We start from the raw sequence: 72,089 nt of genomic DNA, 5'->3' as shown, positions 1-72,089 counted from the left end.
AAAAGCTATAGGCTGAAAAGAAAAATCAATAGCACACGGAACTAACAGTGACAGTGATTGTGAGTTAATCTTACCATGCTGTGTCTGGATCCTTTGCCATACAAAAGGGTCTATTCTTGAAGACTTTTCTTGTTATTTTGCAATGTATGTGATTGGTGGGTTTCTGCCATATGGCAAGGTCACCCTTTTGCACCAGTTTTTTCCAGCACAGGCTTTTTGCCACTTTCTCAATTGTATCTTGTTCCTCATTGAGACTCTCACGAGTCCTCTCCCAACCCTTCCAGTGGCTCTGCCAGTTTATCGGTGGCCCTGAAAGAATCCAGTACCCACCAGGACGCAGCACTCGATCAACTTCCGTCAAATAAATCCCCTCTGCCAGCAATCACCATTGCAAACCAGAAACAAAATTAGTCCACAAAAAAAATCTTAATGAGCATAGAAACAAGTTTTGATGAATTTATTATATGTACCTCTCTGGCCCCAGGGAATGAGGCACCGTGAGCAATGTGCCATGTCAAAGGCCCTTGAAGGGTAAGGAAGCCTAATGGAGGCAAGAACTCCAATCAATGCAGGAACCCCTCGTTCAAGAGCAAATTGAACTTGAGCTTCATGTGTATCTCTTGGTGCAAATGACACTGCTAAAATGTCTCGTGACAGAAGATATGCTCCCCAACTTGCAACCTTAATGGTATAAACATGTCAATAGTAGTAGGTTTATAATGTGTTACAAGTTTTTAACAGAAAAGCATTCCAATGTGATTAACAAAATAATGCTCCAAATGGAACATGTTTGAAAACCATGAGAAATAATAAACTTGAGGGGTCCAACAAAATGTCTTCTTCTAATAATGAAGTTTGATGAAGTAAATTGCAAAATCAGATGAGGGAAGCATAATTTTGATGGTTGGTTAGGGATCAACATCTAACTCCATAATCAAGATTGTGCTTTCCACAAATTCTTCAACGAACAACATAAATTCCAATACTATTATTATCACCATGATTAGCACCGATTGAATTGAAAAATACATTTAATATTTGAATCCAAATGATTAAGACAAGAAAGAAAAAAATGTATGTTTGGCCACTTGCGTAGTACTTTTTTTTCCTTAGTGAAGATAGCACTTTACTTCGATCTGAAGAATTAAGTTGATTGTTTTGCAAACTAGTTCTATTTGATTCCCATTTCACTTTCTCACTCCACAACTAGACAAATTCATAGTTCCATATTTCACGTCTCCATTATCATCACTCAAATCCTTATCTATTAACTTCCATCCATGGCATTCTCAAAGAAGGGTCACTATCATATATATTATTAAAAATATATTTAAAAAAATTGGAAGAACATGTGGAAACAAAATTTGCGGGATTTAATTTTGATCAAATTTCTACCCCCTTTTTTTTTCTTTCACCCACATGATCACTCAAATAAAATATTCCATACCATAAAAAATAACATTTTTTAAAGCATCGAAGGAAAGAATACGTAGCGATTTACAATCCCGATTCATCCTCATTCTCTTTTCGAAACATTCCAAATAAGACAAAATTTCACATTATTTCTAATACCAGAAAAAGAGTTTATCTTTTCTGGAAAAAACCCAATTGGTCAAGGGTGGACCCATTATTCTATAGTTGTTAAACCACCAATGAAAAAGAGGCGAACCACCCGGTTCACCTGAAACCAAACACAAACATAAAGCTTCAACAGAAAAATAAAATAAAATTGTCAAAAGTAACAAAAATCCATGAAAAGGTGCTGACCCGCCCGGTTCAACTGAAACCAGAAAACATTAGAAAACAAAATAAAATAAAGTACGAAATGAGATTCAGGCTTCACGATTTTCAATCAGAAATTGACTGTAATTCGTATATCGAATAAAACAATATGATATTCAGAATTTTTATTTTCAAAGTACAGGAATATAGACCATTTTTAATCGAAAATTGAAGATCTGAAAACACATGTTACGGTAAAATTAAACAAGAAAACAGTGTAGTATGAAAGAATGAAACTCTTAAACCGAACCGGTTCAAAGAAAGCACGTACCCCACAGCCAGTGTCTAAGGCCGTTCGGATGGACCCATCTTTTAGATTAATGAGTTTTCCGATGTCATCAATGTATGCACCTGCGCCACGTGGAAACATAGTCCCACCCCCCGGAAACCTGAACCGGTCCCCCTCGAACCGGACCCAGTTCTGGTTCTTCTTCTCCACGGTCAGCTCCTTGTGCGGCACGTTCGCGAACCACGCAGCGTCGCGGCTCTCCGGCCACCGCAGCGGCACACGGTATCCGAACGGCGCCGGAATCCGGCACCGCAGCACTTCAGCCTCCACGGGACAGTGCCGCTCGCGGTAGATCAAGTCCTCGCGAGGGAACAACAGCGACCGTTGCACGTCCTCGCAGGGAGTGTACTCCGACAGCGCCGGATCACACGGCGGCGCGTGGAACCCACGCGCCGCCTCATCGGGATCGGTAGAGAAATGGGTAGCGGAAAAATTCAAAGTTGAATTGGAAGCGGAATTGGAGAGGAATTTTGACGTTGGGTCGGGGCAGTTGCGGCGGCCAGAGAGGTGTGTGCCGGCTGAAATGGCGGCCAGTGAGGGCGGAGAGTGTTGCCAGAGGCCTAGGAGGTAGAAGAGGGTGCAGAGGAAGGTGGTGAAGGTGAGAAGGTAGAGTCTTGTGAGTTGTTTGTTTTGCTTCTTGGAAACACAGTTCTGAACTAGGGCTGCCCAGTTGGCCATTGTTTGACCGATGAAACAGAAAGAAACCGAAACCGAAACTGAAGGGTTTGTGCTGGCGTTTGTCGTGAAAGGTGTTACTGTCGTTATATAATGGTGTTAAGCGTCTTCATGGGGATTTGTGAGAACATGACTGAAGAGAAAGACGCGTTATTATTTAAACGAGAGCGTGGTGTAGAGAGAGAGACACACACACGCATGGAGAAAGAGTCGATGAGAAGAAGAAGAAGAAGAAGAAGAAGAAGAAAAGAGAAAGAGAAAGAGAGAGAAGAGTGTGGCGGTGGAATCAGGTTCTTCTGTTTGGTTCTTGCTTTGCTTGGACTGTGTTTTTGTGTGAAATGAATGGACGATGAGTGTACTGTTTGTTTGTGGAGAATTGAATGAATGAATAAGCACTCTGTGTTGTTGCTATACGTTGCCTTTTTCTACAGATTGAAGTTTAAGAGATGGATTAAATTTAACAAAATTATTGCAAGCGACAAAATATTTAATCACTAATTTAATGCTCTTAATTATTTATTCAAATTTCATTTAGTTTATTTAAGTTGGAATTGCATGCTGCTATGTTCTGTACACGTTGATCAAGTTTTATTACAATATATTTATTATTCATGAATTGAAAATTCTTGTTCAACCATTATTAATTTTTATAACATTTATTTAAGGGATATATTAAATTAAATTAAATCATTTTTAATTGATCAATAACAATACCCAAATGTTTAATCATAATTAAAAACTTAAAACATGTTAATACCATTGTAAATGAATTGGTTTCGGTTAACAATATTTTTTCTTTTATTTTATTCTACCAAAAACATTTTAATTTGATTACGTTTTTACTCATTTCATTTAGACCAACATGAGAATTGATATAATCAAAATATTATATTTAATAATTGTCTCATTAAAATATGTTTTTTTTAATTATTATGTCAAGTTGTTTATCTCGGATGGAACGTTGCATGAAAAGTTGACTAATTCTTTCTACCCAAAATGTAGTGCTATGATTTCACCAGGATTTGACTTGCTTCATCTATATTAACATGACAATTATAAACCAAAATTCCCTCTTCAATAATTTTCACCTTAAAAGTCTAGCAAGATTCAATTATAGCTTTTCTTATCTACATTTTTTTATGCAATTCATTACAAATTATTTATTTCAGAAAATTGGTGCCTTTTGTTGATAAAAAAATGCCGTGCAGAAATAAAATCTCATTAAAATTTATGAATGAAGAGTGGTAGCTTTTCAAACTAATATATAAATTGTTAATGAAAATTTAATTGCCAGATCAATTTGAAACCACATTTTAATAAATAATGAATACAAATAAATTATCTCAGTGTATATGTATATGCATAAGTAGAAAAAAATGTCTTGAAAAAGGAATGGTGGTATTAATTACAAAGAGAAAAGGATATGTTGAGGAATAATTTATTTCCAGAACAACATGGAATATTAAGATTAGTAGTGTACTAAAATTTTTTCTACTTTAAAACAAATACTATTTATAAGTTTATTACTATTCAAAATAATTAGTCTAAAATTGTATATTGGATGGAAGTTTACAATTTTTGGTTTTTGGAAAGAAGTAAAGAATACTAATTTGGTTAAACTGACAAATTCAGGGGAAAGGGAATGAAAACTGAGTTTTTTTCTCCAGAAGGATGGAAAACGTAACGTGAATTGCAAATTTAATTTTAAGAGATGAAACTGAAAATAATCCACAAAACGGAAAAATGTATACTTTTATTTATTTATTATAAGCTGTTCCCCAGCTCACAGAATCATCAACATGATGTTGACCTTAATGAAAACGTAAATGTTTAGGATTGAGAACTTGGAGGATTTCAAATTTGGCATTAAATGTTTTTTTGAAAATATAAGAACAATTTAAGGATGATATATTTCTATTTTACATTCAAAAAGTATATGAAAGGATTTGAGTATTAGTGAGAATATCATATTTGTCATGTTGATATATAGAAGATTAGTTTGTTAGGAATGTATGTAAAAATAGTTATTAGAAATAAAGATGCTATGAAACTATGTTTCTTAAAAAAAAAATTAAATTGTTTTGGCTTGCATTTCTACCTATCAATCCATGTTGATATTTTTTTTTTAATATTTTGTGTATTGCACGAATATTATTAAGTTTTAATGAAAGAAATATATAAATTTAAAAATTGTCAAAATATATGTATGATTAGTTTATAAGATTGACTTAATAATAAGACTTAAAGGGAGGAGATAGGTGAGATTGTGTTTGTCCTTTCTAACAATTTGAAGAAATAAAATTGATTCGATAGTTTGAGAGAGGTGGAAGATATTGCTTGCTTAAAAAAATAACCCAAAATATTTTTAGATAAATTTTTTTTTTATAAATCATTTAAATATTTAACTAATAAAAAACTATTTTAATCACATTAAAATAGAAACAATTATTGATTTAAAAAATAAAACTTATGTTATTCACAATAAAAATTTAAATACAAAAACTAAATTATTTTAGTCAATTTGGAATTATTTTCTCTTTGGAAAACCTTAAAAATAAGTTTATTTGAGGTAAAATATTGTCTTGTGATTATTTAAAAGATGATATATTTGGGTAGAATTTGAGCATAGTTTAGTTGAGTTAATATTGTCTTTTTATTAATTAAATCTTAAAAGTGATTTTTTTTCTAATAGTTCTGATAAGTTTATAAAGTAATTTTAAACAGTCTCTTTTATTAGTTGGATACAACTTTTTCTCCAAACTTAATATTTTGAACATTACAATTTGGTTGTAACTTAGTTCACCTGAACTTAAATCCATAACAGTTGATATCACTTGCATTAATTTATTAAGCAAATGTTTTATTAAAAATTGAATTCTTAATTTTAGTTAACTTTTAATCAATTGTCAGATTAAGTTTCAATTTGACAAAGCTATAATTGACAGTGAAAAGTATATTTGTTTCTTCTTAGCAATTTATGTGTCACAATTTGATTGTGGTTTACTCTACTTAACCTTCATCATTAATTGATGTTGTTTGCAACAATTTCTCTCACAACAACTGTGAGTTAGAAATCAAAATTGTGACATTGATGTTGATATTGTTTTGTTGGATTTAGTGTTTGCCATTGTCCCGACAAAATTACAAAATAATAATTCTTTTCACTTAAGAATATAATAACTCGAGTATTATAATTCGATAATAACTTAACTCACCTAACATTCATTGTAAGCATGATAATGTTACCCACACAAATTCCCTCATGTGACTTCTATATAACATTTATCAATAGGTCACACAAAAAAAGACATAAAACTCAATTGCCAAATGCAAATTTACTTTTGAATTTGTCAAACCATAGTAATAAGTCATCTCCATGTTGACTTTCTAGTTTGAATAAAATCTCTTGCACATAGGTCAACTTTCCATACTAGTGTACTAAAATTGATGTTTAGCAAAGAAAGGGATGTTTGATACTAAAAGTACTTTGAAACATAACAAGTTTAGTATGGTAGATATGTATGTCACCTAAAAGACTATCAAACATTTGTTACAAATTTGATTCATCATAAAAGATTTGCAAGTAAGTCTTAGTAATCTTACTAAACATTCACCATAAATAGAAGTCTCACAATATAGAACTAACTAACTATCACGTGAGAAAATATTAGCGTACATTATATGTGTTATTGCTTTAATTTATTATGTTAGATCATAAAGTCCTTTATAAACAACATAGAGAGAGTGTATCGCCTTTGTAAAATCTTTACTTTGTGAAGTTATCTCTTAGCAAAAAGCTTTTATTTATATTCCATATTGATTAAGATTTAAACTATATCTAAAACAATTACTTTTGTTATAGTTATGCGTAGTTGTTGAAGAATGTATAAAATCACGATTGACACATGAAGACAAACCAAATGCTCTCGGAATGAAAAACTGAATATGACAACTGGATGAGGAAGCTTTGGTGAGTCCTATCACTGTGGTTTGGGAAGGATGTGATAGAAGGAAGGCGATGTGTGAGGCTCACACGCTCTACAACAGTGAGAGGAAATGGCACACCTGACGATGCGTCGTGCAGAGCATGGCTTCAAGACTGACGAGGTTGGCCATCACTCAAGGAGAGGCTCTAGATTCGATGGTCACCAATGGAAAACTGTGACGGTTGTCAACGGACGACGACGAGCGACAATGAACAATAAAACCAACGACAAGCAGTGACAAACAACGTTGGACACTAGTAAACAATTGCAAAACAATGGTGCACATGTGACAAGACATAGAAACTAACAGAGTAGGATTAACCTGCTCTAGTACCAAGTTGAGATTAGTAACAAAGAAAATATAGAATTGGAATTTGGAGGGCTAAAGAGATCCCTCTTGTGATCTTCTATTTATAATGGTAAAAAGCTAATACAAGAAAGATTAAAGATTATTATAGACAATTGTAGATTCTAGGTACAACTCATAGAGTACACTACTTATTACATATTTCAACAATATATATATATATATATATATATATATATATATATATATATATATTAAGTGTATAAATAATTATAAGAGTTGGTGTGTATAAATGAAACAAAATCTAAGATACGAGTGATTTTTATTCAATAAAATAATGGTTTAATGTTTTAGCACCATATATTTATTTATATGTTTTTCATAGTTTGTATTTATTTGGTGAGGTATAATTTTTATTAATATTTATTTCTTTTTATTTTAATAAATTTTGATGTAGTGAGAAATGGTTATGGAAATTTGGAATGTTAGGGTAACTTAAGATATTAAAGTTGATAAGATGAAAATATTAAGTGTATAAATAATATATATTTATTATTATTTATAAATTAATAAAATATAGTTATATTATCAACAATAAATATAGTTAGTATACTTTCATAAAAATATAATAAATATAAGTTAAAATTCATTTACTTCAGGAACAAAAAGTGTTCGTGCAAAATCTTGAAAAAAAATTAAAAGAACACAAATTTTAAATATAAAATTATTTTTAAACTATAATAATTAAGATATATAAGACTAAGGCTCTGTTCACTTTAGAAGATGAATTTGGAGGAGAGTGTGAGGATTGATTTGTATAGATTTGAGTGGATGAATATGTGTGTTTTTTTTAGAGGATTTAGAAGGTAAAGTGAGTGGATTTATAGATGAATTTTGTGAAAGTTAGTGAATGATTTGAATGATGTGATAGATTAAATAAAAAATGATAATAAATATGTTATTATATGTTATACATTGGAAAAATTTAGATAGGTTATTAATACCAAGTATAAACTTTTGCACAAAAATTTTATTTATGAGCCGCATTAACTAATACGAAAAGTTTCAATGCAAAGTGAAAAGTTTATAATTATATATATATATATATATATATATATATATATATATATATATATATATATATATATGGGTAAGAAGTATACTGTTGGCTTTGAATATAATGAGGGTATATGGGTAAAATTTTCATTGATGCTCTCAAATCTTCCTTGCAGTGGAGGAATGAATATTTTACCTTATCTTGTAATTCCATCCGCGTTAATCTTTCAATACGAACACAAATTTTTTTAATAATCTGTCGTCGCAATTCAGTGCATTGAAAGGATTCCTCGAAGCGAACATAGTCTAAGGGTGTGTTTCCTTTAAGGGATGTACTATTTGTAAAGATGAATTTGAGAGTGTCCTTAGCGTTTTGTTTTAAGAAATCTGAACTAATTTGCGAAAATAGATTTGAAGAATATCTCAAGATTATAATCCTCTCATTTTTAAGAGGTGAGGAAGAAAAGACATGTCATTCATCACATGATCTTTGACGTTTTTACCTATAACATTTACAGATGATTGGAACATGATTTTTTGTTAACAGTAGTTTTTTGTTAATAAAAATATATATTTAAAATACATGTTGTACTCTAAATTATTAAAAAGCTAATTTTTTTTCTTTTTTCTTTTTTTTTATCCGGATGTATAACATATAATAACATATTTATTTATTTTATTAATTTGAAACACCAATTATATAATATAATGTAAATTATTGAAGAGTAATATATAATTATGAACTTTCAATTAATGTACTTTCATTTAATGTTGTTTGAATTAATTGTTTTATTTTAATCTTATGTTTTGCACTTATGCAAAAATTTCTTTACTTATAATTGTTACTTAAATCTGACATGCACAAATTAACTTTTAAAATTATTTTAAAAAATTAATAATAATAATAATACTTGTTATTAAATCTTGTGAATAATTAATAATAATAGTAGTAGTAATCACTATTAGAATTTCTCATATTATATGGAATTTTTCTTACAAATTTATTAAAAAAAATTGTAAGAAAAAGCTTTTTTCTTCCATTTTTTCTAAAAATTTTAATTGGCAGATAATTCTTTCGTGGATAATAATTTTCTACAAATTTATAAAATTTGTAAGTATTTCCTACAAAATTTGTTGCGAAAATTGTTTTATACAAAATATTTTGCAAGAAAATTGATAGCAATTTCTTGCAAATTTTGTTTTTACAACAAAATTTCTAAGTATTTCCTACAAAAAAAAAAATTCAAAACAAAATTGGCAGAAAATTTGAGTAGTCTTTAATAATGAGTATTAATAATTATAATAAAACTAATAATAATAATAATAATACTAAAACTATAATAATTATTATATTTTATTTATACTAATTTTAATCATAGGGGTAAAAATATAATCTACTAATGTTATCTATTAAAACATTGTTTTATATCTATCACATCCATCAAATCATTTACAAACTTTATCAAACTTTACCTTCATATATTTCCACATTCATCTCTCCATCCCTTGAAACAAATAACTTCACTTTCTTCTCTTCACCTCTTCAAATCTATCTACTCACTTCTTCTCAAATCCATCATTGAAAACAAATACACCGTAAAAATATACTATTCTTTTATTGATTTCATGTATCGTGCTATTTTAGGGTATGATTAAACAAACTTCTTTTAAAAAATATATATAGAATTTGAATAAACTTTTCATAAACAAAAATTAGCTTAAACATACTAATTTATATATTTCTATTTCTTTTTAATTTGCGTTCATGTTACTTTTGACATTCTTATTTCTTTCTAAATTTATTAAAATAATTCTTATTCATCTTTGTACAATGTCATTTAGTAATAACTATATAGTTAGGATGTACAATACTCAGTCAATGTATTACTATTTTAATCTTTCTCTTATAACTTTTTCATATAGTTGTTCTATATCATGATATATCAACTATAAACTTTTCTCTCTTTCTGCATGTCAAAAGGAACCAATCATTGAAATATTAAATTAATATTGGATAAAAACTACCCTAGGTCGTGCCATTTGCCATCTTTCCACTATCTCGAATTTTATGCTACGTATAAGACCCACCCATAGTGTTTCCTGAAAGTAATGTTTTAAAATTAGATATAATTATATCCAAACTTCATGACATCTTTATGAACAAGAGTTGGCAACGTGAATAGGTTCCATGTAATCTTATTATATTGCTTTTCTTAACCTATTTTCAACGGATGTTGAGTATAGACGTACAACGTACAACATAGGAAGGTCCCATCATACACATAAATTATAAATTCTTATGAAATTATTGCACAATTCAAACACCGTTGACACCTTTTTTTTTTGCTAGAGATGTGATAGCCTAAAGAGTTGGATTAAATTTCAAAGTTTCTGATCAAGCATGACCCTATGCAATGCATGTATCTAGTTGGTCTCTAATTAATTGAATAACCCATTATTAATAATGTTAGTAAAGATGATTGTAAACAAAATGAATGTTAAAAGTTTGAAGTTATAAAATATATAAATTATAATTTTTAAACTTTATAGTTTTCATTTTATAGATTTCATTATTTTTGAATTTTTTCTCTAAATATTTCATTTTTCATACACTACTAGAAATTCTCATATTATATGAGATTTTTCTTACAAATTTGTTAAAAAAATTTGCAAGAAAAAACTTTTTTTTTACTATTTTTTCTAAGAATTTTAATTGGTAGGTAATTCCTTCGTGGGTAATCTTTTCCTGCAAAATTATAAAATTTGCAAGTATTTCCTACAACATTTGTTGCAAAAAGTGTTTTATATAAAATATTTTACAAGAAAATTGGTAACAATTTCTTGCAATTTTTTTTCACAACAAAATTTGTAAGTATTTATTAAAAAAAAATTCAAAACAAAAATGACAAAAATATGAATTTTTTTAGTAGTGATATTTTCTCCAATCAGAAATTATCATGTAAAAGCTAATGAAGATTGGGACAAATTGATCAATGTTGTTTTGGAATAAATTTTCATTTTCTTTAGATTCATTTTTTTTTCATTGCGTGTTTTTCATGAGGTGGGTATATATTTAACATGTGAAATCTGGACAATTTGGATTAATATTTAGTCTATATGGTATTATTGTTTTGTTTGTGAATCTCGTTCTATAAGGGCAAGTTAACACTTTCCCTTACGTAGTATTTGAAATCTTTTATTGAGAACTTTGAAAAAGACTTAAGGAGGTTTATTTAATTAATTTCAAGTTGACTTAAAATGGTGGTGTTGGTTAGAAAATAAATTGAATAGATATAAATAGTTGGTTGTTTTTTTGTTGTTGTGATTTTGATTCAAATGTTGAATTGGTTTATATGAATATTGAATTGTTTTTATTTATGAGGTGAGTATATTGCTCATGAAGTTGATATTAGTAAAAATTACTAGTGACATTGAAACTATTGATTGATGTTGACTTTGGGAAAGTAAAATTATCAATGAATTAATATGTTGGTTTTATGGATTGAGCTTGAAATAGTTTTCATAATATGAAAACAGGTTTATATGCACTATTTTCTATTGATGTTAAATTTGTGAAATGTTTTTTAAGATGTTTTTTACTGTATTTTGAATAATGTTTTTAGTTATTTTTATATTTTAAATCTTTGATATTTTCTCTCTCCTTTGATAGATTTTTTTTTTTCAAGGCAAAAATTCTTACTCATGTAAAAATCATAACGGTGCAAAATTATTTTATAGTTTATGAATTTGATAAGGAAAATATGTTTTTATAATGGTATGAAGTGATTGTATGATGTACATAAAAAATGAACGTTGTAGGTGATGCCCAGCGAGACATTGTGACAATTTATTGTTATGTTGCCTCTTCATATATATATATATATATATATATATATATATATATATATATATATATATATATATATATATATATATATATGTATGTATGTATGAATGGTGAGATATTTGAGATAATATTGTGCAATATTAAGAAAAAAAACTTCTTAAGAAAAACATAAATCTTATCTTGATGATCTAATCACGTTAAATGATGTTCTTTTATTATCAATTTTTTGTAATTGTTTCATTATATTCGATTGTCTCACATCACTTACATGTTGATGCTATAAGTCAGTTCAAATACACATTTTCTCCTTAAACTATTTAAGGTGTCTTCTAAAGACAAAGTCGTGATAGGACTTTCAGATTAGTTGACATACTTCAAATGCGAAGATTGATACTAACGATGTTATCTTAACAGTTTGTGAGATCAAAATAATAACAAATGGAAGTAATCATCCTGACATAACATTTTGAGTTTGATTTTTATCAATGGAGATTCTAATAGATTAAATGTTATGTTTTATTAGAAAATGATTAGTACGAGTCTTTCAGAAGGTGTTGAGTATGATAAGTTGCTTTCAATCTATGTAGTTAATAGGTCTTGCATATTGGTTATAAGTGATTCAATATTGATTTATTGTTTGGTGTGATATTTAGTATGAGATGTGAAAATTTTAATGTAGTAATGATTTAATTATCTTAATATGTTGTATTCTTTGGTGTTGATATGAATTAAGTTAGCTCATTCTAGTGTATAAGTGAAATATATGTCTTTACTTTGTACAAGAATATGACTATAAATAATAGAGAAACAAGATAGATGTGTTATACAACTTAAAATTAAAAAACTAACAAATTAGTTACTAACCTTTCAGTTATTTGTTGAACCAAAAGATATAATTAGAATAAATTATGTTTTTTTCCTAGTTAGATTCTCACTAAGCTGTAGGGGTGGCAAAACGGGTTAGGCCCAATAGGCCAACCCGTCAGTCCATGTTAAAAGGGACGAGTTGGGTTAAAGATTTCAACTCGTCAGTCCATTTTGGCCCGTCCCATCCAGCCCATCAACTTGACGGATCAAAGTACGAATCAACTTATCCTAGCCCGTTAGCCCATTTTAAAAAAATAAAATAAAATAAAAGTAATTAAAAAGATTAATTTTTTATATTATATTTTTTAAATGTGTAAATATATAATAGTATTGTAAATAAAATCATTAACACCTATAAATTAAGTTTCAATTATTATTTATAATTGACTAATTGAATATGTAATATCTAATTAAAAACATTAACTAATCAATTAAAATTTTAAAAAATATATTATTTGATTAAATATGCCTTTAATAATATTTATATGTAAATATAAACAAATTTTAAAAATAAAAAAAATTGAAAATAAATTATTTTTTTTAAAAAATTAAAAAAGAAAAGTGGACGGGTCAGCCTAGCCTGTTAACTCGTCCTATATGGGACGAGTTGTGATTATTGATCCATTTTTGTTTGATGGGTCAGCCTGATCTGACCTGTTTTTGACAGACTACAAATGGACTGGATCAAAACAGGTGGGACTGATTCATTTTGTTACCTATGAACTAATATGATGATTAACATTAGACAAGTATACGGTGAATTTTAAGCAATAAAATGTTTTGTTCAATATTTTATTTTATGCCATAAGCTACCTAAGTAAGGCTTTTTAGAAGGCACTTATATGTCAAGTACATCGTTACTTTTTGGTTAAATGTAATTTGTTTTGGTTAAAATTTAATTAAAGAATAAATTCCTTTAGTTAAAATTTAATATTTCTAAAAGTATTTTTAAAATTTAAATGAAATTTTCAAATAATAAAAATTGTATTTAACCATTTTTTCCTATTTCCATGAAAAAGGAAACAAATGGAAGTCAATAGTCAAGAAAGTCTGTAATAAATATAGAATGTCACATCTAAATTTATTTCTGCAAGAATTATTTCCATTAGATGCATGTGTTTTATTACTATTCTTCTCATGTTCACTTTATGCCTCTCTAATGTATCACATGTCTTGATGTACATATCTATAGGGTTTCTATAGTTTTCAATTCATAATTACTAGGGCAAAAGCTTTTTAGGAGGCTTGACTGTCGAACTTTTATATATATATATATATATATATATATATATATATATATATATATATATATATATATATATATATATATATATATATATATATTCTTGAAATTTTGTGTATATAATTAGCTTTTGGCTTCTCAGAGAGATGCAAACTCTCACGGTTGTCATTATAAAATACACAAGTAAGAATCGTGATAAAATGAAATACATATATAATAAAAATAAAATTTAACTAAAACATTTTTAATAATCAGAGTTGTAATTTAACTATTTTAAAGCGTGTAATTCCTAACAAGTTTTTTATTTAATTTTAAATATTTTTAATGAATCTATATAAATCAAGATCACACATCCATTGCGTTTTTCTGTGTTAATTATAGGACGAATTTTTGGGGCAACAAGTTTAAAAGCTATGAAGACTAAATATTAGCACCTATAAAATTAAAGAAGCTGAAATTGCAGATAGATTAACACACAAATTACCAATGCAGTGAATTTAATAAAATGATCATATTCAGAATGTAAAAATATATATTTAATTGTTCAAACAGTGAACCTAATGATGGGCAAATTCTATAAATAAGGAGGTGCTTTTATTATGAAAAGAAGACAAAATATATGGAACAGAATAAAATAAAAGAATAAATTTAGTAGCTGCTACGTGTTAAAAGTTTATGAATATTCCTTGCAATAGAGCTCAAGAAACCATGGTTGAGATCACTGTTTTGAATGGTATAGCAGAGAAGAAACGCACCAGAAATCACTATTGCTGATTTATCTTTCTCTCAGGTTCAACTCTCATGTCATTTCATGCTTCTGTCAAAAGAGTTTCCATGGAAGAAGAGTAAAAATGGTAAAAGAATTCCGAAAAGTTTTTGCAAAATATTTCATTTGTTCCGAAAAGTTATTTCCCAAGCACATTTATGGAAGTGTTTTGGAAAATTTATTCCAAAAGGTGGATTATATATGTTCTGAAAATATGTTTCGAATTGTACAAGTTTTATTTCAAAAATTTTGTTTCAAAAATTCTATTCCAAAAAATTTCATTTGAAAATACTATTTCAGAAATTCTGAAAATTCTATTCCGAAAATACTGAATTAATAATTCAAAGGTCATACATAGGAAAAATGGTTATTTTTAAAAGTTGATGGGGTGCAGGAAGCAATTTCTGAATTTCTTTTACCAAAATATTGGGCTTTCAGCCCTGTAAAAGAAGGCTTAATAAGAGTTCTTTATTAACAAATAGTTTATTAAAATTAAATCTCGACAAAGTTGTAGAAGAAAAAATGAAATTTTGATGGCTTAAAATAAGGCATTTCCGCCCATTTAGTATTTTTATAGAAAGAAAAATTCTTTTACAAACTCAACTTTTTTATATGACATAATTTAGCTAGTTAAGACAAAAAATGTTGGCCTTCAGAAAATTGAATAAAACTGTCAGTGGTAATGATATTGTTGCAATATACATTATTTACCATAATTTAAAAATCTCTAATTTATAATTTATAATTATCTAATGTAAAATGTAATATAAAATATATGTTTATTAATGTACTTTATAAATTTAAAAATAAATGTTTCCTTTCACACGAGCTAAGCTATTAGCAGCAGATAAAATGGGAAGAAAAACAGAGTTTAAAATCTAAAAAAAGTGATTTTGACACCTCCATACCTTTTGTAGTTGTAAAAAAAGTTCAAATTGAAAAAATATTCAATATTGAAATAATACATAAATCTATTCTCAATTGTCCAATTTAAAGTTTGAAAAACTATTTTGAATTATATTATCTGACAACGTATTACCAAATATGTAATTGAAAAATGTATTATGAATTGAACAAATTGAAATACATTTCTAGATTTGATTTTTTTTTTGAATTATGAAATATATTTTGGATTTTACTATTTAAAATACAATTTTGGATTTCATAACCTAAAGATATATTTTGGACCGTACGGTCTATGATTTATATTCAGACTGCATAATCTAGAAATATATTCCAGATATCATAATTCAGAAATATTTTTTGGATTGTACAGATCAAAGTATGTTTTTGGATTGTGTAACTTGGAAATGCATTTTGGATTGGATTATGAAATCCAGAAATATATTCCAGATTGCAGTGCATTTTCAGATCCAAAACGTGTTTCTAAATTTTTCAGTCTAGAAATCTAACACATTAATATTTTAGAAATTTCCTACACTCAAGTGGAGGAGAAGCATGAAGAAACCACGGGGTGCAAAAAGTAGTTATTAGAGCTGGAAAAATGTGTAGCCTGACCCAATGAATAAAGTGAATGTTTTGGTTATCCGATGGACCATTTTTGCCCAATTTAAAGAAAATAACAAATAATTCTAAACCTTAAAAAATAGTGTTCTTTTTCTTTAAAATTTTAGGTTACATAAATAAAATTAGTTTCAATTTTTAAATGCAGTCATTGGAAATATAAATTCTAACACATGTATGAGTTTCAATAAAATAATATTATTTTTGATTTTTTAAAATTATAATTATTATTTTTGAAAATGAGGACCGTGGACTAAATAGGAAATTGGTTAATCTACAGTCTATTTTCTCAGTTCTACTAATACCTCATGCTGATTCCGATTTAATCGCTGCAAAACATAACAGAAATGACAGTTTTTTCATAAAAAAACAATTTCTTTTAAACAAATTATATTTTAAATTTATGATGAATAATTTATATGATGATGCAACCATAACAAAATTCACAGAAATCATTTGGCCATAGGCTTGAAGACTACAATGCACACTCAAATATTATGCAAACATTTTTCTCCTTTACAAAACTTGATTCGAATAAAGAACACTAAAAACTGCGTTCTCTCTAACTACTGGACATTCAACTAGAGTTTGGTTTTGCTTGTTAATTAGTTTGTAATTTCAGCTTGAGGGCATTTACAAAAGTTTATTTGAGATTGTGAAACTGATTTCTTTATTACAAATTATTTCAACAAGTTTATGATCAATCTCATCACAAACAAGTATCTTATTGAATACTGGTATAATAATCTGTTCATCCAAATGCGTCTTTGCTAATCCAAAATGTAATTAAGCATCTTATGATCTTAAAGGTTTCATTAGCCTGTTCTTCATTAATATCTTCTCTATCAATGAAAGAATTTTACTTTTAGGTTCAGTATGCTTCAACGAAGAACAAGAATCAATCCTTTTCTTTTTTGAACAATCATTCCCGCTCTGGTAGGGCAAAGAATTTCTCCTTCATTTTCCTCATCATAAGATCACTGTTTGTTGACACAAAGAAACCTTTCAGGAAAACATAGGCAAATTCTCTTTTCAGTGAATTCAAACCTTTGCCTCAGAAATTGATCAGCCATTTTCTTAAAGTTTCACATCCCACTTTGTTACTTTCCTTTGTTTTTCTGAATTTGTCTTTTGGCTAGAACTGGTTTAAAAACGAAAAAAAGGGTTATTTTCTGCATTTATGTTTTGGTGTTTTTACGGTTGTGTTTTAAATTTGTTATTTGATTGAACAAATTAAAAAAAAAAAATCAAAAACCAAAATTAAACTGTTCTTTTTCCTGTTTATTCTTGTTCTGGTTTGTTCTCTATCATTTGTGTTTTCTAAATTGATTGTGTTCTGCAAAATTGTTTCAAACCAAAAGAGAAGGAAAAATATTTGATCAGTTTGGATTTTTTATCCTTTGTATTTTTGTTATTTGCTCGAAAAAATTGAAAAAAAAGCTCCTACTACAACCTTGTTGAATACGGCCTTGCTAAATTCCACAGTAAAGTGAAACTGAATAGCTGTTCCAAAAGCAGGAGGAGGAAAACAAATTCTTTCAAGTGAAACTGAATAGCTGCAGCAAAACAGGAAGAACTCCATTGGTACGTAATACAAACAAGCTGTTCCTTAAGATTGCTCTCTTATGTTGTTTCTTAATTTACTCTTTTTATTTCTTTAAGATTCTTTTTACAGGCTGTTCCATTACATTCCAGCATTATATATTTTTTTTCAATTATATATTGATTAGGAGGGATTAAATTACAAGTTATATAATTTTAGAAATATTAAATTTATTTATCTTTGATATATTAATTTTATCTTCCATATGGGCCCACCTGTGTTGACCTTCGACCTATCGGCTCGACTTTCGGTCCGAACCACTCGACTCGAGTTTTAACCTGGCCCGACACGACTTTCGGCCTGGACTGACTCAGCTCAACCCTTTGCCCAATCTGACTCGGCTTAATCTTTTGCTCGGTTTGATTCTACTCGACCTTTGACTCGGCTCGACTTGGCTCAACCTTTGTCTCGAATCGAATCAGCTTGACGTTCGGGCTTGGGCGAGTAGGCTCGATGATCGGCCCAGGCCGACTCGGCTCAACTTTCATCCCAGGCTAACTCGGCTCAACCTTCGGCCCATATCTCCGCTTAATGTTGGCTCAGGCCATCTCACTATGGCCTTCGCTCAAGCCAACTTGGCTTAACCTTTGGCTTGGGTCAACTCGGCTTGATCTTTGACTTGGTTCAATTCGGCTTGACCTTTGGCTCAAACTCAGTCCAAGCTAACTCGGGTCGACCATCGACCTTACTTATTCGTCTCGACCTTCGTCCCGACTAACTCGTCTTGACCTTTGGTTTGGCTTAGTAAGGTCGACCTTTAATATATGCCAAATCGGCTTGACTTTCAGTGTGTGCCGACTTGGCTCAACTAATGATCCGATCTACTTACTCAACCTTTGGTCCGAGCCGTCTCTGTTTGTCTTTTGGCTCAGGCCTATTTGTCTTGAACTTTAGCCCAGGTCAAATTGATTCAACTTTTAGTCCTGGGCGGTTCAATTGACCCTTCAGCCTAGGTTGACTTGACCGAGCCTTCAACTTAGGTTGACTCGACTGAGCGTTCACCTTGAGTCGGCCTGTCTCAACCTTCACAAGTGAGGTGAAAATGAGTGAAATTTCAAATTTTTATACTTCTAAGAGTGTTTGAAATTTTATTATTTTAGTTATTTGAAACACCTTCTTAAAATTCCTCAATCTCAATTTCCTTTTAATTCCCTCATCCAAACAAGTCATCTTAGTGGAAAGAATTTAAAATTTTCAAACAAATGAATTACCCTCTTAAATTGCCTCATCCAAAAGAACATAGGACAATTTGTCTTTCTCAATATTATTAGAGATGTCAAAATGAGTTTCAACCCGTGAGCCAACCCGGCTCACCACGGGTTCGAACCGGGTTGGGTTGAGAAAAATTAAACTTTTTCAAAAGTGGGTTGAACTCAACCCGGCTCACTTAACCCACGGGTTAAACGGGTTCGAATCGGGTTGAAGTTGGGTTGGCCCACTTAACCCACCAACATTTTTTTACAATTTTTTTTTAATTTTTTTTAATTTTTTTTAATAATTATTTACTATTCCTATTATATTTGTTCACAATTTCATAATTTTAAATACTAGAATGTTGCTTAATTATATTTGAATAGTTTAAATGTTTAATTAATTTGATTGTCAAGTTATATATATGTTGATACTTTAATCTTTAACTATAATCTTTATAATAAATTACTCAAGTAACCGTCTTATAAACAATTTTTTCTAAATTAGCATGAAAAAAATATATAATTTTTTTATTTATATTTTGTTGAATAACATGACAGAAAATTTGTAATATTAGCCATGCTTCCTTAGACTAATGGATACTTTCTTGGAAATAATTCTTCATATATTGGCGGTGAGCATGATCAAAATATTGGTTCTTGATTTTAGTATGATTGTCATTTCATGGGTTACTTAAAAATTTATTTAAATATTTGAATACCAAAAAAAAATAAAAAAAATATTTTTAGGTGGGTTGGTGAGCCAACCCACTTAACCCACCAACCCGTGGTGGGTTGAGCCGGGTTACAGAATTTTTGGCTCACCAGAAAGTGAGCCGGGTTGGCCCACTTTGACATGTCTAAATATTATGTTTGTCATTCAACTTGTCTATTTGTACAAAATATGAACTTCAACTCAAAATTAAACTTTAACACATGCCTTTTTTTTTTAAAAAAATTATTTTTACATTTAACTTAAGAATAAGGGTTGGCAAAAAATCCAATTTTTATGATCCAATCCATTTTTTCTATGATCCAATCCATTTAATATCCATTCTATTAAAAATCCAATCCATTTAAAATCCATTTTATTGGATCTGAATATCAATCTAATCTACATTTTATATATTTTATGGATTGAATATCCATTCTCGAAATCTAGATTTTCAAAATGGATAATCCAAAATATCCAATCCAAATTTTCACTTTATATTTTTTGTTAGGTTAGGCTAAAGATTGAGACGGACTAGCCCAAATTTAGTCATATTTGATTGAGTTGGCGTGAACCTGTACAAAATTTGGCCGAATTTTGTCAAGTCGGTCCCGATCGAGATTTGACCCAATTGATCCTTGACAAAATTTGGAAGTATTCAGCCAAATCTGTGAAATTCTTTGGTGTCAGCCCTATGGACACAAATATGGATCCACATCCATTATTTGGATCCAAAATGGATGTGAATTAGATTTTCGATAGGGCTGACACCATAAAATTTGGCAGATTTTTTGTTGAGGCCAACGAGGCCAAATTTCAGCATGAGATGAACTTGGATGACTTTCGAACGAATTTCGGTCGGAGACGACATGACCAAATTTGGGCTAAGGTCGACTCGATAAAACTTCAGTCGAGATCGACTTTATTGTATTCGACTGCATTTCGGCCAGAGCCGATTTTGCCTAATACGACCAAATTTTGGCCAGAGCCGACTTGGCCAAATATGACCACATTTGGGTCAGGGTCTGATTAGTCAAATTTCGGTCAGGGTTAACTCCACTAAATTCGTCGGTCGGGACCGACTTGACTAAACATGACCAATTTTCGATCACAGCCGACTAAGTTGAATATAGTCAAATTTCGTTTGGGACTTAGTCAAATACAATCTCAGCCAAATTTCACCCTACACCGTCTCAGCCAAATACGACCAAATTTAGGTAAGAGCCCACTCGGCCAAATTTCAATCAGGGCCAACTCGATTGAATTCGACCAAATTTTGACTTGAGCCAACTAGGTTGAATACAACCAAATTTTGGTTGCGGTTGTCTTGGTCGAATATGGTCAAATTTTGTCTAGGTCGACTCAGGCCAATGTAGTCAAATTTGGGTCGGGGTGAACTCAATTGAATACTTCTAAATTTTGTCTAGGACTAGCTGAGCCAAATTTCGATCGGGACTGACTTGACAGAATTTGGCCTAATTCAGCCAAATTTTATATAGGGTCACGCTAACTCAATCAAATACGACTAAATTTGAACTAGTCGGTCTCAACTTTTAGCCTAACTTAACCAAAAATATAAACAGAAAATTTGGATTGGATATTTTGGATTATCCATTTTTAAAATCTAGATTTAGAGAATGGATATCCAATTCATAAAATATATAAAATATATATCAGATTGGTATCCATATCCATATCCAATAAAAGGGATTTTAAATGGATTGAATTTTTAATAAAATAGATATTAAATGGATTAGATCATAGAAAAAATAGATTGCATTATAAAAAATGGATTTTTTGCCCATCCTTGATTAGAATTTTGTGACACATCTCTTCGCATATTGAATGTCAGAACAGAAAACCAATAAAAAAAATATTGTCTGCCAACATTTAAACACTTTTCTAAAATCATCCATGTAATGATAGCAGACATCTGCAAAAGCTTCAAATTACTGTTGTTGCATAATGTTAGCTTTCCTATTTCTGATAAAATAATGTCATTTATTTTCCTTCTTTCGATCAATAAGAAACTATTATCCAAAGAAGGATAAAAATACTGCAACCAGTAAACCAAAACACCATTACTTTATGAAAGAATCAAGTAGTTCAGTGCAATAATGTAAGACGTAAAATATGGAACGTGAGACGTTTTACGTGGGACGTGGAAGGTGAGACATGGGCGTGATACGTGGAACGTGAGACGTGAGATGTGAGACGTAGGACATGGGACGTGAGATGTGGAACGTGGGACCTGAGACGTGGGACATGGACGTCACACGTGAGAGATGGGACGTGCGACGTGCGACGTGACGAGAGACGTGAGACGTGAAACGTGATACGTGAGACGTGAGACGTGAGACATGATACGTGGGAGGTGAGACGTGCGACATGAGACGTGGGACGTGAGACATGAGACGTGAGATATGGGACGTGGGACGTGAGACGTGGAACGTAGGACGTGGAAAGTAGGACGTGAGACGTGAGACATGAAATATGAGACATGAGACATGAAACATGAGACATGAGACATGAAACGTGAGACGTGAGACGTAGGACGTGGAACGTAGGACGTGGGACGTAAAACTTGGGACGTGAGACGTGAGACGTAAGATGTGGGACGCGAGACGTGGGACGTCAGACGTAGGACGCGAGACGTGCGACTTGAGACATGAAATGTGAGACGTGATAGATGAGACGTGAGAAGTGAGACGTGAGACATGAGATGTTGGACGTAGAACGTGAGACATGGGACGTGCGACGTGAGATGAGAAACGTGAGATGAGAGACGTTAGACATGAAACGTGGGACGTGGGACGTGCGACGTGAGATGAGAAATATGAGACGAGAGATGTTAGACATGGAACGTGGGACGTGAGACATGCAACGTGAGATGAGAAACGTGAGACGAGAGACGTTAGACATGAAACGTAGAACGTGGGAGATGGGAGGTGGGACGTGAAACGTGGGATGTGGGACGTGAGACGTGAGACATGAGACGTTGGACGTATTACGTGGGATGTGAGACGTGGGATGTGAGACGTGTGAGACGTGGGACGTGGGACGTAGGACGTGGGATGTGGGACGTGAGACGTTAGATGTGAGACTTGGGACGTGGGACGTGGGACGTGGGACGTGAGACGTGAGACGTGGAACATGGGACGTAGGACGTGGGACGTGGGACGTAGGACGTGGGACGTGGGACGTGGGACGTGAGACGTGGGACTTGGAACGTGGAACGTGAGACTTGACATGTGACATGTGGAACGTCGGATGTGAGACGTGAAAGATGTGAGAGACGTGGGACATGATAGACGTGAGACGTGAGAGACGTGAGATGAGAGACGTGAGATAAGAGATGTGAGATTAGAGACGGGAGACGTGCGACGTGAGACGCGCGACGTGAGACGTGAGACGTCCGTAAACACTAAACCTTGAAATTTATATTCATAAACTTTAAAGTTTACAATTTAGTTGAAAATTTTAGAAGTTTAATAAAAGAATGGTTAATGTATCCATAAATTTGTACTAACAAATTTAATAAAAAGATATTAAATATATATAAAATTGAAAGAATAAAATATTATGGTAAAAGTAATAATTAATGTTTATTTAACACATAAAAATAAAAATTATGAGGATAACAACAATAATTTATATTTATTGAACTCTTAAATGAGCGGAAGGAAACAGATGATGATCTGAAAAGTTAAACTAATGATGGACAAAAAATCTAATTTTCATGATCCAATCCATTTTTGCTATAATCCAATCCATTTAATATTCATATTATTAAAAATCCAATCAATTTTATTAGATTTGGATATCAATCTGATCTACATTTTATATATTTTATGGATTATATATCCATACTCTAAATATATATTTTGGATTATATTTTCAAAATGGATAATCCAAAATATCTAATCCAAATTTTCAGTTTATATTTTTGGTTAGGTTAGGCTAAATGTTGAGACGGACTAGCCCAAATTTACTCGTATTTGATTGAGTTGGCGTGACCCTATACAAAATTTGGCTGAATTAGGCCAAATTCTGTCAAGTCGGTCCCGATCGAAATTTGGCCCAGCTGGTTCTGGACAAAATTTGGAAGTATTCGGTTGAGTTCACCCCGACCCAAATTTGACTACATTGGGCTGATTCGACCTAGACAAAATTTGACCGTATTCGGCCGAGACAATCGCTACCAAAATTTGGCTGTATTTAGCCTAGTTGGCTCTAGTCAAAATTCGGTCGAATTCAATCGAGTTGGCCCCGATTGAGATTTGGCCAAGTCGGCCCTGACCCAAATTTGGTCGTATTCGGCTGAGACGGCCTAGGATGAAATTTGGCCGTATTCAACTGAGTCGACCACTATCGAAATTCGGCCGAATTAAGTCGAGCCGGCTCCGGTCAAAATTTAGTCGTGTTGGCCTCAACCAAAATTTGATTGAGTTGGTCCTGACCTGAATTTGGTCGTATTCGGCAGAGTCAATTGCGACCGAAATTTGGTCATATTTAGGCGAGTCGGTCCTGACCTAAATTTGGCCAAATTTAGTAAAGTTGGTCATGACCAAAATTTGGTCGAGTCGGCACTAGCCCAAATTTATCGTATTCGGTTGAGTAAGTCTCGAACGAAATTTGACTATATTCAACTTAGTCGGCTGTGATAAAAAATTGGCCATGTTTAGTCAAGTTGGTCCCGACCGATGAATTTAGTGGAGTCAACCCTGACCGAAATTTGACTGATCAGGCCCTAGCCCAAATGTGGCCATATTTGGCCAAGTCGGCTCTGGCCAAAATTTGGTCGTATTAGGCAAAATCGCCTCTGGCCTAAATTCAGTCGAATCCAGTCAAGTCGATCTCGACTGAAATTTTGTCAAGTCGACCTTGGCCCAAATTTGGTTACGTCGTCTCCGACCGAAATTCGTTCGAAAGTCATCCAAATTCATCCCATGCTGAAATTTGGCCTCGTTGGTCTCGACAAAAAATCTGCCAAATTCTATGGTGTCAACCCTGGACACAAGTTGTAAAAAAATTAATTTGAATTTATTTTATGAAAAATAGATTTTGGATTTTAAACTTGATCCAAATATTTAGATTTGGATTTAAACTTGATCTAAATATTTGGATCTGGATTTTTAAAATATTCAATCTACTTTTTTTAAGAAAATGGATTTGGATCGAAAATCTAATCCAATTATTTGGATCCAAAATCGATATGGATTGGATCATTAAAAATCCAATCCATGATCACCCCTACATAAGAAGTCTAATTATGATATCAAAATCATGTATAGTTGACCCGAAATATGAACTGATTTGGGAATGCTCTACAATACTTTAATATATGTTGTTTTGTTGTATCCCTTACCACTCGATCATTTGTATTGTGATTTGATTTTTGTTTTTTTAATCTAAATTTATATTTATAAAATTCAGGAAGAAGTTGTAGTCACTGTTGAAAACAAGTCAACAGGAAGTGTCTAGGAAGCATGGACCCAAACATTTTCGTGTCTACAGCCACTGAAAGTGTATTTAAATTTGGGGAAAATCTGGTTACCCGTCATTTGGGTTACTTTTATAATTATAATGGCAAATTTGAAGAGGTGAAACATCGTGTTGAGATGCTTGATGATACTAGAAAAAGGGTGCAAAATGATGTTATGGTTGCAGAAATGAATGCAGAAGAAATTGAAGAAGATGTTAAACATTGGTTGAAACATGTGGATGAGAAGATCAAAGAATACGAAAATTTCCTGTGCGATAAACGCCATGAGAAGACAAGCTGCTCCATTGGTTTCTTTCCTAATAACTTGCAATTGAGGTATAGGCTAGGAAGAAAAGCTACGAAGATTGTAGAGGAAGTCATTGCAGATGAACTTTTGAATAAAAAGTTTGATAAAGTATCGTATCATATAGGCCCATCCATGGATGCTGCTTTGTCAAACACTGGCTATGAAAGTTTCACATCGAGAAAGAAAATTATGGGAATGATTATGCAAGCACTTGAAGACTCTACAATTAGTATGATTGGAGTTTACGGTGTTGGAGGTGTGGGAAAGACCACTTTAGTCAAAGAAGTTGCTAAGCAAGCTAAAGAAAGGAAGTTGTTCAACAAGGTGGTTATGGCAAATATAACAAGAAACCCTGACATAAAGAAAGTTCAAGGACAAATTGCTGAGATGTTAGGAATGAGATTGGAAGAGGAAAGTGAGATTGTAAGAGCAGATCGTATTCGAAAAAGATTAAAGAAAGAAAAGGAGAATACCCTTATAATCCTAGATGATCTCTGGAATGGATTGGACTTGAACAGACTGGGGATTCAACGTAATGAAGTTGATGATGTCAGTCAAAAGGTTGCAAAGGATGTTGCAGATTTTGGTTATAAAAGGGTGGAGACAGAAAAGTTATCTGCTGATTCCAATAAGATGAAGAAAGAAAAATTATCTAGTGACTACAATAAGATTAAAAAAGAAAACTTATCTGTTGATCACAAAGGATTCAAAATTTTCTTAACATCTAGAAATAAAGAAGTATTATGCAATCAAATGGATGTCCAAGAAAGATCAACTTTCCCATTAGGAGTCCTTGACCAAAAGGAGGGAGAGGCTTTACTTAAGAAAATGGCTGAAATAAGTGTTACCAATTCTGCATTTGATGACAAAGTTACTGAGATATCCAAAATGTGTGCTGGGTTGCCCATAGCATTGATTTCCATTGGAAAAACATTAAAGAATAAGAGCCCTTATGTGTGGGAGGATGTTTGTCGACAAATTGAAAGACAAAATTTTACTGGAGGTCAGGAACCTATTGAATTCTCTGCAAAGTTAAGTTATGATCATTTAAAAACTGAGGAGCTTAAGCATATTTTCTTACAATGTGCTAGAATGGGAAGTGATTTCTCGATTATGGACCTAGTCAAGTTCTGTATTGGTTTTGATATGCTTCAAGGTGTTTACACAATAAGAGAAACAAAATCTAGAGTAAATGTGTTGATGGAAGAGCTAACTGAGTCAAGTTTGCTGGTAAAAAGTTATTCTAATGACTGTTTCAACATGCATGACATTGTGCGTGACGTTGCTCTTTCAATTTCATCTAAAGAGAAACATGTATTTTTCATGAAAAATGGCAAACTAAATGAGTGGCCTCATAAGGATAAGTTAGAAAGGTACACAACTATTGTTTTACATTATTGTGATATTGTTGAGCTTCCAGAGAGTAAATACTGTTCTAGACTTGAAGTCTTCCATATTGACAGTAAAGATGATTTTTTGAAAATACCAGATGACCTTTTTAAGTATATGATTGAACTCAAAGTATTGATATTGACTGGTGTTAATTTGTCATGCTTACCTTCTTCCATTACATACCTAACAAACCTAAAGATGCTTTGTTTGGAGAGATGCACTCTAAGAAATAACTTAGCAATCATAGGAGAGTTAAGGAAATTAAGAATTCTTTCCCTTTCAGGATCTAATATTGAATGTTTGCCTGTTGAATTGAGGCAATTGGATAAGTTGCAACTTTTGGACTTAAGCAATTGCTCGCAACTAAGAGCGATACCTTCCAATATGATATTAGGAATGAACAGTTTGGAAGAGTTTTATATGAGAGATGACTTGATTTTGAGGGAAACTAATGAGGAAATCCAAAGTAAGAATGCTAGTCTTTCTGAATTGAGGCACTTGAAGCAGTTAAGAAGTTTAGACATACACATTCCTAGTGTTGCCCATTTTCCACAAAATTTATTCTTTGACAAGTTGGATAGCTACAAGATTATCATTGGAGAAATTAACATGCTTTCAGTGGGAGAATTCAAAATCCCTGACAAGTATGAAGTAGTGAAATTTTTGGCATTGAACCTAAAAGATGGTATTAACATTCATTCTGAAAAATGGATTAAAATGTTGTTCAAAAGAGTTGAGTATTTGCTTCTAGGAGAACTCAATGATGTTCATGATGTTTTCTATGAATTAAATGTCGAAGGATTTCCACATTTGAAACATTTGTTTATTGTAAACAATGTTGGCCTTCTGTACATTATCAACTCCGTGAAGCGATTTCACCCTTTACTTGCTTTCCCCAAATTGGAGTCCATGTGTCTTTACAAATTGGAGAATTTGGAGAAAATATGTGACAGTCAACTCACAGAGGCCTCCTTCTGCAGATTAAAGATCATCAAGATTAAAACATGTGGTCAATTGGAAAGTATTTTCTCATTTTTCATGCTCAGTCGTCTCACCATGCTTGAAACAATTGAAGTGTGTGATTGTGATTCTTTAAAGGAGATTGTTTATTTTGAAGGAGAATTTGATACTGTCAGTGATGTGCAAACTGACAAGATCCAGTTTCCTCAATTACGATTTTTAACGTTGCAATCTTTACCAGCATTTTTTGGTTTGTATACCAACGATAAAATGCCTTCCATCTCTGAATCATCAGAAGACCAAATGCAAAACAGGGAGCTTAAAGAAATTGGCCAAGATACAAATGCTTGCTTTTCACTCTTCAATGGAAAGGTATTTAAAATAAATATTATGATAGATTTTTATTCTTTACTTCACATTTGCAAACTTTCATGTTTAATTTGATGTGTTATTTCTCTAAAAGATGTAAGAATTCATGTTTTTTATCTCTTGCCCTTTCGAATGGGTCAGTCAACTTTTGTACATCAAAGTTTCTTATACTTAAGACAATAATACTATGTTCTCTTATAGGTTGCAATGCCCAAATTAGAGTTCTTGGAGTTGTCTTCAATCAACATCCCACAGATATGGAATGAGAAATCTTTGCATTGCTTTCAAAGTTTGCTTACACTGAATGTATCAGATTGTGGCAATTTAAAATATTTATTGTCACTTTCCATGTCTGAAAGTTTAGTGAATCTGCAGAGCCTTTTTGTAAGTGGATGTGAATTGATGGAGGACATATTTTGTGCAGAAGATGCACTGGTATGTATATTCATTCAATTAAATTAATGGCAGTGTTCCTAATTGCTAAGGTTTTTTATTTGATCACTCAATTTACTTCCTCTTGCAGCATAATATTGACATTTTGCCTAAGTTAAAGAAAATGGAGATTAACTGCATGGAAAAATTAAGTACCCTATGGCAGCCCTATATTGGTTTTCATTCCTTCCACAGTTTGGATTCTTTGATAATAAGAGAATGCAACAAACTTGAGACAATATTTCCCAGTCACACAGGGGAAGGATTTCAGAGCCTTCAGAGTGTGGTGATTACTAATTGTATGTCGGTGGAAACCATATTTGATTTTGGAAATATTTCGCAAACTTGTGGTACAAATGTGACAAACTTGCATAGTGTCTTTTTAAAAGGGCTGCCAAAGTTGGTGCATATATGGAAGGTGGACACCGATGAAATTCTCAATTTTAGTAATCTGCAGAGCATTGTTGTTTATGAGAGTAAAATTTTAAAATATCTCTTTCCACTCTCAGTTGCCAAAGGCCTAGAAAAACTGGAAACACTTGATGTATGTAATTGCTGGGAAATGGAAGAAGTTGTTGCTTGTGACTATCAATCAAATGAAAACCTTATCACCTTTAGGTTCCCCCAACTCAACACTCTATCGTTACAACATTTATTTGAACTCAGGAGTTTCTATCTGGGACCACATGATATAGAATGGCCATTTTTGAAAAAATTATTTATACTCTTTTGTGGCAAGTTGGAGGAAACCACAAATTTGCAAGTGAAGTCGATCTTTTTAGCTACAGAAAAGGTATAAGTTAAAAAACATGATTAAAGAAAGCCATGAAACTTATGAAACTCTTGTTGAAGGATGTTGGAAGTTATATTTTTATTTCTTAACAAAATATGCAGTCATCTTATATTATATATATTTTAGCATGCATGACTTTGGCTCTAATTTTGCTTTGATAACTACTATTTTTAGGTCATACACAACTTGGAATATATGTCAATCAGCTTGACGGAAGCAGAGTGGTTACGAGACTATATCTATAGTGTTCATAGAATGCATAAACTACAATCACTTGTTTTGTCTGGATTGGAGAATACTGAGATACTCTTTTGGTTGCTTCATAGACTTCCAAATTTGGAAAGCATTACTTTGAAAAATTGTCTCTTTGAAGGGGTTTGGGCTTCTACAAACCTTGCTGCACATGAAAAAGTTGGGGTTGTGGTACAACTTAAGGAGTTGATAATTGACAAATTGAGGTATTTACAGAATATAGGCTTTGAACATGACCTGCTTCTTCAAAGGGTAGAGCGCTTAGTCATTTCTGAATGCCTAAATTTGAAAAGTTTATTGCCTTTATCAGTGTCATTCAGTTACTTGACATATTTGGAAGTAAGTAATTGTTCAGGATTGAGGAATTTAATAACATCCTCAACTGCCATGACCTTGGTTCAACTGACAATCATGAAGGTAAGCCTCTGTCAAGGGATTGAGAAAATTGTTGCAGAAGAGGAAAAAACACAAGTGATTGAGTTTAGACATCTGAAAGCTATAGAATTGGTGTCTCTACCAAGCCTCACCTGTTTCTGCAGTTCTGAGAAGTGTGACTTAAAGTTCCCCTCTCTTGAAAATTTAGTAGTGAGTGATTGTCTTCTAATGGAAACATTCTCTGAAGTCCAAAGTGCACCTAATCTAAGAAAAATACATGTTCTAGTGGGTGAAAAGGACAGATGGTATTGGGAAGGTGATTTAAATAGCACTCTGCAAAAACTTTCCACTGATAAGGTATGCATATATTAGAAATCATTATCATCGCCACACATTTTTCTTTCCAATGTAAATTTTCAGTTGATGTTCTGCTACCGGATAATTATGTAATATAAGACACTAATTATTTTTTAAAAGTAAATTAAATCAAATACATGTAGTCATGTCTCCAACGATACAAGACAGTGTGTATTTGTAAGATTTGTGTTAGTTTATTTGTTTGGTCCTGGTTGTGCCATGTTAAATGTTGAGGGAACATAGAGGTTTATAGTTTCAGGAGGGTTTTTGTGAGATCCAAGGAAGAAGCAGTTCTGGTTCCATTCATGGTATTACCTCTGGAAATAAGTTGGTTAGGCACAAATGATGTTTTCTTTGAAACTTTCCAGGCACAAATTGAGGGATCAGAAAATATCATTACTCTTTTATACTGGAAGTTCAAAGTTTGAGGTGGTTAACGTAGTATATATTTATTCATTTTTGTAGGTTTCTTTCAAACATTCAAAGCATTTAACAATTACAGAGGATTCTGAGTTGGAGGAAATTTGGCACAGCAAAGCTGCTTTTCAAGATAACTACTTTCACAGTTTAAAAACATTGGTGGTGATGGACATTACAAAAGATCATGTGATTCCATCTCATGTACTAAAGAACTTAGAAGAATTGGAGGTAGAAAGCTGCGGGGCAGTGGAGGTAATATTTGATGTAAATGACACTGCCACGAAGAAAAAAGGAACAGTGGCTCGACTGAAAAAGCTAACTTTAACTATGTTGCCAAATTTGAGCCGTGTATGGAAAAAAAATCCTCAAGGAATTGTTAGCTTTCCCAATTTGCAAGAAGTCTCTGTTTTTGATTGTGGACAGTTAGCATCACTGTTTCCTTTATCCCTTGCAATAAATCTCTTTAAGCTTCAGACACTTGAAATACAGTGGTGTGATAATCTTGTAGAAATTGTTGAAAAAGACGATGCAATTGAACCTGGAAAAGCTGAAATGTTCAAGTTCCCTTGTTTGTTTTCGTTGCTTCTTTATAATCTGCCACTGCTTGCTTGCTTTTATTCTGGAAAACACCGGCTGGAGTGCCACATGTTAGATGTCTTAGACGTGTCCTGTTGTCCTATGTTGAAGCTATTCACATCAAAATTTCATGATAGTTACAAAGAAGCAGTTACAGAGAGTCAGCAACCTCTGTTTTTGGTTGAAGAGGTGACAAAGCATTAGAATTTCAATCTTTTTTTGCGTTTGCTTTTCATTTAGTTTTCTCTTAGCTTCTAACTGCCACCATTTTCTTTCAAATTTGTTTGGCTTGCTAGGTTGTTCCCAAACTGAAAGAATTGACAGTCAATGAGGAAAGCATTATCTTGTTGAGCCATGCACATTTGCCACAAGACCTCTTTTGCAGATTAAATCTTCTTCAGCTATGCTTTGAAGATGAGAACAATAAGAAAGATACTTTTCCTTTTCATTTCCTTCACAAGGTACCCAGTTTAGAACATCTTCAAGTGTACGAGTGCTTTGGTCTAATGGAGATATTTCCATCTCAAACACTCCAATATCATGAAAGAATACTTATCAGATTGAGAAAATTAACCCTAAATAACCTTCCAGAGCTGGACACAATAGGGTTAGAGCACTCATGGATAAAGCCATACACTGAAAAGCTTGAAGTTTTAAAGCTAGAGGAGTGCCCTCGGTTAGAAAGATTAGTGTTCGATGTGGTATCTTTCAGCAATCTGAAACAGTTGGCTGTTGATTCGTGTGAAGAGATGAAGAATTTATTCACTTTTTCAACTGCCAAAAGTTTGGTGCAACTTGAGATCCTAACAGTACTAAATTGTGAATCAATGAAAGAAATAGTAAAAGATGAAGATGAAGAGGCCTATGAGGAGATCATACTTGGACGGCTCAAAACATTAAAACTGAATTTCTTATCAAGGCTAGTATGCTTTTATTCAGGGAATGCAATGTTGCAATTGCCATGTTTGAGTACAGTGACGATAGTTAAATGTCCCGAAATGAAAACATTCTCTGAAGGAGGCTTAAATGCCCCAATGTTTTCTGGGATTAAAACTTCTTTGAAGGATTCTGATTTCCACTTCCACAATGATCTCAACTCGACAGTCCAGTGGCTTCACCAACACGTAAGTAATTCATTACCCAAATTGGATCAATATTCCCACTAAATTTAATCAATTCATAACAAATGTTATATTTGATAACATGATGTTATCTTTTTCAATTTTTATATTTGTCTTGCCAAATGTACTTTTCACATTTCTTCATTATCACAGGTTTCGGTTGAACAGTCAAAGCATTTAACTGTAGCGGATGATTCTAAGCTGGAGAAAATTTTGCACAGCAAAGCTGCGTTTCAAGATAATAATTTTCACAGTTTAAAGTCATTGGTGGTGAAGGACGTGACAATGGATATCAATCATGTGATTCCATCTCAAGTACTTCCTTGCTTAAAGAGCTTGGAAGAATTGCAGGTACAAAGCTGCAAGGCAGTGGGGATAATATTTGAGGTAAATGACATTGACACGAAGAAAAAGGGAATAGTGTCTCGTTTGAAAAAGCTTACTTTAGATACCCTACCAAATTTGAAGTGTGTATGGAACAAAAATCCTCAAGGAATTGTCAGCTTTCCCAATTTGCAAGAAGTGTCTGTCTCTGACTGTGGAGAGTTGACAGCATTGTTCCCTTCATCCCTTGCCAGAAATCTTGTAAAGCTTGAGGAACTTCAGATAGAGAACTGTGACAAGTTGGTAGATATTGTTGGAAAGGATGATGAAATAGAGCTTGAAACAACTAAAGTGTTTAAATTCCCTTGTTTGTTGTTTTTGATTCTTTTTAGGTTGCCACTGCTCAGTTGCTTTTATCCTGGAAAACACCATCTGGAATCCCCCTTGTTAGAAACCTTAGACGTGTCATATTGTCCCAAGTTAAAGTTATTCACATCGGAATTTCATGATAGTCACAAAGAATCGGTTATAGAAATTCAAGTTAGTTCTACAAATACAATTACCCATCTTCAACAGCCTCTGTTCTTGATTGAAAAGGTGACAGCTTTATCCCTTTTGAATCCCAACTTTTTCCATTTCCTCCTTCTAACTGCCACCATTTTCTTTGGAATTTGTTTGACTTTTCTAGGTTGTTCCGAAACTGAAGGAATTGAGCGTCAATGAGGAAAACATTATCTTGTTGAGCCATGCAAATTTGCCACAAGACCTCTTTCGCAAATTAAATTTTCTTCTGCTATGCCAAGAGGATGAGGATGAAGAACACAGGAAAGATACTCTGCCTTTTGATTTCCTTCGCAAGGTACCCGGTTTAGAACATCTTAAACTGTTGGGTTACTTTGGTCTGAAGGAGATATTTCCCTCTAAAAAGCTCAGAGTTCATGACAAAATACTTTCCAGATTGAAACATTTAACCCTAGATAACCTTGAAGAGTTGAAGTCTATAGGGTTAGAGCACCCATGGGTAAAACCACACTCTAAAAGGCTTGAATCATTAGAGCTTATTGAGTGTCCGAAGGTAGTAAAATTAGTGTCTGGTGCAGTATCTTTCATGAATATGAAATGGTTGCATGTGACAGACTGTAAAAGGATGGAGTATCTATTCACATTTTCCATTGCCAAAAGCTTGGTGCAACTTCTGGACCTATCCGTACAAAATTGTGGATCAATAAAAGAAATAGTCAAAAAAGAAAATGAAGATGCTTCTCGTGAGATCATATTTGGATGGGTCAAGACATTAAATCTGGATTCCTTACCATTGCTTGGAAGCTTTTATTCAGGGAATGCCACATTGCAATTTTCACGTTTAAAAAGAGTAACTATATCTAAATGCCCCAGTATGAAGACTTTCTCTCAAGGAGACATAACTGCACCATTTTTTTGTGGGGTTGGAAGTTCGATTGAAGATTTTGATTTAACCTTCCACGGTGATCTCAACACTACAATCAAGAACTTGAGTCACAAACAGGTGCGGAATTCATTTTGGAAAATTGAATTCTTGTATGTTTATAAGCTTAATTCCACACTCATTCCCTGTATATGAAACACTGCTTCAAATTGATATTGAAAAAGTACTTGAACTAACTTGAGCAAAATAGAAAGGGCATGTTAAATCCAATAATGCAAAAATGTTCAAAAATCACATTTAACCCATTTGGAAATATGTTGAAATTGTATTGATTATTCTTTTAATTTGGTTTTAGGTTGAGGGGGATTCCGTCATGGAATCAACTGATAGAGGAAGCAGTGATGATGATAATTACACGTCTGAATAAAGGTTAATGTTAAATCTTATTTTTAAGTGGTTTTACGTCTAACATTTACCTACATTGTTATGAATTATCTATTATTTGGTTTGAATTTTAGTTAGTTGCATATTCTTCATAGGCCAAATAATTCATTAAAACTTTTTAGTGCAGTTTTCTTTTTCACAGTGCAATGAAGAAAAAGAAGAAGTTTCTTTGCATTAAAAGTACATTCATTGAAACATATACTATATGCAGATATTAGTTTTCAAATATGATAAAAAAGAATATACTCAATTATAGTGACATTCGTAATAAACAATAAAAAGCTTATTCATGTATGAAACCAAAATGCAAGTAAATACGAACTCAATTACAAGTGTACACAAAATTTAAGAGATATTAAAAACAAATTTCTAACATTTTAGTGGGAGAAAAAGCATATTTCATTCCAATATATTTTACCCAAATATATATATTGATAATTTACATTTCTTGAATATCTTTTTCAAAGCACATTGTATTAGTTTCCATAATAATAATCATGTCATGTAATGAATTTTTTTTTATATTCATTTTAGTATAATAAACAAAGGTGTGACTATTACTTCATCTATTGGATGCCAACCATAATCTCTGCAAAGATTAGGAATTCTTGAACACTGGTAATGTAGGTTTTTTTTTTCTCTTTAACAATTTAGATTAATTATAGTTTTTATTGTTTATTGTGGTAATGTTAAATTCTTATGTTTTGCAGTTATTTGAGAGTGAAGAACCACTGTCAGAAGATGCTATTGAAAAGGTTCAGTAGGCGAGATAATTTTCAGAACAGAGAAATTTATTGGGTGTTGATCAAATTTATATTTCTTGAGAATGAATGTACATAATTTGCAACTCTATATTAGTTTAGCATACAGTTATACCTTTATGCTTTCATTATTCCATTACATAGAAAAAGATATGATTGAATAAGTATTCTTGGTTTGTTTTTCTGATTTACTGAATGAGTTGTATACATAATAGACAGGTTATTAAAAAAGCGACATATTCTGCACTGATTACTGCATTAATTGGTGTAGAAAATAATTTTGTACATTAGTTATTGTATTAAACATGAATTATGTAATTTAAAATTTAAAAAGCAACTACCAAACTACTCAATGTAGAATATACAATTTTTACTTCTAGATTCACTATCCTAAAAGTGAAAATTTATATTCTAAATTAAAATTAATTTTAATTTCCAAATTAACCAATATAGTTTAAGAATTTTTATACAAAGAATGTCATTTTCACACATATTCGAATCGTGATTATTAACTCGTCTTTTTAGTTTAGACCTATATATGTAATGAAAAGTTGACCACAACATTGTTGATATATTGTTAGAGGTGTCAATTTGGCTCATGAGCTAGTCCTAGTCCTAATTCACCCTGAATAAGCTACCCTTTTAAGGGTTTTCAAATGAGGGGGTCAAAAAAATGTTCTATCCCTAAAGTCTCCTTTCAAGTGGGTTAGAATCAGGTCTAAGGTGGACTTGATTCCACTAAAAGACTTTAATTAACTTTTAAAAACAATATCTTGAGTTTGAGTCAAAGATCGAATCAAGTCGTCTTGGATTGAAAGTCAAGATGGGCATGTCAAGTCGAAGGTCGAGATGGACCGTTATGGACAGAAATTTGAAACTGACCATTATGGGGATGAGTTGTCTCAGATCGAGGATCGAGATGAGACGGTCAGGACCAAAGGTTGAGTCAACAATTGAGATGCATCAAACATGTTGAAGGTCAAGAAGGGTTACTTTGAGCCTAAAGTTGAGGCATACTAGCTAGGGTCGAAGGTCGAGACGAACAAGATCAAACAGAAGGTCAAGACGGGCCAACCCGAACTGAAATTTGGTCAAATTCGACAAAGTAGGCCTAGCTTAAATTCGTCCAAATTTTACACAGTTGGCATCATTTGAAATTCCACTGAATTCAACCGAGTTGACCCTGACTAAAATTTGGCTAATTTTGATGGAGTCAACCACCACCAAAAGTCAGCCAAGATGGCGCTAGCCGAGATTTGATCAAATTTGGCTCAATCAACCATAATCAAAATTTGGTTGAATTCGGTTGGTCTCAATCGAAATTTGGCTGAATTCAATCGAGTGAACCACAATCAAAATTTGATTAAATCCGACCAAGTCAGCCTCAACAAAAAATCATCTGAATTTGACTAAGCCGGCTCTAATTTAAATTTGACCAAGTTAACTTTAATTGAAATTTTGTTGATTTTGACCGAGTGAACCCCAACCAAATTCAGTCAAGTTACCCTTGTCGAGATTTGATGAGTCAAAGTCAAGTCTTGAGATAAACCGAATTGACACCTCTATATATTAGAAAAAGTTTACCTATCGTTTCAAATTAATGCAATGAAGCAATAAATAGGTGATGTTTAATTATATTTGCTATATTTTGGATAGATTCTTAAAAAAAATTGGAAAAAAATAATTCTGTATTCACAATTTATAATTAATTTATGTAAGTATTGAATATTTTCATAGGACTTAGTATACTTCTTTATGCTTTTTTTTTATGATAACTAATTTTAAATTACACAAACTTATTTTAATTTTGAACGGTTGGCTGGATATAGTCCCCTTGAGCCTTAAATATGTACTTTTTTTAAAGTGATAATGTGCAAATTGAGGTATTCATATCGTGTAATTCAATTATTATTAGTTTGTAAAACTACAATATAGCAGCATTTATACCTTCTACAAATATTGATCCTTTCCTCTAACCATTCACCAAAACATGTTTATTCTTTTCTTATTCAGAAGCACAATTTCCTCAAGCATTATTCTTTTGAGAAAAATATTATTCGTTCCCTTTTTTATTCACACCTTGTCAAGCAAAGAATCACTAAAAGATTTCGAAAGTTTCTTACCTTAATTTTTTTTTCTCTAGTCAAGCAAAGAACTTACAATCACTTTCCTCTATATATGGGTTGTGGCTCATTGTTTGCTTATGCAAAGCAACCAAGCAGAAAAAACATTTCAACCAAATTCGATCTAGTGCTTCAGAATCTGATCAAACTTTTTTTTTTTATATTTACATTCTATTTTTATCTTTTATTTATACATTTGGATTTCTGAATTCAAAAAAAAAAGCAAAAAAAAAACTTAAAAACCTATATTTTCTACATATTTTAAGTTTATTTTTAATTACCCTGTGTTTTCTTTTGCTATAGCCTCTAAAAAAAATCTAAAAACAGAAGAAAAAAACTGGTTTTTCCTTATTTCGTTCAAATTTGTTCTTTATTACGTTTCTAAATTTCCTGTTTTCCAAACAGTAAAAAGATACAAAAAATAATTATTTTTTTTATTATTTCCTTCCAATTTGTTCTTCTCGTCTGTGTTCCTAAACTTTTGTCAGCATAAAGTTAAAAAAAAAAAAAAAACTCAAATTAAATATAAGAAAAAAATACCTCATTCTGAGTGGTCGATCTTCACCACCTTCCGTGATCACCTATATAAAATCAAACTGAATAGGTAATAGGTACAAGTTTACAACAAGGAAGCAAGGAATCAAGTAAGTAAATCTAATCAACCTTTTCTATAATAATGTTATAATAATATTGTATTTTTGTTGTTTCTTAATATATATACTTTTGTTAATAAAACATGCTCGTTGTCATCGGTTATTCTTTATTGCAATTATGTATTAGTTTCAGCATTGAAACTTTATGAAACATCAAATTTCTATTTCTTTAACACAATGTTACTTTGGTCTACTTTCCAAAGTTTGTATCTTATAGTTCTATTTTATATGTATGAGGAATTGAAGTATGAAGTTGAGGACGAGATCTATATACATATATGCATCATGTGTTTGTTCTCATCTCATTCATCTCATACATGGGTTATTATATATTTTGTTTTTTTTTTTAAATTATTAAAATACCTATAGTTTAATTTATTAGAATACATAGAAGATGAGAGAATTAAGGTTTAAAAAGAAACATGTGAGTAAAAAACTAGTTTTATTAATCCTATAGTTTTAAATCATCCTAGAATTTCAAATAATTAAATTTTTGAAACATATGAACCGAGTTTAAATAAAACATTCAAATTATGTTGATGTAACGTCATTTTTAAAACTTAGGCACTAAAGTAAAATTCCTCAAACCACCTTGTCCCCATATCTTGGATTTAAGCTTTTTATAAATTTCAATCCAAAATCTTAAAATTATATTTTTATGAGTGTTTCTTTTTACACGTTCTACTGTTTATTTTTATCCAACATAAAACTTCAAAAACGCACTTAAAAATACTAACAATTTCAATATTGTTCCATTTAATTTTTTTATAAAAGACCAGATATTTCAATTTCATTTTACTTCCAAGTGTCAATGGTGTGTGATCATGTGAGACACTGGGAGGGAGTGCCATGCATTGATGTATAAGGGTAAAATAAAAAAAAATAAAAATCTTTTTTCTTACAACACATAGAATAATTTGACACTGCCACAGACTCCATCTACGTAGCAGAACCCCACTACTGCATATTGGGGTCCCAGAGAAATAGAAAACACTTTTTGCTTCATCTTTGGCAAAGGAAAGGTTCAAGAAGTATGATGGAGTTGAGAGAGGGAGAGATTCTAAAGCGAGCTTTTTGTATTGAAGAGCTAACTTTTAGTGCTTTCTCAACCTTCTAGGTATTTCTAAACCTACATTTCTAACAATTTCCAAAGTTCTGCAGTAGTTTTCAACACAAACATATAACAACCTTAAATTAAGTTGTGCTATATACTTCCTTATCCGTACTTTTGTGTCGTAGTTCTTTTTTTTTTTTTTTAAATTTTGCATTTGTAACATCCAGGAAAAAGCTGTAACCATAGCATAAGAATAAAAAGGAATTTTGTGTCAATTGTAAAGGGAGCAATGGAGACAATTATTTCCACAACTACCGAAACTGCACTTCAAATTGGAGGTGGTGTGGTAAAACGACAATTGGGCTACTTTTTTAATTACAATGAGAAATTTCAAGAGTTGAAAGATTACATTGTGATGCTGGGTGATGCTAGGAAGAGGGTACAGAATGAAGTTAAGAAAGCAGAGAGGAATGCAGAAGAAATTGAAGATGACGTTCATAATTGGTTCAAACAGGTGGATGGAAAGATAAAAAAATATGCAAGTTTTATTGTAGATGAACGCCATTCAAAGATCAGTTCAATTGGTTTCTTTCCAAATAACTTGCATTTAAGGTATAGGTTAGGAAGGAATGCTACCAAGATGATAGAAGAAATAAAAGCAGATGAACATTGGAAAAAGAAGTTTGACAGAGTTTCCTATCGAGTATTTCCAACTGTTGATTCTGCTTTGACAACCACTGGTTATGAAAGCTTTGGCTCAAGAAACAAAACTTTGGAGATGATTATGAAAACTCTCGAAGACTCTAAAACTAATATGGTTGGAGTTTATGGGGTTGGTGGTGTGGGTAAGACCATTTTAGTGAAAGCAATTGCCAAGAAAGTTCAGGAAAAGAAACTATTCAATATGGTGGTTATGGCAAACATAACAAGAAATCCTGATATAAAAAATATTCAAGGACAAATTGCAGAGATGTTAGGAATGAGAATGGAAGAGGAAAGTGAAACTCTAAGAGCAGATCTAATTCGAAAGAGGTTAAAGAAAGAAAAGGAGAACACACTTATAATCCTAGATGATCTCTGGGATGGACTGGACTTGAATAAATTGGGGATTCCAAGTAGTGATGATGAAGATGATGATAACCAATGGGATGTTAAGGATATTTCTGATTTTGGTTATAATAAGAGGGAAAAAGAAGATATGTCTATTGATTTTGATAAGATGAAAAAGGACAAGTCATCTGCAGATTCCAATAAGGTAAAAAAAGAAAAGGTACCAATCGATCACAAAAGATGCAAAATTCTTCTAACATCTAGAAGTAAAGAAGTAATATGTAATCAAATGGATGTGAAGGATCAATCAACTTTCTTGGTAGGAGTCATTGATGAAAAGGAGGCAGAAACCTTGCTTAAGAAAGTGGCTGGTATACATTCCACAAATTCTGTGTTTGATAGGGAAGTTACTGAAATTGCCAAAATGTGTGCTGGGTTGCCTATAGCATTAGTTTCCATTGGCAGGGCACTAAAGAATAAGAGCGCTTCTGTATGGGAGGATGTCTATCGACAAATCAAAAGACAAAGTTTTACAGAAGAGCAGGAATCTATTGAATTCTCTGTAAAGTTGAGCTATGATCATCTTAAAAATGATGAGCTTAAGTGTCTTTTTTTACAATGTGCTAGAATGGGAAATGATGCTTTGATTATGGATTTGGTGAAATTCTGTATTGGTTCGGGTTTGCTTCAAGGAGTCCACACAATTAAAGAAGCAAGAAACAGAGTAAATGTGCTGATAGAAGGGCTAAAAGACTCAAGCTTGTTGGTGGAAAGTTATTCCATTGAGCGCTTCAACATGCATGACATTGTGCGTGATGTTGCTCTTTCAATATCATCAAAAGAAAAACATGTACTGTTTATGAAAAATGGCATACTAGATGAGTGGCCGCATAAGGATGAACTTAAAAGGTACACTGCTATTTTCTTACAATATTATGATTTCAATGATCTTCCTAAGCATATACATTGTCCTAAACTACAAGTCTTGCATATCAGCAGTAAAGATGATTTAATGAAGATACCAAACAACTTTTTCGAAGATATGTTTGAGCTGAGAGTCTTAATATTAACTGGTGTTAATTTTTCACGCTTACCTTCTTCCCTTAAATGCCTAAAAAAACTAAGAATGCTTAGTTTGGAGAGATGTAGTCTAGGAAAGAACCTATCAGACATTGGAATGTTAAAGAAATTGCGAATCCTTACTCTTTCAGGATCTAATATTGAAAGTTTGCCCCATGAATTCGGGCAATTGGATAAACTACAACTTTTTGACTTAAGCAATTGTCCAAAACTAAGAATAATACCTCCCAATATCATATCAAGGATGAAGAGTTTGGAAGAGTTCTATATGAGAGACTACTCAATTCAAGAGAAGGAAGAGCAGAATATCCAAAGTCTAAATGCTACTCTTGCTGAGTTGATGCAGTTAAATCAGTTAAGAACTCTAGACATACACATTCCAAGTGTTGCCAATTTTCCGCAAAACATGTTCTTTGACAAGTTAGAGAGTTACAAGATTGTCATTGGAGAACTCAACATGCTATCATTGGTGGAATTCAAAGTATTGGATAAGTATGAAGCGGTGAGGTTTTTGGCACTGAACCTAAGAGGTAATCATATTAACATTCATTCTCAAAAATGGATTAAGATGTTGTTTAAAAATGTTGAATATTTGCTGCTGGGAGATCTCAATGATGTTAATGATGTTCTCTATGAATTCAATGTTGAAGGGTTTGCAAATTTGAAACATCTATATGTTGTAAACAATTTTGGCATCCAGTTTATTATTAACTCAGTGGAGCAGTTTCAGCCTTTACTAGCTTTCCCCAAACTGGAGTCCATGAGTCTTTACAAACTAGAGAATTTGGAGAAAATATGTGACAATAAGCTCACAAGGGACTCTTTCAGCAGATTAAAGATCATCAATGTTAAAACATGTGGTCAATTGAAAAATATTTTCTCTTTTTCAATGATTGAATGTTTTGGCATGCTTGAAAGAATTGAAGTGTGTGATTGTGATTCTTTGAAGGAGATTGTTTCTGTTGAAGGAGAATCATATAATGCCGATGCTATTGAATCTGAGAAGATCGAGTTTCCTCAGTTAAGATTTTTAACATTACAATCATTACCAGCATTTTGTTGTTTATCCACGAACTGTAAGATGCCTTTAATCTCACAATCATTTGAAGACCAAGTGCCAAACAAGGAGATCAAGGAAATTACTTCAGCATCTGAACAAGATAACAATTGTTTCCTTTCGCTCTTCAATGGAAAGGTATTAAAAAAAAATATTACCATAAATGTTTACCATTTACTTCACATTTACAATTTTTAATGTTCAATGTGATATGTTTTTTCTCTACAAGATGTAAGAGTCAATCTCTTTATGTGTTGGCTTTCTCTTGGGTTAGTAGAACTTTGAAATTAAAAATTAGTTATTCTTAAGACAATATTTATGTGTTCTTCCAGGTTTCGATTCCCAAATTAGAATGTTTGGAGTTATCCTCTATCCACATCCCACAGATATGGAATGATCAATCTTTGCATTCTTTTCAAAATTTGGTTAAGTTGAAGGTATCAGACTGTGACAATTTGAAATATTTATTGTCATTCCCCACAGCTGGAAGTCTAGTGAATCTCCAGAGCCTTTTCGTAAGTGGATGTAAATTGATGGAGGACATATTTAGTACAAAAGATGCAACGGTGTGTAGAGTCATCTAATTTAATTTAACTGTTAATGTCTTTTTTTGTTCAATTGCACGTATTGCTAATGAATACTTCCAATTGCTGCAGAATATTGATATTTTTCCTAAGTTGAAGGAAATGGAGATCAACTACATGAAACAACTGAATACCATATGGCAGCCCCATATGGGTTTTAATTCCTTTAACCGTTTGGATTCTTTGATAGTAAGAAAATGCAACAAACTAGTTACAATATTTCCTAATCACATTGAAAAAGGGTTTGAGAGCCTTCAAAGTTTGGTGATTACTGATTGTACGTCAGTGGAAACCATATTTGACTTTGGGAATATTCCACAAACTTATGGTAGAAGTGAGTTAAACTTGCATGATGTCTTCTTAAAAGGGTTGCCAAAGTTGGTACATATATGGAAGTTGGACACTGATGAAATTCTTAATATTAATAATCTGCAAAGCATTGTTGTTCACAAGTGTAAAATGTTAGAATATCTGTTTCCACTCTCGGTTGCAAGTGGCTTAGAAAAACTGGAAACGCTTGATGTATCTAATTGCTGGGAAATGAAGGAGGTTGTTGCTTGGAACAGTCGATCAAATGAAGAAGATGTCACCATTAGGTTCCCTCAGCTAAATACTCTGTCGTTACAGCATTTGTTTGAACTCAGGAATTTCTATCCAGGAACACACAGTTTAGAATGGCCATTGTTGCGAAAATTTTCTTTACTCGTTTGTAGCAACTTGGAAGAAACCACAAATTCACAAATGAATCCAATCCTTCTAGCCACAGAAAAGGTACGAAAATAATTTATTCATGAAAGTCATTCATGCAACTTAAGTTTAATGAAAATCTTTGTCTTGCAAGATTAGTGGTTGTAAATAATATGCTTCATTAACTCCTACTTTTTAGGTGATTCACAATTTGGAATATATGTCAATAAGCTCGAAGGAAGCAAAGTGGTTACAGTTCTACATTGTTAGCGTCCATAGAATGCACAAATTAAAATCGCTTGTCTTGTCTGGATTGAAGAATACTGAAATTGTCTTTTGGTTGCTTCATAGACTTCCTAATTTGGAAAGCCTAACATTGATGAATTGTCTCTTCAAAGAGTTTTGGGCTTCTACTAGCCTTGCCACAGATGAAAAAATTGGGATTGTCGTGCAACTGAAGGAGTTGGTGTTTAACAATGTGTGGTATTTACAGAGTATAGGTTTTGAACATGGCCTGCTTCTTCAGAGGGTGGAGCACTTAGTCGTTTCTGGATGTCCAAAATTGAAAAGCTTAATGCCACCCCTGGCGTCTTTCAGTTACTTGACGTATTTGGAAGTAACTGATTGTTTAGGATTGTTAAATTTAATGACATCCTCAACTGCCAAGAGCTTGGTTCAACTCCTAACCTTGAAGGTAAGTCTTTGTGAAGATATGAAGAAAATTATTAAGAAAGAGGAAAAACGACAAGTGATTGAGTTTAGACAACTAAAAGCTATTGAATTGGTGTCCCTAGAAAACCTCACTTGTTTCTGCAGTTCTGAGAAGTGTGACTTAAAGTTCCCCTCGCTTGAAAATTTATTAGTGAGTGATTGCCCTAAGATGGAAACATTCTGTGAAATCCAAAGTGCACCTAATCTAAGAAAAGTACATGTTGCAGCTGGTGAAAAAGACAGATGGTACTGGGAACGCAATTTGAATGCCACTTTGAAAAAAATTTCCACTGATCAGGTATGCAAATATTAGATTATTTGTTAATCATCATAATAAATTGCCATATTCTCTTCACATAATTCAGTTTTCAATAAAAATTTCAGCAAATGTTCTGCCATCGAATAATTATGTATTTTTTCTAAATCAAATCAAATGAATACATGTAGTCATGTTCCCACAAAAATCTGTTGGATGGCAAATGGGTTTTAGCTTATCTAGGAGCTCATTGAGGTGTTACTATCACTCCTTAAGAGTCGTGCAGCAGGATTTGTTTAGTCATTTTTATGAGTTTTTGAAGTGTATAGGAAAAAACAATTTAACAGTTGGACAAGGAAATGAGACTCAAGTTGGAAACAATTCTGGTGAATTCAATTAAGAGATATATACTTTATAGGCAATTGTCCCTTACCTGGGAACTTTGACCCTTCCTTGCTCAATGGGTACTCTGCACCTATTAAAGGCACTCATTGTGGCTGTGCCAAATTGTAAACCAAAGAACTCTAACTCACTGATACCATACTCAATGTATTCATGTACACATTAGATGCTTTATTTAGATTTAAGTACAGAAACAATTGAGGATCTAATATTAAAAGAAACCCCAAATTTCTAGATATGGAATCTTTCCATATTTTGCTAATACAAAGAATAAATGCATACCTTTAACATGTTGGAGGGGCACAGATGATGCTCCAGTTGGTGTGTTTCTGGAGGTGGTATAGTTGGTATTGTTTTGGTGCGGAATGTTTAAGAAAAAGTTATCTCACATTCTCAGTAGTTTACACTACCCTCATTCTACCCCTTAAGGTGAAAAGGAATTTCAGTATTGGTTCTGATAAGATAGTATTATCTTTCTCAAGTGAAATTTTTGTATTTGCATTGCCTTATCCACTTTTCCTTTTTGTCTATTTTCATAGGTTTCCTTTGAAGATTCAAAGGAATTGACACTTATGGAGGATAGTCTTGAGGATATTTGGTACAAGAAAGTTGTTTTTCCATACAATTACTTTGGCAATTTAAAGAAACTGGTGGTGGAGGACATTGAAAAAGAAGCTGTGATTCCATCTCAAATACTTGCTTGCTTGAAGAGCCTGGAAGAATTGCAGGTACATAAATGCGAGGCAGTTAAGTTTGTATTTGATATGCTTGACATTGAGATGAAGAAAACCAAGGGAATAATCTCTCGTTTGAAAAAGCTTGACTTGGATGACTTGACAAATTTGACTTGTGTATGGAACAAAAATCCTCAAGGAATTGTGAGTTTTCCCTATTTGCAAGAGTTGAGACTTGTAAAGCTACAGAAACTTGAAAATCTATTCCCTTCATCCGTTGCCAGGAATCTTGTAAAACTACAGAAACTTAAAATACTGAGGTGTGACGGGTTGGTAGAAATCGTTGCAAAAGAAGATGCAACAGAACATGGCACAACTGAAATATTTTATTTCCCTTGTTTGTCTTCCTTTTCTCTTTATAAGCTGTCAAAGCTTAGTTGCTTTTATCCAGGAAAACACCTTCTGGAATGTCCCATGCTAGAAACCTTGGACGTGTCGTATTGTCCTATGTTGAAGCTATTCACTTCAGAATTTTATGGGAAAGGACCAGTTAGAGAGAGTGAAGTCAGTGCTCCCAATACTGTTAGCCAGCTTCAACAACCTCTCTTCTCTGTTGAAAAGGTGACAAATCACAAGCACTCTTTTCTTTTCTTTTCTTTTTCCATTTTATTATATATTTCCCTCTTATTGCTTCAAACTGCTACCATGACATTTCTTTTGAATTCATTTCACCTTGCTAGGTTGCTCCAAAACTGAAACAATTGACACTCAGTGAAGAAAATATTATCTTGCTGAGCCAAGGAGAGTGGCCACACCTCCTTCGCACTTTAAATAAACTTGATCTATCCTTTGAACATCATGACAAAGAGAAAGATACTTTGCCTTTTGATTTCCTTTTCAAGCTACCCAGTTTACAACGTCTAGTTGTAAGGCGATGCTTTGGTCTCAAGGAGATGTTTTCCTCTCAACAACTTGAAGTTCATGACAGAAAACTTCCAGAATTGGAAAGATTAACCTTATTAAATCTTCAAGAGCTGGAGTCAATAGGGTTAGAGCACCCATGGGTAAAGCCATTTTCTGTAACTCTGAAAAAGTTGACTGTACGGTTTTGTGAAAATATTCATTATTTGTTCACCTTTTCAACTGCCGAAAGTTTGGTGCAACTTGAGTTCTTATATATAAAGAAATGTGGATTAATAAGAGAAATAGTAAAAAAAGAAGATGAAGATGCTTCTGCTGAGATCAAGTTTAGACGGCTCACAACATTAGAGATGGATTCCTTACCAATGTTAGCAAGCTTTTATTCAGGAAAGGCCACTTTGCATTTCTCAAGACTGAAAACAGTCACAGTGAATGAATGCCCCAATATGAGAACTTTCTCTGAAGGAAGCATAAATGCGCCAATGTTTCATGGGATTGAAACTTTAACAGATGATTATGGCTTAACTTTCCACAATGATCTCAACTCTACAGTCCAGTGGCTGCTTGTCAAACAGGTAAGGAATTCATTATCGTAAAAGTTTTGGGGATTGGAAGATGCAGAGTTAAAGGAGGGTGGGAAGTCCTTAAAATTATTAATTTCAAGTTGGTATATACGCAACTTTATCTGATTTGCATAAAAAGAATAGTGCTTAAGTTTTACTTCTCTACCTTTCCATTTTAAAGTAGAGTAGTAGATCGTACCTACGGAGGTTTGCTGCCACATGTTTGAAGATGCCCAATACGTAGTTCTTTAAAGAAATGGTTTATCTTAATTTCATGAAGCATGACATAAATTTAAATATTCAAAAATATTACTTCAAAATTATAGTTGTTAAAATGAGTACTTAACTTATGTTTTTGTAAGCTATACAATTGGTCTCGTATTATTACTTGACAAGTATGCTTTTTTCATTAATTTCTTTTATTCAAAACAGTTTTTGTTTACTAATTGGAAATATTTTGAAATTAATAGTGTAAATTTATAGCAAAATTAAATGTTTCTTTCACATTCTTAGTGTGTATACAGTATCTCTGATACAGCGATGCCTCTGTTATGATAAGAAACGAAGTTCAAAACTTAAGGTGGTTCAAAACTCTTTTTGATAACGTAATGTTCATTTCAAGTGATGTTCTAATATTTGTCCTTCTATATCCACTTCTTATTTTTTTTTCCATATTAAAACATTGGACAATGAAGGAGAATCTTGAGATGGAAGAATTTTGGCATGGCAAAGCTGCGTTGCGAGACAACTACTTTCAAAGAGTAAAAACATTGGTGTTAAAGAACATTACAGAAAATATTGAGATTTCATCTCAAATCCTTTATGTCTTAAGGAGCTTGGAAGAATTGCAGGTGCATAGCTGCAAGGCTGTGCAGGTAATATTTGACATTGAAACGATGGAAAGCAATGGAATAGTCTCTCCTTTGAAAAAGCTTACTATAGAGAAGTTGCCAAATTTGGAGTGGGTATGGAGACAAAATACACAAGGAATGATCAACTTTCCAAATTTGCAAGAAGTGAGTGTTGGTGAATGCAAACGCTTGGCAACATTATTCCATTCATCCCTTTCCAAAAATCTCGTAAAGCTTGAGACACTTGAGATACAGAACTGTGCGAAGTTGGTATCAATCGTTGGAAAGGAAGTTGCAATGGAACAGGAAACAACTACAATGTTTGAATTCTCTTGTTTGTCCTCTCTGCTTCTTTATAAGCTGCCACAACTAAGTTGCTTTTATCCTGGAAAACACCATCTGGAATGCCCAATATTAGAAAGCTTAGACGTGTCCTATTGTCCAGAGTTGAAACTATTCACATCTGAATTTATTGATAGTGACACAAAAGAAATTACAGAAAGTGAAGTTAGTTCTCCATATTCGTCGGAGAGTGAAGTTAGTTCTTCAGATACAGCAGATAGTGAAGTTAGTTCTTCAGATACAGCAGATAGTGAAGTTAGTTCTCGAGATACAATTAGCCAGCTTCAGCAACCTTTCTTCTTTGTTGAGAAGGTGACAAAACACTACCAATTTTGAGTTGTATTTTTGTTTCCATTATTTTGTTCCATCTAACTCCACATTTACTTTTGAATTTGTTTACCTTGTTAGGTTGTTCCCAAACTGAAAAAATTGACACTCAATGAGGAACACTTTATGTTATTGAGCAATAAACATTTGCCACAAGACCTCCTTGGCAAATTAAACTATCTTGGGCTATGCTTTGAAGATGCTGACAGTGAAGATGCTGACAGTGAAGATGCTGACGATGAAGATGCTGACAGTGAAGATGCTGACGATGAAGATGCTGACAGTGAAGATGCTGACAGTGAAGAAGATGCTGACAGTGAAGATACTGACAGTGAAGAAGATGCTGACTGTGAAGATGCTGACATTGAAGATGCTGACGGCGAAGATGCTGACAGTGAAGATGCTGACGATGAAGATGCTGACAGTGAAGATGCTGACAGTGAAGAAGATGCTGACAGTGAAGATACTGACAGTGAAGAAGATGCTGACTGTGAAGATGCTGACGGCGAAGATGCTGACAGTGAAGATGCTGACGATGAAGATGCTGACAGTGAAGATGCTGACAGTGAAGAAGATGCTGACAGTGAAGATACTGACAGTGAAGAAGATGCTGACTGTGAAGATGCTGACAGTGAAGATGCTGACGATGAAGATACTGACAGTGAAGAAGATGCTGACAGTGAAGATGCCGACAGTGAAGAAGATGACGGTGAAGATGCTGACAGTGAAGATGATGACAGTGAAGAAGATACTTTGCTTTTTGATTTCCTCCACAAAGTACCCAATTTAGAACATCTAGTTGTTAGATGCCTTGGAATGAAGGAGATATTCCCTGCTGAAAAACTCCAAGTTCATGAAAAGCTTCAAATATTAAACCTTGAAAGTTGCCCTCGGTTAAAAAATTTAGTTCCCAATTCAGTATCATTTATCAGTCTGAAACAATTGTCTGTGAACTTCTGTGAAAAGATGAAGTATTTATTCAAAATTTCAACTGCCAAAAGTTTGGTGCAACTTGAGTCCCTAATTGTAAAGAGTTGTAAATCAATAAAAGAAATAGTAAAGAATGAAGCTGAAGATGATGATGATGATGATGATGATGATGATGATGATGAGATCATATTTGGACAGCTCACAACATTAAGGTTGGATTCCTTACGAGGGCTAGCAGGGTTTTATTCTGGGAAAGCTACTTTGCAGTTCTCATGTTTGAAAGAAGTGCAGATAGCAAAATGCCCCAAGATGAAAAAATTTTCCAGAGGAGTTGCAAAAGCACCACTGTTTCCCCATATAAACTTCGAGAATAATCCTATTTTAATTGCCGATAATGATCTCAACAACATTGTCAAGAGTTTGTTCCACAAAGAGGTAAGAAATTTATTACATAAATTAAACTTCTTATCTGTCTAGTAAACTAATTTCTTTCATTAGACCCTACTGATGCTGAATTTCTACCATATTTTTGGAGCACCTCAAATGTTCTTATTCATTAATATATATATATATATATATATATATATATATAATATTTTTCTGATAAAAAATAAGAAAGGTATTTGTTCCACTGATGTTCGTACATATATATCTTTTGTGATGTTATAAATCTACACTATTTTTTTACCTTATTAATGAGAACATCCCAAAATTACTATTTCCTTATTTGAGGTTTATAATGAACTTTTTTTCTGGCAAATATAAGGCTAATTATCCCATGACTACGATTTTATTAAGCATCAATTCATGTAAATTTGAATTGAAGTTATAGTATTGTGAAATGAAATGTTAGCGTTTCTAATTGTGTGTTGTATTTTTATTTCAGGTCTCTGATTGAGAAATGCAAACTGATTTTTCACAAGAGGAGCATGTTTGATAGTTGAAAATCTTATTTTTGTGTGTTTATTTTTATTTTGAGAAAATGGATACATTTCTATATTTGCGATTTTGTATTTCATTCTGAAGTGGATTGACAATTTTAATTGTTTGACTTTGAATTTGTAGATACTATACTTATAAATTTAGAAACTGCTATTTACTCATTTTTTTTATTGTTTTAAATTTTGTATTTAGTTTTCTTTATGATTATATTGGTTTTAAAAAACATTTCGTCAAACATATAAAAATAGATAAAAAAAAATCTTATTTTCTAAATAAAAAATATCTTTTTATGAATGCATTGGTTTAAACTGAGATTTTTTGAAACAAATATAAATAAAAAAGATAAACAATAAATAAAAATAAAGATACATAAATAATAATTTGCTTTAGAAAACAATTATTTCAATGAAAGTAAAAGTATAATTTTTTTTACACAAATATAATTAATGTATTTAAACTATTATTAATTAATTATGATATTTTAAAATATATTAACAACTATTTTAATATATCAAAAAGGTACTAGTTGTGATATTTTGAAATACGTTAAAAATTCTTTTAATATGTCAAAATTATTGATTTTTGAAAACACAAAAAATAAAAAAACTCAAGTAGACTCGGGTAAGGAGAAGACAACTTTTGATTTGTTTACCTCATTTTTTTTTCTGCAACTCCATAATTTTTGAAATATCATATGTATAGTTTTTCGATTTTCAATTGTGATTTTTTAGATTTTTCAGAAAACATGTTACATCTTTATATTTGGGTATAATTTGAAATGTAAAATTAATATTTTAAATTATACATTTTAAAATATAAATTTTCCAATACAATTCAGACCATTCACATTCTGATTCTAGAATCCATAATGTAACAAAGCTCAAGGAAGAAGAAGAATCCGCAATGTGACACAGCGCTAGGAAGAAGAAGAACCCGCACTACGCGATGAGTTTGGCCACCAACGAGACGACGCCGTTCGGAAGAGGAAGAAGACGACGAAGCAAGTCTAGAAGAAACGACGAAGGAATGCGACGCACTGGGATCGGAGATTGGGAATTGGAGCCACATGATCGTCACCGGCAACGCTTTGGAGCATCCACAACGTCCTAGTTTGCCAGAAAGTCAGTAACTTTTTCATCGCCATTGCACATTTTTCCATTCCCTTTGAGCTCCTTTACTTTATAAAAGTTAGTGTTCACTTAGACATACCTAATATTCCTTCATCAAACTCAGTTTGCAACTGTTTTTGATCTCTAAAACATTGACCATTAATAGTTTATTATTTTCTTATTAAGAAGACAGAGAAATCTACACTCCAAGGAAAATATTATTCCTTTTCCCTTTTGCTTATTCACATCTACTTTCTTGTTCAAGCCAAGAATTATTCACTTATCTCTTTCTCTTACAGCGGTTTAAGAATATTATGACCGAATATTGTGATAAGGAACTCTACTTTTTAAAAACAAAAAACTAAAGTTGTCTTGTTTCTGAAGTATTGAAAAATCTATGTCTTTTCAAAAGTAATTAAGCATTGCATGTGCTTAAAGGCTTCACTGATGTTACTGTGTTCAAAACTTATCAGTAATTAACTCGATTTTTTCTGTCTCTGCTTCAACGAAAGAAAAGGGTTCTCTTCAATCTTCTTTTCTTAATTCTTACTCTTTCTCTTCCCAAGCAAAGAATTTAGCCTCTCATGATGACATAGAAGTTCTCACAGGAAACCATCCCCGTTCTCAATCATTGTTTGCTCATTCTAAGAAACTAACGAAAGCCAAACTCTCTTTTCAGTGTATACAACCTGGTGTCGTGAATCTGTTCAAACATTTTGCATTTACATTCTAATTTGTTCTTTTCATCTTTGTGTTTCCAAGTTTAAAAAATTGATATTTTCTGTATCGAGATTTGTCTTTTACTATTCTTGAGTTACAACAATTAAAAAAACTCACAGAAAGGGGAAAAAACTTCGTCTCTATTTCAGTTCATTCAGTTCGAATTTGTGCTTTATTGCATTTATAAGTTTAATTTTCTGTAGACAATTTGAAAAAATAAAAAAGATTTGTTTTTTTTTTTATTTATTTCCTTCCACATTGCTTTTCCAAAAATAAAAAATAAAAAATCATTTGCTCAGATAATATAAAAAAATAAATCTCCATCTTGAGTGCACATCCTCACCTTGGAATTGCCATTTTCAAGTCAAACTGATTAGTACAAAGCTTCCAGCAAAACGAAAAGACTCCAGGCTTACGGCTAGAAGAAAAGGCTCCATTGGTATGTAATCTATTCGAGTTTTTCTCTAGAACATTAATTTTTTGTTGTTGCTGTTTATAACATTAATCGATTCCAGTCATATTTTCTATAACATTATAGCTGATATCCATTGTTATTTTTTGTTGTTCCTTAATGTATTTTGCTTTATTAGTTTAAAATTATTTTTATAGTGGTTGTTCTATAACCTGGCAATGATCATAGCTTGTTTGTAGAGTAGGAATTTTATATAAGGACTAACGTTATTTGAAAACATCAAATTCTTCTGTGGTCGAGTGAAGGAAGAGGCATAGAGAGCAGAACTGATGAGTAGGTTGAAATTCCCAGTTTTGAAGGACATGGTCCTTTAGGAGGATAGATTACTAGTGCTAAGTCAACAATGTTTCAGCGAGCTTCCATTCCCATAGACATTAATTTCAGAAAAAAAAAATTATATTAGGTTTCAGGGTATAAAGTGTAGGAGGTATGGGTGACTCTACATCAAACCAATTTGATGGAGTAGGACTTTCCCTATCATCAATTTTTTCCATTTTTCTTGACTAAATTATGAGAAGAGTGCATATAAATATAAATTTCCTAGAGTTGTTGTCAGGTACTATAGATAGAGTGTGTGTTCTTCTACTACCAATTTATATCTTCATTTCCAATGTTTCTTTTTTCGGTCAAAGTTGCCTCCAGATGAATCAACCATTAATGTAAGTCTTCACCATTAGCAAAACATTTGGCATTTGCGACGTTAAATTAAAATACGGTATATGAGTGATACGGTTTTGCTTGTTGGTGAAAAGGAGCTTGACCTTGTCATTATACTGTTTCCGGAAGGCTCTCACATCTTTTATCCCATTATTTCTTCCTTCACCTTTTATAACGTGTGCGAAATGTCAAAATTATTCCTCCATATAGTTCGTCTGAAGATTTCTAAATTGAACTCCGGAAAGTTTTAGATTTTACAATTCAAAAGTTAAAAATTTGAGTGTTATATTTTAGATTATACAATTTAGAATTATTTATTTTCAAGGTTCTTCAACATTCTAGAGTGTTGAAAATGTGATTTGAAATTTACATTCCACACCATCAACAATCATATTTGTTAGAAGGAGATAACTATAAAAATAAAATAAATACTATAAATAAATAGTTAGCATTGATTTAGTGGATACTTACATTATTTAATTTTAATGTTTTATTTATTTAGGTTAGCCTTGGCAAAGCGGACATTAAATATAAAAAAATATTAAATTGGTCAACTTAGTGGATACTAATTATACAAAATAAAATAAATAAGACTAGCTTGATGATATCATGGGATGTTAACCTCATTTATTTTTAATACTTATATTTATTTAAGTCAGCATTGGCTAAGCCGATGCTAAGTTATATAATATGAATCTGTGTGTTGTGTGCAATCTTCATATTGAATATGGATTGTGATTCTTTTTAATATAAAGACCCAGATTTATAGATGAAAAATCTTTTTGTTCATAATTTTCTTCTCTCACTTTCTACATGAATCTCATTAGACTTATCTTTTTCATTTATATTCATAAATTTCATACATTCATATATTTCATTTACACCCATTTCTTTCATTCACATTCATCTCCTTCGTCCACACTTGTATTTTCCATCCATACATCTCCTTCCTCCACACTCATATTTTCCATCCACACATCTCCTTCATATACATTTTTTTCCTCATCTCCTTCATGCACGTTCTTCTCCTCATTTCCTTTATCCATTCTCATTTCGTTCATCCATTTCATCTTTAGTTACACTCATCTCTTTAATTCATTATAATTATTTATTTATTTTTTATTTGTATTATTTGAACATGAAGGTACCATATGTTTTTTTTAAATCATTGTAATTAGTGGTAGTCAAACTGACACAAAAATTTTAAAACAAATTGCCTTGCCTTTGCTTTAATTAAAAAAGAAAAGTATTTAAAACTTCGTAACTACTTCCGGTCGGTTAAGCCGACACTAGTTAGAGTCGACCTTCAAAATTTGACGCTAACAAATTAACATCCATGATTTTAGTGTCACATACACATACGAGCAAAACGGTTTTTGCTTGTTAGAGTCGACTTTTGGTCTATCCTATATACAGGAAAGCTATCTTTTATTTCTCAAGAAGTACATGTCTTCTTACACATGACTCACCTACTTTTAGGTTTCATACATTATGCTTCGTGGCTAAATCAATATCTACTTGTTTACAAGTTTCTACAAGCGCAGAATTAATATCTTTATTTTTGTCTTGAATTTTGCATCACAATTAATTAACTAAATATAGGTTTTAATACATTACACGAAATCTGGACTATTATTTTTTAAAAATTGTTAAAAATTATAAAACTAATTTGAATTTCTTTTAACAAATAATATTTTTGTTCGGATTTGTGTCGGCTATAAAGTTTACTCAATGTTAGATACTAATAGAGTCTGTTAATGTGACACAAAAGGTTAAGTGTTTTAAGAAAGTTAAAAAAATGTAAAATTATTTTTAACTTTTGTTAGTAAATAAATATTTGTGTTAGTGTTGAATTAACATCGACTTAACAAATACTATCTAAAATAAATTTTAAAAATAAATAAGGTTAGCATCAACTAAGTTGATCTTAATCTTATTTATTTTTCGTATTTATATTTATTTATGTTAGTATTGGTTAAGCTGATGCTAGTTTATATATTACGTTTACATGTACGTTTATGAAAACGAATATGAACCATACATTATTTGTAATCTAAAGACCTAGGTTTAAAGATGTCAAATCTCTCCACTCACAATTTTTTTCTTGCATTTTATATAAATCTCATCATATTTATCTTCTTTATTCACATTCATAAATCTTCTCATTATTCACACTCATCTCCTTCTGATAGGTTTATATATATATATATATATATATATATATATATATATATATTTTTCACATATATGGTTTATGGTCTTTTACACTAAAACCTTAAGGCAATGTTGTTATGGGTCTTTATTCTTATAGTGTTTAACTTTGTCTATTTTATCCAATGTGGGACTTCATATATTTATATAACATTAGTCTTACACATATAAGACCTTAGACACCACTTTTACACCAAAACCTTAAGGCAATGTTGTTATGGGTCTTTATTCTTATATAGTGTTTAACTTTGTCTTTCCCTTCAGGTGTATGAGGGACCCCTTTGGTTATGGTTATATATATATATTTTTCACATGTGGGTTATGGTCATAGGCATAGTTATGGATATTGAGAGATTGTGGTTCTATATGATTATATGATATTAGTTTTACACATATAAGACCTTAGACACCACTTTTACACAAAAATCTTAAGGCAATGTTGTTATGGGTCTTATTCTTATATAGTGTTTAACTTTGTCTATTTTATCCAATGTGGGATTTTGACTCACACTTGGACTATTCCCAACACCTTCATACTCCTGTTCTTCATTCACATTCATATCCTCCATCCACTAATATTTTTATTTTATTTATTTTTTGAACATGGAGGTGTTGTACAAGAAATTTAGTTTTGAAATTATTGTCATTAGCGTCGGCCAAACCAACACAAATTAAACTTATATTAAAATAGTTTTTATTTAGTGTCAACTAAACTGTTTTAATTAAAAATTCAATCTAAATATTAATGATGAATTAACGTTGGCTAAGCCGATCTTGGTTAGAGTTGGTCTTCGAAAGCCGATGATAACAAAATAGTGTCCATAGTTTTAGGACTAATCCTAGCAAGTTTCTAGATTTTCTGGATCTGTTTTGTTGCAAACGCCTAAGAAATAATATGAGAACTATTTGCTTAATGTTTTCATTATTTGTATCATGAAATTTTGCATTTTGCATTTGTAAGATCTGGGAAAGTTGTAGCCCATAAAAGAACCAAAAATAACAAGAAATTAAGTGTCAGTTTTCAAGGAAGCATGGATGCAGTGGTCACAGCAACTACAGAAAGCGCACTGCAAATTGTTGGAGGTGCGGTCAAACGACATGTGGGCTACATTTTTAAGTACAGTGACAAATTTAAAGAGGTAAAACATTACATTAAGATGCTACGCAATGCTAAGAGCAGGGTACAAAATGAAGTTACTAAAGCGAAAATGAATGCGGAAGAAATTGAAGATGATGTTCAAGAATGGTTAAAACAGGTAGATGAAAAGATAGAAAAATATTCAAGTTTTATCGATGATGAACGCCATGAAAAGACGAGGTGCTCCTTTGGTTTCTTTCCAAATAACTTCCAGTTGAGGTATCGATTAGGAAGGAATGCTGCAAAGATGATAGAGGAAATCAAAGCAGATGAACTTTGGAATAAAAAGTTTGATAAAGTTTCATATCGGGTACGTCCATCCAACGATGCTGCTTTGGCAAACATTGGTTATGAAAGCTTTGCATCAAGAACCAAAACTATGAAAATGATTATGCAAGCATTGAAAGATTCTACAATTAACTTGATTGGACTTTACGGGGTTGGTGGTGTGGGTAAGACCACCTTAGTCAAAGAAGTTGCTAAGCAAGCAAAAGAAAAGAAGTTGTTCAACACGGTGGTTATGGCAAATGTAACAAGAAATCTAGACTTAAAGAAAGTTCAAGGACAAATTGCTGAGATGTTAGGAATGAAATTGGAAGAGGAAGCTGAGATTGTAAGAGCAGATCGCATTCGAAAGAGGATAATAGAGGAAAAAGAGAACACTCTTATAATCCTAGATGATCTATGGGATGGATTGGACATGAATAGACTGGGGATTCCATGTCGTGATGATGAGAATGCCATCCAACAATTAGGTTATTACAAGAAGATGGAAAGACAAGAGTTTTCTAACAATTTCAAAAGGATGGAGGAAAACATGAATAGACTGGGGATTCCATGTCGTGATGATGAGAATGACATCCAACAATTAGGTTGTTACAAGAAGATGGAAAGACAAGAGTTTTCTAACAATTTCAAAAGGATGGAGGAAAACATGTTGACCACTAATTTCACTAAAACGAAAAAAGAAAAGTTACTTGGTGATCATAAGCGATGTAAAATTCTTCTAACGTCTAGAAGTAAAGAAGTGATATGTAATCAAATGAATGTACCAGAGACATCCACATTCTTGATAGGAGTCATTGATGGTAAGGAGTCAGAGACTTTGCTTAAAAAAATGGCTGGAATTCACTTGCGGAATTCCATGTTTGATGGGAAGGCTAACGAAATCGCCAAAATGTGTGGTGGATTGCCTATAGCATTAGTTTCCATAGGAAGAGCACTAAAGAATAAAAGCTCCTTTGTATGGAATGATGTTTGTCGACAAATTAAAAAACAAAGTTTTACAGAAGCACATGAATCTATAGAGTTCTCGGTAAAGTTGAGTTATGATCATCTGAAAAATGAGGAGCTCAAGTGCATTTTCTTACAATGTGCTAGAATGGGAAGTGATGCTTTGATTATAGACTTGGTGAAATTTTGTTTGGGTTTAGGTGTTCTTCAAGGAGTCCAAACAATTAGCGAAACCAAATATAGAGTAAATGTGTTGATAGAAGAGCTAAAGGAGTCAAGTTTGCTAGTGGAATGTTACTCTACTGAGTGCTTCAACATGCATGATATTGTGCGTGATGTCGCTCTTTCAATATCAGCCAAAGAAAGGAATGTACTTTTCATGAAAAATGACATATTAGATGAGTGGCCTCATGAAGACGAACAAGCTAAGTACAGTGCAATTTTCTTACACTATTGTGATATTAATGATGAACTTCCTGAGAGTATATATTGTCCTAGACTTGAAGTCTTACATATAGATAATAAAAATGAATGTTTGGAAATACCAAACAATTTTTTTAAAGATATGATTCGTCTCAGAGTATTGATATTGACTGGTGTTAATCTATCATGCTTACCTTCCTCAATTAAAAGCCTAAAAAAATTGAGAATGCTTTGTTTGGAGAGATGCATTCTAGGAGAAAACTTAGAAATTATTGGAGAGTTAAAGAAACTACGAATTCTTACTCTTTCAGGATCCAATTTTGAATGTTTACCCCTAGAATTTGGACAACTGGATAAGTTGCAACTTTTTGACATAAGCAATTGTTCAAAACTAAGAGTAATACCTTCCAATATCATATCAAGGATGAAAAATTTGGAGGAGTATTATAAGAGAGACAACTTGATTACATGGGATTTTGAAAATACAATCCAAAGTGGAAATGCTAGTTTTTCTGACTTGAGGCATTTGAATCGATTAAGAAGTGTAGAAATACACATTCCAAGCATAGATGATTTTCCTCAGAATGTGTTCTTTAATAAGTTGGATAGTTACAAGATTGTGATTGGAAAATTCAACATACTTACACAGGGAGAATTCAAAATGCCTGACAAGTATGAAGTAGTGAAGTTTTTGGCATTGGATCTAAAAGAAGATGTTGACATTCATTCTAAAAAATGGGTTAAGATGTTGTTCAAAAGTGTAGAAAATTTGTTACTGGGAGAACTCAATGACGTGCATGATATTTTGAATGAACTAAACGTTGAAGGATTTCCAAATTTAAAGCATTTATTCATTGTAAATAACTCTGGCATTCAACACATTATAAACTCAAAGGAGGAGTTGCATCTGCTATGTGCTTTTCCCATATTGGAGTCCATGTGTCTATACAAACTGGAGAATATGGAGAAAATATGTGACACTCAACTTGCAGAAGCCTCTTTCTGCAGATTAAAAATCATCAAGATTAAAACATGTGATAAGTTGGAAAATGTTTTCACATTTTCCATGGTCAGATCCCTCACCATGCTTGAACAAGTTGAAGTATGTGCATGTGATTCTTTGAAGGAGATAGTTTCTGCTGAAAGACAAACTAGCACAACCAGTGACAACAAGATAGAGTTTCCTCAGTTGCGATTTTTAACATTACAATGTTTACCAACATTTTCTTCTTTATATTCCAATGACAAGTTGACTTGTAGTGCACAGTTATTGCAAAATCAAGTGCCAGACAAGAATAAAGATATTACCACTGATGCTTGCTTTGCACTCTTCAATGAAAAGGTTTGTACAAAATATCATCTTAAATGCTTCCTTTACTTTACCGTAATGATATATAATATTTATTTTGACACATTGTTCCTCTAGAAGTAATAATTAATTGGGCTTTTATAAGTCTTGATATTTCTACTGGGTATACCGATTTCTTTCTTCTTTTTTTTTAAATGGAAATAGTTATGGCTGAAACATTATGTTCTTACAGGTTTCAATTCCCAAATTAGAATCGTTGCAGTTGTCTATGATCAACATCCACAAGATATGGAGTGATCAATCTTTGCAATGTTCTGAAAATTTGACTACATTGAATGTTACAGATTGTAGTAATTTAAAATATTTACTGTCAATCTCCATGGCTGGATGTTTGGTGAATCTCCAAAACCTTCTTGTTAGTGAATCTGAAAAGATGGAGAATATATTCTGCCCAGAAGATCCAAAGGTATGTGAATTCGTTTCATGGAAATTAAATTTCACTATAATTTATAATTTAATTGCACAAACCGTAGACTTCTTTTATTTGATCAACTATCAACCTTTTTCCTCCGCAGAAAAATATTGATGTTTTTCCCAAGTTGAAGAATATGCAGATCATTTGCATGGAGAAACTTGAAACCATTTGGCAGCCCCATATTGGTCTCAATTCCTTCCATAATTTGGATTCTTTGATAATAAGAGAGTGTCACAAACTAGTTACGGTTTTTCCTAGTTATATGATGCAAATACTTCAGAGCCTTCAAACATTGAACATTATTAATTGCGAGTTAGTTGAAATCATATTTGATTTTGGAAATATTCCGCAAACTTATGATAGGAATGAAACAAACTTGCATAGTGTGTATATCAAAATGCTTCCAAATTTGGTGCACGTATGGAAGGATAACACCAGAGAAACAAAATATAAAAATCTGAAAAGAGTAGATGTTCGGGATAATCCAAATCTAAAATATCTCTTTCCACTTTCTATTGTCAATGACTTAGAAAAACTGGAAGTACTTAACATATGGAATTGCGGTGCAATGAAGGAGATTGTTGCTGGGGATAAAGGTTCAAATGAAAATGCTATCACTTTTAAATTTCCTCATCTAGATGTTCTATTGTTTCAACAATCACCTGAACTTGAGAATTTCTACCGGGGAGCTCACACTGTAGAGTGGCCATTATTGAAGAAGTTGGCGATAACCAATTGCTTCAAATTGGAAGGGATCCGTACAAAAATAGAAAACTCACAAGGGAAATCAATTGGTTTAGCTACAGAAAAGGTAAGAAATAATAGGGCTGGACAAAGAATTGTATAGAAGTTAAAAGCAACTTTTATTACAGATGTGGATGTCATTTATTTTTAAAAGAGATATATAATATGATATCCTTTGATATTGATAAATCCTTTTAATAATCTCTTTTTCTAGGTGATATACAACTTAGAATGGATGTTAATGAACTTGGGCGAAGGGGGGATGTTTCAAAAGTATGCTGTCAGTGTTCCGAGAATGCACAAACTTCAATCACTTGTTACCTGGGGATTGAAGAATACTAAAATTCTTTTTCAGATGCTTCATAGACTTCCTAATTTGGAAAAATTAACATTGGCAGGTTCTTCCATGAAAAGAATTTGGACTCCTGAAAGCCTCATTTCACATGAAAAAATAGGTGTTATGCAACTTAAGGAGTTGGAATTACTTCAATTATGGTGTTTGGAGGAGATAGGTTTTGAGCATGACTCCCTTCTACAAAGCATTGAGCGCTTAGTCATTGTTGAATGTTTGAAATTGATAAATTTAGCATCAACCTCAATATCATTCACCTCATTAACATATTTGGAAGTGAGTGATTGTAGTGGGTTGAGGAATTTAATGACATCTTCAAGTGCTAAAAGCTTAATTCAACTCACAACTATGAAGATAAGCTTTTGTCCCATGATGGTGGAAATCATTGAAGAAAATGAAGAGGAAAAGGTAGAAGAAATTGAGTTTAGACAATTAAAAGTTTTAGAATTGGTGTCTTTACAAAATCTCACAAGTTTCTGCTCTTCAGATAAATGTGACTTAAAGTTCCGATTACTGGAAAACTTAGTAGTGAGTGGATGCTTTAAAATGTCAAAATTCTCTAAAGTTCACAAAGCTCCAAATTTACAAAAAATACATGTTGTTGCTGGAGAAAAGGACAAATGGTATTGGGAAGGTGATTTAAATGGCACCCTACAAAAAATGATCACATACAAGGTATGCATTAGAGTATTTATCTTTCATTTCATTCAAAATATTTTTTTTTTTCTAAATTTTCTACAATTGGGTAATAATGTGTTACAAAATATACAGAGAAAAGGAAATCAAGTTAGTGCAAAGTAACTTATATCCTCACCCCTTCTTTTTTATACTAAAGTTACTTGCCTCTAACACGTGAGTTTGAGCTAATGAATATAAAAGAGTATGAGACCAATAAAGATTACTATTCTAGAATTAAAGAATTAGTTAATCAAATAAAATCATTCAGGAAAAATATTCATGATGAGAAAAGTTTCCAAAATTCTAGTTTGTATATTCCCCATGAACATGACAATAATTGAATAACACAAGGATCTATCTACCTTAATGGTGAACTAATAGGCCTCCTTCAAATAGATTTTTTTTTTTCTTAATTACAAATAGTGTGAATCCAAAACACTTTATTGTTTAAATGTATTTGGCTTTTCAGATAGACTCTTTATTTTGTTTTCTTTGGCATTTATTTAGTTTACATACACACCTGATGTTGAGTTTCTTGGCTTTCAAGGCTCATTTTGAATATTCAAAGCACATGGAACTTGTGGAGTATCCCGAGTTAACAAGAGTTCGGCATGGGAAACCCATCTTTCCAGACAACTTCTTTTGCTGTTTAAAAACACTGGAATTCGTTGCAGCAAGTAAAATACAGATTGTAATTCCATCTTATGTACTTCCTTACATGAAGAACATAGAAGAACTGAAAGTCAATAGTTGTGGTGCAGCGCAAGTAATATTTGATATAGTTGACACTGAAACCAGGCACAAGTCAATAGTCTTTCTTTTGAAGAGACTTACTTTAGAAAGCTTGTCAAATTTGGAATGTGTATGGAACAAAAATCCTAAAGGAATTGCCAGCTTTCCCAATTTGCAAGAAGTTGTTGTTAACAGCTGTGACAGCTTGAAATCTTTGTTCCCTTCATCCCTTCCAAGAAATCTTGGGAAGCTTAAGACACTTCGAATAAGCTGGTGTAACAAATTGGAAGAAATTGTTGGAAAGGAAGATGCAATGGAACATGGAGTAAGTGAAACGTTTGAATTTCCTAGTTTACTCTCACTAAATCTTCTTCATTTGCCACGACTTAGTTGTTTTTATCCTGGAAAACACCATCTAGAATGCCCCAGATTAGAAACCTTATACGTGCACGTTTGCTCTAAGTTGAAGTTATTCACATCAGAATTTCATTGCCACAAAGAAACAGTTATACACAGTGATCAAAATATTGTTCCAATTATGCGTCTACAGCAACCCCTGTTCTCGGTTGAAAAGGTGACTAAGCATGGCACAAGGAATTTATTCTTCCTTTTATTTTCGTTATTTTCCTCCTAACTGTCTCCTTGCATTTTCTTTTGAATTTATTTGTCCTTAATTGCTAGGTTGTTCCGAAGCTTAAGGAGTTGAACGTGAACGAGGAAAACATTACCTTCTTGAGCGAAGCACATTTGCCACGAAACCTCCTTTGCAAATTAAGTATTCTCTATGTAATCTTTGAGGGTTATGACAATAATAAAGGTACTTTGCTATTTGATTTCCTTCACAAGGTACCCAATTTAAAGAAACTTCTCGTGAGTGGGTGCTATGGTCTAACGGAGATATTTCCCCATGAAAAACTCCAAGTTCATGACGGAATACTTGTGGGATTAGAGTTAGAGCACCCATGGGTAAAGTCATTATCTGAAAAGCTTGAATCATTAACACTTAATAATTGTCCTCGGTTAGAGAAATTAGTACCTTGTGATGTATCTTTCGTGAATTTGAAAGAATTGATTCTGACACATTGTAAAAGGATGGAGTATGTATGTACATTTTCAACTGTGAAAAGTATGGTGCAACTTGAAAGGCTAGATATCCAAGGTTGTGAATCAATGAAAAAAGTTGTAAAAGAAGAAGATGAAAACGCTTTTGATGAGATCATATTTGGACGTCTTAGAGAGTTAATACTGATTTCCTTACAAAGACTAGAATGCTTTTATATGGGGAATGCCACTTTACAATTCCCATGTTTGCCATTAGCTAGAGTGGCTAAATGCCCCAACATGAAAACATTCTCTAAAGGAATCATAAATGCCCCATCGTTTTTGGGTGTTGTGACATCAAAGGAGGTTTGGGATTGTCAGTTTGATGATGACATCAACACAACAATGGAGAGGTTGTTTCACGAACAGGTACCAAATTCATCTGTCAAATATAATTATTTGCTTATTTACAACATTTCCCTTCAAATGGGCCCCATCCATGTGAAAATTCTAACAGGTTTTTGAGTGACGATTAATATGTGTTTTCAGAAGATCATTACTAAAACAATTATTTTGCACTCAGGTGGAAAGGTTCGCATGCGATATACAACATTTGAGATTTGGTTATCACCCTCAATTAGAAGAGATATGGCTTGGTGTAGTTCCTATGCCAAGTGAAAATTGTTTCAACAATTTGAAATATTTAATTGTGTTTGAATATGAAAACTTATCCCATGTCATTCCTTTTTATATACTTCCATTATTACGCAACTTGCAAGAGATCCATGTAGTCAACTGCCAATCTGTTAAGGCGATATTTGATATGAAAAATATGGGAGCAGACAATAAACCAGCTTCTAAGTATTCTCTTCCTTTGAAGAAATTGATTCTCAATCGTTTGCCAAATCTGGAGAGTGTCTGGAATCTGAATGTTGATGAAATTATCGGTCTTCAAGACTTGCAAGAAGTGTACATTTATAAATGTCAAAGACTTAAAAGTTTGTTTAGATCATCAGCGGCCAATCATCTTGTTATTCTTTTTGTGAGAAATTGTCCAAGCCTGGAGGAAATTTTTGTAGAAGATGAAGCAGCCTTGAAGGGAGCAACTAAAGAGCTCATTTTCCATTGTCTGACCTCAATAACTCTATGGAAATTGCCTGAGCTCAAGTATCTCTTCCCTGGAAAACACTCCCTAGAATGGCCAATGCTATCACGTCTTAATATATTTCATTGTGACAAGTTGAAATGGTTTACAATTGAACATCATAGTCAAGTTGCAGATCATCAACTTGATTTTTCAAATGATGAGCAAGCCATTTTCGTTGCTGAAAAGGTATTAAAACAATTGACAGTGTCAAAATTAAATTTTCATACTTTATATCCTTTACTAATACAATATCAAAACTTTATTCATAAAATGAGTTGGATCTTATTGTTATCTTTCTCTGTATTTGCTTTGAATAAATTCTAGATCTTTCCAAACTTGGAGGTTTTGTCACTCACAAAGGAAGATGTCACGGTGATATCGCATGGATTGTTTCAGGGAAAGGCAAATCCTCAAATTGTAATGCTTTCATAGCTCTTTCTTGTTTAGACATCATTACAGCTATTGCATATATTTTTGTCATCTTTTTCTCACTTGGTTACCTTTTGTTGCTTTTCTCATTAGTTATACCCTTCTGTTTCGTGAATCTTATTTTTCTTAGTTGCTTTGATTCCTAGGCTATCCATGACAGGGAGCATCAAACAATAACTAAGGAAGAAGCTGTGATTGGGCAAGGACAATTCGATACAGATGCTGCAAACCTTCTGCAAAATTTGAAATATCTCCAATTGCAATGTTATCATGCGGAAGATGAGTCAAATACATTATTCTCAAGTGGCTTAATTGAAAAGATACCAAACCTTAAAACACTGAAAGTTCTTTGTTCGACCTTCAATGAAATATTCACCTCCCAAAAACCTAATGCTGATTGTGCCAAAATTGTTTTAAAGCTAAAAGGCTTATATTTGGATACTCTCAAAAGGCTTAGTTCCATAGGGTTGGAGCACTCATGGGTAGAACCATTACTTAAAACACTAGAAACATTGGATGTAGGGTTATGCCCTTGCCTGAAAATCCTAGTGCCATCCAATGTGTCCTTTTCAAATCTTATAAATTTGACTGTTGATGGATGTCATGGATTAGTATATTTGCTCACACTCTCAACAGCCAGAAGTCTAGGTCTTCTCAAGAACCTGTCCGTACAAGATTGTCAAGCAATAGAGGAAATAGTGTCCAAAGAGGGTGATCATGAATCCATTGAGGATGAGATAATATTTGGACAGCTCCGAACCTTGTCCCTTCAATTTTTACCAAACTTTGTAGGATTTCACACAGGCACTTCCAAGTTCATATTCCCATTGTTGTCTCAAATGAATTTGATGGGATGCCCCCAAATGAAATATTTCTTCGAGCATGATTTGCGTCAATTCGTACCTTCCAACTTTGCGACTTTGTAGAAGGTATTAACCATTTAACCAAATACTCGTGGTCGGAGACTGCATGCATGTTACATCTATTCATTTTACCCCTACACTTTTCCTTAATTTTCGGAAATCAATAAATGTTACTACTTATTACACGATGCTTAGTTATAATGAAATTCATCAAGGTCATCATCATTCAGCTTTGTTTAAATGCATCCAAAAAGTATTAAATATTCTACTTAATCTTTATATGTAGTTCCTCTGAACTAACCTTTTACAATGTTTTCCAGTTTCTGTCTAATTTTCATGGACCATTCAATTGTACAGTCTTACTGGCTGCAACGTGTGCAAGTTTTCTTTCCTATTTGATACGGTACACACTATATCATTGCATAAATATTGATATTGTGATTTTTTATTTTTATTTTTGCCTAACTTCCCCTTTCCCTTTATATGAAACACTGCTTGAAATTGATATTAAAGACAATGATTAAGTGTGCACAAAAATATTGATAACTTAATTCCAACAATGAAAATTTCCAAACTAACAATGTAATACATTCTGAAATATGTTAAAAGATATATTCGCCAATATGCTCCCGCTTCAATCAGGAAATTTTTATTCTTTTTTCTTTTCAAATTTTAAAAAATATATATATATACACACACGTCATCTCACTTATCTTGATTCACACTCACATATTTCGTTCATATTCATCTCATTCATCCTCATTAATTTTTTTCATCCACACACATCATCTTTGATCTACATTTGTTTCTTCATCCAAATTCTTCTTCTCATCTTCATTCATATTTATCTTCATTTACAAACTATAAATTTTTTTATATTATTTGAACATAGAAATACTATACAATTACTTTTAAGTGATTGTCATTACATCGGTTTAGTTGATGTTAAATTAAATAAACTTTAAAATAAAATGCATTAGTGTTGGCAAAGTTGACACTAAACTACTTTAATTAAAAAGTTAATTTAAAAATTAGTGATGAATTATCATCGGCTAAGCTGATACTACTTAGAGTTTGCCTACAAAAGCCGACACTACTTAGAGTCTGCCTACAAAAGCCGACACTAATAAATTAACATCCACGGATTTAGAGTCACATATGTGTGCGATTTAGCATAAGTTTTTGCTTGTTTAGCCTTGGATTTTGACAAACGTTGTGTAAGGTCCACTTATTTATGCTCTTTATGTTTAAGGGTCTAGCCTTAACTGTTGGGCCTAAGGCCAACCCATAGGGCCCCAAAACCCCTTTTCCAGTCCTAACCCTTTCATTTTGTTCACTTTGCAAAAGCAGCTCCTTCACTCACTCTCTTTTTTTCTCCAACAGAGCTCTGTTAGGGTTTGGCCCCCGTTCTTTGTCAAGCTAGTTAAACTCCATTTTATTCCACGTAAGTTGGTCCTTAACCCATACTTTCTCTTCTCTAGCTTTATTTTCGTGGTTCCAACTAGGGTTCATCGTAGTAACCTTATTTTTGTTCTGGTGTTAGTATTTTCAGCTTACCAAGTTGTTCCTGGAATTGTGGGGCTCCTCTGTAGGCTGCCTATGTTGTTAGCTAGCATCTGTCCAGGTAAGGGAAGCTAGAGTTTCATTGTTTTTACATTATTTTTCCTGATTGGATCTGTCTATGTTATGGGTGCTTGATATGTATGTTGAATGTGTGATAATATACTGTTTGTGCTCATGGTGTTGTTGGAATCTGGTTTGGCATGCATGATAGCAAGTGGGTTCTGCTGAACTCGCCCAGGCGAGCTGGGTGCTCGCCCAAAACAAAAAGCTCTCGCTTAAGCGAGGAGCTCTCGCCTGAGCGAGAACAGCAGCAACTCACCCCCTCGTTGTTTCAAGGACTCGCCTAAGCGAAGGCCTCTCGCCTAAGCGAGATGGGCTAGCTTGAGCGAGACCTCGATGTGCCCTCTGTTTGTAGTCTCACCCAGGCGAGAGTTGGTAGCTTGAGCGAGGGGTTCCTCTCGCCTGAGCGAGAACTTCTTAGCCTGAGCGAGATTGACAGAGTTGATTGGATACGTGTATGTTTCACATGATTGGATGATTTGTTGCTTTAAAAAGTTTAAGTAAGATGCCTTGTATGATTTATATGATATAATGGGACTGGAATTGATGAGCTTGGTATGAATAAGTGCATGAATCATGATTGGTTGATTTGTTGGATATTGGCATGAGATTGTTATGCTTGATAAATCTATGGTTGGTTGGTGAGACATGACTATGGTATGAGATTGACGTAATTTTGTGAAACTCTTGGTAGGATCTCGTGGTAGTGCCGTATGTGATGGACATAATTCCATGAACCCCTTGGTAAGGTTTCATGGTGGTGTCGTAGTGTATATAATTAGGTAAGGATTCAAGTGGTGAGAGTAGTAGGAGGCCCTAGTCTTTGTCAAGATAATGGTCTTCGACGTTTGAAGGTTAACCTTGTGCGTGGTAGGGTAAAACCCATTGGCAATGGCTCTGCAGAGCAGTAGAGGCCACCACAAGTGCAAACATCCAGTGAATCCGACCGATTATATGTATCCGGATAAATTGAGTCTTAGAGTCTTGTTTGCTATCACATGCTTGGTTGATTGATGTGTACTTGCTTTTAAATTGCATGCTTAATTATGATAAAAACTCTTTTACTCTAGCTTACTTTTCTTGCTTGTGTTTTTATTCTGGTGTGGTTTTTCCTTTTTGCAATGATCACCAATTTCTTGGTGTGAGTAGATATGGGAATCCTGGTGATCGTAGTGACGATGGGAATGTTGCAGCTTAGTCAGTCATGTTTCGATGTTGGCCTCATGTTTGAAGGGCCTTCGTTATATTGTAATCGCTTACTCTATGAGCAAGCTTTTGAATGTCGGTTGAACCTTTTATATTTCGTTCATGGCATTCTGATGTGCCTTAGTCTTTCCTTTCAAGTATATTTTGGATAACTGTAATAATTGATACATATACTTCATGATGTTGCTCTTTATATTATACTAGTATTTTTACCCGTGCAACGCACGGGATATCGAGTTTTAAAATTAAAAATTATAGTATATTTATTAAATTAATTTAAAATTATAAAAGTATAATTAAATTTAATATAAATTTTATTTTATAAAATTCAATAATAATATTTTAATTGATTTTATAATAAAAATGTATTTAAGTTATTTATATATATTTTTAATAAAATGTATTATATATAACTATTTTAAATAATATATTAAGATTTAGACAATTAAAATTAAGAAATCAAATTTAATTTTGAATGAAATATTGAGTAAAAAATGTAGAAAAATATAATAGTTGTTTCTCTAATAATAAAAATGATGGACGATATAGAAATTGTTGAGTAGACTTAATAAAGATACAAACATTAGATGATACAAAAAAATGTGAAGAGTAAACAATATAAAGCTACAAATGATAGATTGTGTATGTAAATGTAATGTTTAATTAGTCAGATAGTACTCACTCTCTTCAGATGTGTTAGTTTGGTACTCACTCTTAAAAATGTGTCAATTGAATCCCAACTTTTGAAAAAATGTCTCAATTAGGTTCCTTTCACTCTTGTAAGTCATTTTAAATATCGATACCATTAATGGCGTTAATATTTTTTTCTCAAAGGGACTTGATTGAGACATCTTTTCCAAAGTTAGGACCCAATTGACACCTTTGTAAAAGTGGGTATGAAACTGACATATCCAAACAAAAGTGAGTATTATCCGATTAATTACACCTACATATAAATAGTAGATTCTTTAAAGATACAAATGTTAGACTGTAAACAAAATATAAAGAGTAAACAATCAAAACTTACAAAATGTAGACTATGTAGACAAATATAAATAGTACACTATACAAAAACACAAAGGTTAGACGTCGATAGACTCTTCTATTGGAATCCTTTTTTTACAATTTTTTGGATTTTGAATTTCAAATTTTAACTTTGCTTCCATATTTCATAGCTTTTAAAATTTAGAATTTAAATTCAAACTTTATTACTATATATTTTGAATTTCAAATTTGACAATATATATCCTAATTTAGAAAAAAAAATATTGAAATTGAGATTATTAGTGATTTTTATATCTTTAAAAATTTTAAGAATGTATAATTTTAACTTGTAATGATATATCAATATCTATGTTATAAAAATTATTTTTTAAATTATTGTTTAAGTTTGTGTAAAATGTCAAAAAATAAGTGAAAAATATTTAAAAATATTTAAAAATTCATATTTAAATTTTACAATTATTTATTTATTATTTTACACCATATTTTAATTATTTTTACTATTATTATTATATTAGGACTAATATGTTAATATATTATTATATTATTAAGAACCATAGATCTTTTGTTCCTAAATATTATATTACTTGTTTATTTTCTATATCATATTTTTAACTTTTATTGTTTTTAATTGTAAATATTAATGTATTTCCATTAAATTTTTTTAATTTATCATTTTTCAGATTTTGATAATATATAAAATATGAACCTTTCTTATAAGTTAAAAATATTTGAAAGTTGTTTAGAGACATTATAAGAATTTATTGAAAAACCTACACTATTTTAAAAAAAAAATTAATGTTAAAATTTAAATTTTATTGGTATATTTTTTGTTTAATTAGTCAAATAGTACCACTTTCATTCTAAAGTTTAAGTTTGGTAATTGCTTTTAGAGAAAACTAGTGTAAACACAAGCGCTATCGCGCCTGTGTGTACGCATTTTTTGAATTATATTAAGAATTGATGATATTGTAATGTTATTAATTTAATAAACAAAATAAAAGTATATTTATAAAAAATAAAATAAAATGTACGAAGAAAATAAGAGAAAAATAACTATTGATGAATAGTAAGAGAAAAAAAGAAAAAAGAGATAAGTAAATAATTTTATAAAAACTTATAAAAATAACCGTTAATTTTTAAAAATTTAATAAATAATTAAATTATAAAGGGTAAAGTTGGAATTATGAAATGTGGACACAAAAGAGGGAATCCCCTTTATATATAGTTATAGATGTTACTATATATACTTCGAATTCCAATTTTCACAATATATGAATTTTAATCTTGCAATAATATTGAAATTGAAATAGTTAATTATTTTCATATCTTTAAAAGTTTAAAAAAATTATAATTTTTATTTTTTACCTTATATTTTAATTATATTAATATTATTATATTTTATATTTACATTGTTACATATTATTATATTTTATAATATATTATTATATCATTATGGGTCATCAAATTTTTTGAATATTTGAATTTATATATTTTTATCAGAAATATTAAAGTATTTATTATAAAAATTAATTTTTTGTATATATTTTTCATTTTAAATGTTAAATTTAATTTTTTTATCACATTCTCTTTCTTTTACTGTCTGTTACGATTTCAAATTTGAATCCAAAATTCATTAATATTATAATATGTATTATGATTAATTTTTCACAACTTAAAAACGATATTATTTTCAAT

At 32.2% G+C, this 72,089-nt stretch overlaps 4 protein-coding genes across 7 annotated transcripts in view; 3 read left to right on the top strand and 1 right to left on the bottom strand.

Moving 5' to 3' along the window:
- LOC114185258 (probable methyltransferase PMT15) overlaps positions 1–3,157 on the bottom strand; it is a 4,563-nt gene extending 1,406 nt beyond the window's left edge. Inside the window, exons 1-3 of the mRNA XM_028072879.1 lie at positions 2,054–3,157; positions 471–681; positions 75–372 (exon numbers count right to left, since the gene is read on the bottom strand). Of these exons, the coding sequence (XP_027928680.1) occupies positions 75–372; positions 471–681; positions 2,054–2,749 (1,205 nt within the window). The 5' untranslated portion in view covers positions 2,750–3,157. The remainder of the gene's footprint in view (positions 1–74; positions 373–470; positions 682–2,053) is intronic.
- Positions 3,158–25,289: 22,132 nt separating this feature from the next.
- On the top strand, positions 25,290–35,787 carry LOC114185070. Its single transcript, XM_028072570.1, has 11 exons — positions 25,290–28,363; positions 28,562–28,795; positions 28,884–29,585; positions 29,760–30,569; positions 31,035–31,754; positions 31,862–32,689; positions 32,840–33,607; positions 33,699–34,535; positions 34,771–34,844; positions 35,394–35,477; positions 35,570–35,787. Exons 1-9 carry the CDS (start codon positions 25,337–25,339, stop codon positions 34,840–34,842), a joined length of 7,998 nt encoding a protein of 2,665 aa, XP_027928371.1. The 5' UTR covers positions 25,290–25,336; the 3' UTR covers positions 34,843–34,844; positions 35,394–35,477; positions 35,570–35,787.
- Positions 35,788–39,739: 3,952 nt separating this feature from the next.
- LOC114185068 lies at positions 39,740–50,909 on the top strand. The gene is made up of 11 exons (XM_028072565.1): positions 39,740–42,775; positions 42,970–43,212; positions 43,294–43,992; positions 44,108–44,917; positions 45,817–46,572; positions 46,692–47,447; positions 48,131–48,841; positions 48,911–48,940; positions 49,037–49,163; positions 49,245–50,320; positions 50,772–50,909. The coding sequence occupies exons 1-11, from the start codon at positions 39,740–39,742 to the stop codon at positions 50,781–50,783; spliced, it is 8,256 nt and encodes a 2,751-aa protein (XP_027928366.1). The 3' UTR covers positions 50,784–50,909.
- A 5,273-nt stretch (positions 50,910–56,182) lies between these two features.
- LOC114185069 lies at positions 56,183–69,599 on the top strand. Of its 4 annotated transcripts, none has more exons than XM_028072568.1 (13): positions 56,183–60,132; positions 60,332–60,565; positions 60,675–61,385; positions 61,533–62,345; positions 62,896–63,654; positions 63,762–64,550; positions 64,705–65,454; positions 65,593–65,685; positions 65,844–66,626; positions 66,881–66,963; positions 67,944–68,004; positions 68,113–68,184; positions 69,333–69,599. In XM_028072568.1, exons 1-9 carry the CDS (start codon positions 57,028–57,030, stop codon positions 66,621–66,623), a joined length of 8,034 nt encoding a protein of 2,677 aa, XP_027928369.1. In that variant the 5' UTR covers positions 56,183–57,027; the 3' UTR covers positions 66,624–66,626; positions 66,881–66,963; positions 67,944–68,004; positions 68,113–68,184; positions 69,333–69,599. The 4 variants fall into 4 exon arrangements, with proteins under 4 accessions (XP_027928369.1, XP_027928367.1, XP_027928370.1 ...); XM_028072566.1 differs by having other exon boundaries at positions 68,104–68,184; XM_028072569.1 differs by lacking the exon at positions 69,333–69,599 and adding an exon at positions 68,878–69,129.
- The last annotated feature ends 2,490 nt before the right edge of the window (positions 69,600–72,089 follow it).

The sequence above is a fragment of the Vigna unguiculata genome, chromosome 5, assembly GCF_004118075.2.
Source record: "Vigna unguiculata cultivar IT97K-499-35 chromosome 5, ASM411807v1, whole genome shotgun sequence".
In the NCBI taxonomy this organism is placed as follows: domain Eukaryota; kingdom Viridiplantae; phylum Streptophyta; class Magnoliopsida; order Fabales; family Fabaceae; genus Vigna; species Vigna unguiculata.
This window is presented reverse-complemented; position numbering and strand designations above follow the sequence as displayed.

Excerpts from the sequence above, each read along its gene's own strand:
- LOC114185070 (XM_028072570.1), top strand. The coding sequence starts at position 25,337 with ATGGACCCAAACATTTTCGTGTCTACAGCCACTGAAAGTGTATTTAAA. Across the intron at positions 30,570-31,034 it reads AAAAACTTTCCACTGATAAG|GTTTCTTTCAAACATTCAAA; the intron begins GTATGCATATAT and ends TCATTTTTGTAG. Across the intron at positions 32,690-32,839 it reads TCCAGTGGCTTCACCAACAC|GTTTCGGTTGAACAGTCAAA; the intron begins GTAAGTAATTCA and ends TCATTATCACAG.
- LOC114185069 (XM_028072568.1), top strand. The coding sequence starts at position 57,028 with ATGGATGCAGTGGTCACAGCAACTACAGAAAGCGCACTGCAAATTGTT. Across the intron at positions 60,133-60,331 it reads TTGCACTCTTCAATGAAAAG|GTTTCAATTCCCAAATTAGA; the intron begins GTTTGTACAAAA and ends ATGTTCTTACAG. Across the intron at positions 65,455-65,592 it reads CCATTTTCGTTGCTGAAAAG|ATCTTTCCAAACTTGGAGGT; the intron begins GTATTAAAACAA and ends AATAAATTCTAG.
- LOC114185068 (XM_028072565.1), top strand. The coding sequence starts at position 39,740 with ATGGAGACAATTATTTCCACAACTACCGAAACTGCACTTCAAATTGGA. Across the intron at positions 43,213-43,293 it reads AAGATGCAACGGTGTGTAGA|AATATTGATATTTTTCCTAA; the intron begins GTCATCTAATTT and ends CAATTGCTGCAG. Across the intron at positions 44,918-45,816 it reads AAAAAATTTCCACTGATCAG|GTTTCCTTTGAAGATTCAAA; the intron begins GTATGCAAATAT and ends CTATTTTCATAG.